The sequence below is a fragment of the Arachis ipaensis genome, chromosome B3 (genome assembly GCF_059453495.1).
Source record: "Arachis ipaensis isolate K30076 ecotype BB chromosome B3, ASM5945349v1, whole genome shotgun sequence".
Lineage (NCBI taxonomy): Eukaryota > Viridiplantae > Streptophyta > Magnoliopsida > Fabales > Fabaceae > Arachis > Arachis ipaensis.
The window spans coordinates 122,681,941-122,753,397 of NC_142438.1; the positions used below are offsets into that span (position 1 = coordinate 122,681,941).

Here is a 71,457-nt window from a genome sequence, read left to right on the forward strand (position 1 = left end):
TGGTCTCCCAAATCATCCTGAAGTCGAGTTAAGAACCACATCCAATTCTCTGTATTTTCTGCTCTTGTAACAGCATATGCAATAACGAATACATGGTTGTTAGCATCAAGTGACATTGCAGTTAGGAGTTGGCCTCCATAATACCCCTTTAAAAAGCATCCATCTAGGCCTATTAGTGGTCTACAACCCTTAACAAAACCATTTCTGCACGCATCTAAGCATATGTAAATTTTGTCAAACAGCAGTAGAGATTGCGGAATTGGGTCAACACACATGTCAGCCGTGCTGCCTGGGTTAGTCCTGTGCAACTCTTGTAAATAATCCCACAACTTCCCATATTGTGCCTTGTCATTCCCAACAACAATTTTCCTGGCTGCTTTCAAAGCCCTTTGGATCATTTTTGGATGGACCTGAACATTGTAGTCCTGTTTCATATGCTCCGTTGCTTCCCTCGGTGTTAGCTTAGGCTGTGTTGCCAACCTTTTTTCCAGCTTATCTGTGACCCATGCCCTATCGGCCAAATTGCTTCCATAATCCCTTCCACATGTATGCTTGTTGTGAAATGTTTTTATCTCAAATGCCATTGTTTTTGAGTTCCTTGCCATATATATTAACCATGGACAGTTCTCCTCCGCACATCTAGCCCTGACCCACTCCTTCTCATTCTTGATATACATGCAATCTCTTCCATCCCAAACAAATACATCCTTCAAGGCCTTCTTAAATATCTCCATAGTCGAAAATTGCATTCCAAGCTCAAACCGAACCTCTCCATATTCATTTTCTTCATTGAAATCAAGTCCGTGTATTGTCCTCTCATCCTCAGAAGATACCGGGGTATGACACTCTTCAGAAGCATATTCATAGTTGTAGTCATCACTATCACTCTTCTCTTTAACCACTGCTGGACCTCCTAGTTCATCTTCTACTGGCCCTCCCATATCTGTTTCTACTGGCCCTTGGGTAGAACCCAACCCACTAGGAGGTGTCTCAATTCGATTTCCTTTACTAGATTCACCGTATAGCACATGTCTCTTCCTCCTCCTCCTAGTATACCTCTTTGATGATTTCTTACCATTTTTCTTAGGTGACACTTTCTTCTTGTTTGATGGAGACACAGATGCTTTTTCCTTTATTTTTTTTCCATGTCTTTTTGGTGACTCAATATCACTACTATCAGTCTCAAAACTAGGAGGAGGAGGCTTGTAGGCCTCATCCTCGGCACTCTCGTATCCATCATCCGATGAGGATTCCTCTGTGACCACAACGGACTCTTCCTCTGGTTCTGCCTCTGGTTCGACTGCCATTGGTTGACTTACCGGGTGCTCAAAGTAGATGTAGAACTCATTTCTATCTGGACAACTTAGAGTGGCTTCACACATGTCATTAATATCCTGGTCACCCTTAAGGATATGAAGCCCAAACTCCAGGTTTCTTGCTGCTGGATCAAGCCAGTAAATTTCTTTGTATTCTATATAACCTAATCCCCTGAAGAGTTCTTCCAAGTCCTTCTTGTTGACAAAATCAACATCCATGGGTGGAAATTTTTCAATCTTTCCATCTACGTACCGTAGCACTCCATTTGGATCTTTCTTGAGTATCCCACCATGATGAAAAACAGGGATAACAAACACAGACATCTGTAAAAATCCAAACTATAACTCAGTAACAGAGCTATACTTCAAACTTAATCAACAGCAAATAGACTAAAATATCTATCAGTTAAGAATTCTTAACTCATCAATAAGCAGAAAGGTAGAAACTTTCAAAGTTAACATCACTATTATAGTTTCACAACAACTCTAACTCATCAAACAAAACTAGTACTTCACCCCATCCACCCATAATCAACATGCAGAGGAGAACTGAGTTATCAAAGCTAATTTCACTCCCACTATCTGACACACTCCTCAATTTGACTACAGTGAAACATAAAGTAAGTAGAAGAGAACGAAAGATTGCTTACCGTTTCAAAGAAACTTGCCAAATGCTTCCAATGTCTTCCCACACAGTGGTGCAGCACGATCGCACGTCCTCAACGTGACGCTCTTTTGGAGGGAAGGAGAAAGGTTTCAGAGTTAGGGCCAAATGTAAATGAAGAGGGAGAGGAAGGTGTTTTATGGAATAACGCTCATAATGAAACGCAGCGTTTCAACAAAGGTACAGGGGGCGATTTGTCCCAATTATGAAGGAGAGAAACCCACGTGGACAAGTTACTGACACATCAGCCAGTGATCTGCTCGGATCCGGTTGCAGGGACTGGAACGTACTGAAATCATAATAGATAGGGATCGATTTGGGTATTTAGATTTCTTAGGGGGTGGGAAGTCCATCGGGCAAATTGTTAGGGACCGAAAAGAGCATTTACTCATATATAATATTTTTTATTTACCAAACATAAAATAAGGAGTTTGGACTTTTAAAAAACACAAACACCTCTTCGAAAAGCTTTACCAAACCGAGTATTTGTTTGATACGAGAGACACACAAAATTATGGAATTCAGATTCTGCTGTCTTCTTTATTGCTCGACAAATTGTAAGGTAACAAAGTAACAAACACATTGGTGCCTCACATGGCACCCACGTGGGTCTTCCCTCTAGCAAAAACGCAAGTGAATTGTGACTCAAGTCATAATATCCTTTCTCCCGTCATTTTTTTTTCATTTTGTTTTAATTTTCAAAGGAAATGTACTTAATTACCACTTCAGTACTTCACCTCAAAATTATGTGATTTTTTTGTTTTTTAGTTTTACATTCTACACCTTTGAAGAAGAGGAAAACGGAATGCAGCATGAATAGAAGGGAGAAAACGATATACATGATTATTTTAATTTTTTTTTCATAACTATAATTTTATTTAGAAAAAAAAAAACAAGTTAAATCCCATGTCGCCTGCTTGATTATTTAACATTAAAGAAAACCGAGTTTTTTTTTTTTTTTTTTTTTTGGGATGGTAACTAAAGGTGGGATTTAACAGTATATCAAATTATCAATATATTGTCACATTTCTTTTGATTTATTTACTTCAAAGAGTAATTTGGTGGAGGTGCATATTCATTCTTTCATGGATAATCAGTCCGAAAATAAAATAAATTTATTAAAAATATATATGCCATACATCTTTGATGGGTATGCATGTGTGTCCACATCAAGTTGGATAATTCAGAAATTCCCAGATATATTTGGAGTCTTATAAATTCCTTTTATCAGTCCAAAAATCAACATACTCTACTAAAAAGAAATACCTCATAATAAATTTAATTTTTGTACATTGTGAATATAAATAATTTTTATATAAATATTTGATTGGATTATTATTTATATATTAATAAAAATATAATTTATATTATTTACTATGACTATTTATGGAATCTAATTAAATTGTTTGCATTCTAACTTCTAAGTGTAAGAAAATTTAAAATCATATAAACACTCCTAACAAATAAAGCCAAAAATACATAAAAAGCAAACAAATGTCATAGACTCATAGGCATGAAGAGGGGAACATTAAATTGTTTTGAGCCCAACTTCCCCCTGTAATGAAAAGGATAGAAAGATAATATTGGAAAAATTTTGGACAGTTAAAAATCGTTGAAGATGAGAAGCTGATAAACACAAAAAGGGGAACAAGAGGTGGCTGTGGATTTTTTTTGCAATCTCATCAGAGATCAGTCACTCTCAACCTCAAGGGTCTCTCTCTCTATTCAGATTTCAGATGCAAAACCCTACTTAGCATTTATTACATTTTTTTTTCTACATTTGCATAAAGAACCCATCAAATAAATAAAAAAAGAAAGGAACTTTACATGGTCTTTATTCGTACTCCCCCTTCTGCTTAGTGACAGGTCTTTCTCTCCCAAATTAGTTGGAATTAGGTAAAGTTTACTCCTTTTCTGTAATTGATTTCTGGGTTTCGTTCGCTTGAGCTTTGAGTTTTGTTGCTGAAGCCTCAAAATTACATTTTTGCAGGAACTGAAGGACGAGCAAGTGGTGAAAAGTGATGATTTTTCATTCATCACAAGCTATGAATTCTCCAATTCACGCTCCTTCATCGCCTTCCTCTTCTTCTTGCTCTTATATTCGCTGTCCTCCTCCATGCCTCACTCATGCTTCTCGCAATTTCAAGTTTCCTCTGTAAGTATTGCTTTCGGCCTTTACTCCCATTAGTGTTTCATATCTTCGGTATTTAAAGATGGACTCATTTAGCTAGAAGCACCATGTTCTGACATCCGAGTTAGTTACCCTGCCTATTATATTGTTAAAAATCTGAGATCCAATTCTAAATAGGGTTATTTTCATTGCTTATATTGTGTCCACAATGTCCATAACAAAAAGTTAATTTCTATATTGAGTATTCCTTTAGTGTTTATTGTTGGCATTATAAGATTGCTTTTTTAACATAAAATATTCCATTGCTTAAGGAAATATTATAATGTTATGTCAACTACTCTTTGTTCCCTCTGAAGTTTACAGAAAGTGTCGAAGACCATAAGCTTTCGTTTATAATTTTGTTTCCATTGGGCAGAAAACCCAACTTAATCCTGGCTTTCTAAATAAGCATGTGTTGTATGCTATGAGCCCTTTTGCTTGCCTGTTCCAAACATTTGGTATGAACATCTTAATGCCAAAAGTATGTTTTTAACATGTTCTTATTAAAATTTGTTATTCATGTAATTCAGTTATCTTATTGCTAAATGTTAGTAGATTTTGCAAAGTTTTTTAATATTTTTTACTTTCATAGGTTGTTGCCACAGGCAATCTGCACCTCTCAAAAGATGTATCGCTGTTCTGGAGGCCAAGCAGAGACTTCAACTACCGCTAACCCCTTGAAGAATTACACCATGGGAAGATGTTCCCCAGGATGGTCTGAAGCACAACCCTTTATTTCCAAGCAATCACTCAGGCGGCACTTGTTGCCGGTTGATGCTTTAGTTACTCCAACAGCTCAAGATGTTTCTGATTCTGGTACACCTCTTGTTGGTGATGATAAGATTGGAGTGTTATTGTTAAACCTTGGAGGACCAGAGACTCTAGATGATGTGCAGCCTTTTCTGTTTAACCTTTTTGCTGATCCTGTACTACTCTAGCTTTAACCCTCTATTCATCTGAATGATTGTTTTTATTTCTATATAGGCTGAGATGAGCTAAAATGTTCAATTTCTTATTTTTTGTTGTATAGTTATTTGTTGTTTGCAACTATGCAGGATATTATACGATTGCCAAGGTTATTTAGTTTTCTTCAAAAACCGCTAGCCCAATTTGTATCTGTGGTACGAGCACCAAAGAGCAAAGAAGGCTATGCTTCAATTGGTGGTGGATCTCCTCTTAGACGTATGACTGATGAACAGGCATGATGCTTCCTGATGGCTTTTTTTTAATACTATCACCGGTTGATTACAAATCTTCTGAACAAATAAAAGTTAGAACTTCTTTATCTGAGATGAAATATTGCTTGTTGGTAATTATAATTTTAGCATTGTGGAATTTTTAGTTGTCTCATCCTTAATTTCTTTGTTCCTTTTTCCTGACCACTTCAAGTGCAATTTTTAAGCTTTCACTAGTCCATATGATTTTCAGCTGACTTAAATTTTTTTTGCTAACATAACATGTCTACACCAACAAATACTTCCCCCTTTTCTTTTTCTGTTATTATTACAACTCTTTTAATGATTCTCTACACAGGCAGAAGAGTTAAGGAAATCTCTTTGGGCCAAGAATGTCCCAGCCAAAGTTTATGTCGGGATGCGTTACTGGCATCCATTTACTGAAGAAGCAATTGAACAGGTATTTGATAAAAATATGAAATTGGATGGCATTTGATTAAGATTATGCCTCCTCATAGCAACTTCTTCTCAGTTTCAATTAAGATTATCTCACAATACCCCATATGGTATCATAAACAGCACACTGCCATAGAGGAGGATATAGTAAACACTAAACAGGGTGGAGGGCACCTGATATGACACAGATGAACTAATACTTGTCATAGTAATTGATGTAACTTTATTTTTGTTTATCTGTTTATGTTATATTCTCATTCTAGTTATGATTTTTCATCGTGTAGATTAAAAGGGATGGCATTACAAAGCTTGTTGTGCTTCCCCTTTATCCACAATTTTCAATATCAACTAGCGGTTCAAGTCTGCGTCTCTTGGAGAGTATATTCCGGTAATTATTATAAAATGCACTGTTATCACATCATTACACTTCAATATTCATCTGACATTTTGTATTATTATGAATTATTTGTTGTTTCTTCAGCGAGGATGAGTATCTAGTCAACATGCAGCATACAGTAATACCTTCATGGTACCAACGTGAAGGATACATAAAGGCCATGGCAAATTTAATTGAAAATGAGCTGAAAACTTTTGACCATCCTGAGGAGGTACTGGATCATTTCTTTTGATTTATGTTTTAAAGGAAAGAATAAACAGGAAAGGTGTGCTTCCTTGACATTTGTATCTTATCATTGCCATTCTTCCACTTCAAATATAAACAGCATAACATCTGTTGCCATTGTATAATTATTTCTGGTTAGGATATAGCCAAACAAAACGTAGGAGTAGCTTTACTTAATTTTATCGAAAATATTCATTGTTAACCTTAGTAGCTGATGTGTACTGCAGGTCATGATATTCTTTAGTGCACATGGGGTGCCTCTTGCTTATGTGGAAGAGGCTGGTGATCCATACAAGGCTGAAATGGAGGAATGTGTGGATTTAATCATGGAAGAGCTTGAGAAAAGAAAGATAACAAATCAATACACCCTTGCTTATCAGGTAGCTACTAAGACTAAGAGAACTTGAACGTTAGTCATCAAGACTCGAGTGAGATTTCGTTTTAGATTTTCTAACAATTGATCACAATTATGGTTACAGAGTAGAGTTGGACCTGTGGAATGGTTAAAACCCTATACAGATGACACAATAGTTGAACTTGGGAAAAAGGGCGTAAAAAGTCTGCTAGCTGTACCAATAAGGTAATGCCATCCTACTACCTTGTCTCTCTCCTCCCCTTCTCACACTGACACACAGAATAAGTGACACTATTAAGTTGTTTAACTTCTGCTTGGTTCACAGCTTTGTTAGTGAGCATATTGAAACACTAGAAGAAATTGATGTTGAGTACAAAGAACTTGCTCTAAGTTCTGGTATAGAAAAATGGGGTCGAGTTCCTGCTCTGGGATGTGAACCCACCTTCATTTCGGATTTGGCGGATGCTGTAATTGAGAGTTTGCCATATGTTGGGGCGATGGCAGTCTCAAACCTCGAAGCACGACAGGTACTCTTCTGATTGAAACTTGAAAGTATATGTTGCTTTAGCCATTTTCACACTAATAAAGAAGTTTAAAACCAATAGTTGATTATGAAATAACAAATTTATTATATTAATATTCCATGTAATGTAATAGAAAAATTTTGGCTCTATTGCAGTCATTAGTTCCATTGGGCAGCGTAGAAGAGTTGTTGGCAGCATATGACTCGCAACGTAGGGAGTTGCCACCACCAGTATTGGTGTGGGAATGGGGTTGGACTAAAAGTGCCGAAACTTGGAATGGAAGAGCAGCTATGCTGGCAGTGCTGCTTCTATTATTTTTAGAAGTCACTACTGGTGAAGGATTTCTGCACCAGTGGGGAATATTGCCCTTGTTTAGGTGAATTACGAAATAAATGAGTGAATATGAAATTCCTGCCCTGCCCTCAGAGGCAATGGAACCTAGTTTTTGCTTATATGTATATGCATAACCGTTAGCATCACATATGCTACTTAGAATCTAAGGCATAAATTCCGGAGTCATCAAATATAGTTTAGATACAAGCATATGAGAATGGTAACGGGAGACCAAAAAACAAATGTATAGTGATTTGGATTGTATACGAAGCAGAATGTATGTATTAAAGCAACTTGACTTGGAAATCTACTCTAGAGGATTCTTGTTCAGAAACGGTTATTTTCATTCATAACCAATTTCTGCTGAACTTATTATTATGAAGCACTGTTATATTATTCCGTTGATGAAACATTGAAACGAGAGATTTTGAAAAGGGTGTATCAGTTCGTTTCTTACTAGCCTGCGATTGGCCAGAAAACAATGTTCAAATTAAAACCATGTGACATGTTTGAAAACGAAAAAAAGAATTGCCGTGTACCCCGTAAAATTCGGAACCAATATCAATATAAAAACCGACTAAATAATCCGGAGATAATAACGCAGAACTCAACCACAATTTGATTATGGTTTCACACAAGTCAAACACCATCTCTAAGCTGTTATCAACAATAACGGCACTCATGATCCAACCGAAAAGATCGGAACAAATAAGGGGAAGCTAACACTTCATTCACCTATATAAACAAACCAGATAGCCCAGGAGAAGGTAGGTCACAAATACATCTCACTCTCTCATTCGTATTGTTTTCTTAACATCTTGTACTGACTTGAGCGTCGGAGTGCTTTTTGCAGGTACTCCTGCCGCTGTGTTTCGCATTGCTGAGCTTTTTCCACTATTTTCTCCAAGACGACGTTAGCTCTTCCCAAAGCCGAGCAATCGCGGAAGGAGTCTTATACCTCGGTTGAACTTGGACGGAACATTTGGTGCCCACCGTGGGGCCGTGATTCATCTAATCCCACTATTTCCCAATGTTCTGAAAACCGGTTCGAACCGGCCAGTCAAACCGGTCGAACCGGGAACCGCTGTTAAATACGGTTCGGACAGATAGTAAAACTACCAATTTTGAAAACCGAAGTTGAACCGCCGAACCGGCCGGTTTTTTAAATTTAGGCAAAACGCTGCGTTTTGCATGCTGAAAGGGCCAAAACCAAAAGAGAACCCTAGTCACCCACTCCTCTCCTCTCGAGCCTCAGCCTCCACTCTCACGTCTCACGTCTCCAGTCTGACTCACCTTGAGCTTCCGGTGCAACTTCCGTCGAGCCACCGCTGCCGTCACAACTTCCGTTGTGCTAACGTCAGCTAGCTCTATTCGCGCGCAGCCACGAAGTCAGCCTTCGAAAATCGCAGCCACCGCCAGGGGAGGAGGGAGCCTTTGCTGCGTCGCCGCCGTGCCTCCATCACTGCCAATCCATCACCGCCGCTGCTAGGGTTTGTTGGAGCTGCGCAAAGCCATCGTCGTCGTTGTCACGTGAGGAATGAAGGAGAGAGACCGAAGCTGCGAGAGACCGCCGCTGCTAGGGTTTGTTGTTCTGATTTCCCCACTATTGTTGCGATCTGCTACTTTCTTTGCAATTGTCTCTAAGCATACTTGATTTTCTGGATTTAGAGTTATTTTTTATTGAGTTTCTGGATTTGAATTTTGAATTCGTGCTTGATCTGCAATTTCTGTTTAATTCTTCTTATTGTTGTTGTGGTTGAAATTCAAAATTGAAATCTGATTCTTCTTCTTCGTCAATTTCATATTCTGGATTTGTTGATTTGTGAACTGATCTTGTGAAATTGAATTTGTGACCTGTCGTTGGATTTGTTGCTAAATTGCTTGTTGAATCTGAATTTGCATCGATTTCGGCCTCTCTTTTTTCTTGAATTTCTGTTGATGTTGCTGCGAGTCTTGTTCTGTTGATAGCTGAGATTTGGTTGCCGTTGTTGCCTTAGTCTAGCTTTAATCTCTTCCCACTCAATTTTCTAGCAGCAATTTCGAATGTTTCCAAATTGGCAAATGGATTGAGCGCCTTCCATAACTGAAACCATCTTAGAGCTTTCCCTTTCAAACCTCTTTCCACCTCTATGAATCTCTGCTCCTCATGTGTCCATCCATAACCATCTTTCCCATTGAATATTGGAAATGTATTTTCAGATTGTTGAGTTATTTGTTTTCCCATGAAAAATGGAAGAAACCTCTCAGCAAGAGCACCAATGTTAGAACTCCTTCTATGAATTAGGGAGAGAAACTCCAAATTGAACCAAGTTCAATATCAATTCATTAATTCCTTTAATACATTGATAAAAGTCTCTTATCTATATTCTTAAAAGACTAAGTAATTCTATTGGGCATAACTAGTACCCTTCCTAATATTAAATAGTAACATGTAGTGGCCACATGAATATCAGAAGTATGCAAAATCAGCAGAGGATGCTGTTGCTGATGTTCTCAGAGCAGGTGTTTTATTTGCCATTTTCATTTCAAGTGGATAAATGGTTAACTGAATTCAATTTTTGTGCTGTTGAATAAGGCAAGGGATTATGAATATAAATGAATGTGATAAAATTGTGAATATGAATAAATATGATTGATGACAAACTTGGATGTTGGCATAATATGTTTAGTTGGTTGTTTTTCTTATTTGACTTGAGTTTGTATTTGAATGAGATCATAATATTTTGGTTTTATTTTGGATGATATTTTAAAGTTTATATTAAACTATAATTATGTTTTAATGTATTTATTTATATTTTAATTATTATTTTATTATAAAATGGTTTTTTTGGTTCAACCACGGTCGAACCGGTTGAACCTATGAACCAGTGAACCAGTAACGAGAACGGTTCGATGACCGGTTCGGTTTTCAGAACCTTGCTATTTCCTTTACCTAGCTTTTTATTCTTATCTTTTACAGGATCTCTGATCCTCAAGTATGGCTAATAATGGAGTCCATCAACCCACGCAAGCGGAGCTCATGGCTCAGATTGCTGAGCTCCAGGCAGAAGTATGAAGGATAGCCGAACTGTCCGTCCATAACAATGCCGGAAAGAATGAGGAGGGGAACTCCAAAGGCTCAGCTCAAAGTCACACAGACCCATTGAGCATCAATCCGCCAAGAGAGAAGCTGACCTTAGACAACCCATTCTCGGAAGAGATCACCAGCTTTCAGATGCCAAAGAATTTCGTGCTACCTACCACTTTGGAGCCATACAAGGGGATTTGTGACCCCTGTGCTCATGTTAAAAAATTCCAATCCATGATATTTTTTAACGGCGCTAACAACGAACCTGTACTTTTCCGAGCCTTTCCTACTTATCTTGATGGTGCTGCACTACTTTGGTTTTCTAAATTGTCTGCAGGTTCGATCTCCACATTTGAAGAGTTGGCGAGATCCTTCATCGACTACTTCGCAGCTTCGAGGATATACGTACGCGGATCAGATTACCTTGGCACCATCATACAAGGACAACACGAAAGTCTAAAGGAATACATGACTTGGTTTGCCGAAGCGACCATGGAAATACCAGATCTAGACCCAGCAGTCCACCTGTATGCCCTTAAGGCCGGCTTCCGACCCGGTAAGTTTCGGGAAACCATTGCGGTGACTAAACCAAAAACACTGCAGGAGTTCCGAGAAAGAGCAGCTGGACAAATGGAGATCGAAGAACTCTGGGAGGCTGAAAGAACGGACAGAAAACCACATGGGAAAGAAGAAGATAAGACTATAAGATCGCTAAACAATAAGGAACCAAGGAAGCCATTCAAACTCTCCCCAAAATTTGACAATTATACCCGATTCAACACAAAGAGAGAAAAAATAATCAAAGAGATTCTCAACGCCAAAATAATAAAACCTTCAGCCCGACCAGGAAGTTATCAGGATTAACGATTTGTAGACAAGAGCAAACATTGTGCTTTCCATCAGAAGTATGGGCACACGACGGATGAATGCGTAATCGCCAAAGACTTATTAGAAAGGTTAGCCCGGCAAGGCCTCTTGGATAAATATGTCGAAGGAAGAAGAAGAAAAGAAAACATTCGAGATCGAGAAGATCTCCAACGAACCTCAGAAGGCAAGGACGACAATAGATGGTCCGAAACTAATCCACCAAAGGGGATCATAAACTCCATATCCGGAGGATTCGCCGGGGGAGGCGTGACAAACACAGCACGCAAACGAAGTTACCGAGAAATGCTGACAATCGAAGGAACAGTACCACAAAGTAACAAGGATACAATCGATCTCAAAATCACCTTCATCCAGGCCGACATATCTTCGACCATCCCGAACCTAGATGATCCAGTGGTGATTTCTATCCAAACAGGCGAGCTACTGGTAAGAAAAGTTCTTTTGGACCCAGGTAGTAGTGCAGACGTTCTTTTTTATTCTACATTCCAAAAAATGAAACTATATGGAAAATCCATGCAACCTTCATTCGGAGAACTGGTAGGGTTCTCCGGAGAAAAGATCCCAATTAAAGGCTATATATGGCTAAAAACGACAATGGGAGACACCCCATTGTCACAGACCATTGACATCCAATATCTTATTGTCGACTGTCCCAGTCCTTACAATATTATCCTCGGAAGACCTGCTCTGAACATGTTCAGAGTAGTAGTGTCTACCTTACATTTATGTGTTAAGTTTCAGGCACAGGATGGCAAGATAGCAACACTCCACTCAGACCGCCAACAAGCTCGGAAGTGTTACAATACAAGCCTAAAAAATCCGATGTGAGACAAAAATATCAACAAGAGGTCAAGGCTATCCACAGCACGAACGAAATACTATCCCTAGCAGAGCTCGACCCTCGGGAGGACACCCAAGAAAGACCTCAACCAGCGGACGAACTCCAAAAAGTTCCCCTGACATCAAAACCAGGACAATTCACCTGAATTGGCCGAGCCCTTCAAGGACAAGAGCAATTGGAACTTATAAAGGTACTACAAGACAACGCCGATCTATTTGCCTGGACCTCGGCAGATATTCCAGGAATAGACCCAAACATTATTTGCCACAAGCTCGCCATCGACAGAATGATCCGACCTGTAGCTCAAAAGAAAATGAACATCGGGGCGGAAAAAGCAAAGGCAGCTCTAGAGGAAACTAAGAAGGTACTCAGTGCCGACTTCATCAAAGAAATCCGCTTCACCACGTGGCTCTCGAACGTGGTAATGGTAAGAAAGAATTCAGGTAAATGACGCATGTGCGTCGACTTTACAAACCTCAACAAGGCATGTTCAAAAGACGCCTACCCACTGCCATGTATTGACAAACTGGTAGATAATGCTTCAGGGTTCAAAAGCTTAAGTTTCATGGAAGCATACTCTGGTTACAACCAGATCCTTATGCATCCAGAAGACCAGAGCAAAACAGCTTTCATAACTGAACATGGAAATTTTTGTTATAGAGTAATGCCATTTGGTCTAAAGAATGCAGGTGCAACATATCAGCGACTAATGGACAAGGTATTCCACCAACAAATAGGTCGGAATATGGAGATCTATGTGGATGACATGGTCGCCAAGACTACACCAAAAAGATCGCACTGCGATGACCTCAAGGAAATATTCAATCAGATCCGAGCATATAATATGAGACTCAATCCAGAAAAATGTGCTTTCGAATTACAAGGAGGCAAGTTCCTCGGCTTCATGCTGACTTCACGGGGAATCGAAGCAAACCCTGAAAAATGTGAAGCGATACTTAATATGGCAAGTCCGAAAACAATTAAGGAAGTACAACAACTGACAGGGAGAGTGGCTGCCTTGTGACGATTTTTACCTGCAGTATCAAACCGATCATATCATTTCTTCCAGACGATATCTAAAGGTAAAAAATTCGACTGGACAACGGAATGTAAAATAGAATTTGCCGAACTTAAGGCCATCCTGTCTTCGCCACCAGTACTACAAAGCCCAGAAGTCGGTTTACCCTTGTATTTATATTTATCTGTTTCCAATTTTTGTATAAGCTCGGTTCTTGTCAGTGAGGCAGGAAAAATACAAAAGTCAGTATACTTCGTCAGTAGAGTCATGCAGCCAACAGAAAAAAGATATCCCAAAATAGAACAACTGGCCTTGGCATTAGTAACAATAGCAAGGAGGCTAAGACAATACTTCTAGAGCCACACAATAATCGTAAGAACAAACCAACCACTAAGGCAAATACTAACAAAACTAGAACTGGCAGGACGGTTGACCAAGTGGTGCATCAAACTTTCTGAGTTCGATATTCAGTTTCAATCAAGATCGGCTCTGAAGTCATAGATCCTAGCAGACTTCGTTTCCGAACTCACACCTGACGAGCATCACTACGAGCAGATTTGGGAGTTACATGTAGATGGCGCATCAAACCGAGAAGGAAGCGGAGCCGGGATAGTACTAAAGGAGGGAGAAACAGTAATGGCCGAGCAATCCCTTCAATTCCACTTCCCGGCAAGCAATAACCAAGCCGAATATGAGGCGCTCATAGCAGGTCTCAAGCTCGCCCTCAGCTTCCAAGTACAAAGCCTGGTAGTACATTGTGACTCCCTCTTAGTGGTTCAACAAATCAAAGGAGATTTCCAGGTAAAGGATCTTTTGTTAGAGCGGTATTGGCTCATAGTAAAGGATCTTATTTCAAAATTTAATAAATTTATCATATCACATGTGCATAGAGAGAAGAACACTAGAGCGGATATCTTATCTAAGCTCACCGCTACTAGAGCAACAACACACATATAAGCACTATCACAACTCACTCTAGAAAAACCTAGCATTGAGTCACTATGCATAATGAGCATCACTCATACAAACGATTGGAGAATACCTTTTCTTGAGTATATTAATACAGTGACTATCCCCAGAAGTGAGACTAACCCTCAAAAGTTTAAGCGAAAAGTAAGTTTTTTTACAACTATCGCAGGAGAACTATACAGACATGGTTTCTCACACCCATTACTAAAATGCCTCGGCAAAAACGAAGAAAATAAAGTTATGAACGAGGTCCACGAAGGCGTATGTAGAAACCACATAGGAGGACGAGCTCTGGCAGCAAAGATTGTCCGAACAGGATATTATTGGCCGACCATGAAGAGGAACTGCATAACAAAAGTCAAAACCCGCGACAATTGTCAAAAGCATACCACTGTCTCAATGAAACCTGCCGAGGTAATGCACAACATGGAGGTAAGCTGGCCTTTCTATAGATGGGGGCTCGATATCCTCGAGCCTTTCCCAGTAGCACCAGGTCAGGTAAAATATCTTTTAGTCTCAATAGATTACTTCTAAAAATGGATAGAAGCACAACCACTAGAAAGAATAACTACCGAAAAGTTACGATCTTTTATATGGAAAAATATCATATGCCGATTTGGAATACCTAAGGAGATAATATCAGATAATGGTAGACAATTTACAGATAACAAACTTGCGTCCTTTTTGAAAAACTTTAACATTCAGCATCATTTTAGCTCGGTCGAGCACCCACAAACAAATGGGTAGGCCGAAGCTGCTAACAGAGTAATCTTGCAGGCAAGGAGAAAAAAGCTCAATGATGCGAAAGGTGAATGTGCAGACTTGATCCCAGAAATACTGTGGAGTTATAACACAACAATACAAACTACAACGGGTGAGACCCCATTTAAATTAGTGTACAGCACAGAGGCACTGATACTAATCGAGGTCGGCATCCCACCTTAAGGGCCGAGCTAGACCTCGTGGAGGAAGATAGAGACGTTGCCGCTATCAAACAAAGAGCGATGAAACAACTAGTAGAACGAAGACACAATAAAAGGGTAGTACCCAGAACATTCAACGAAGGGGACATAGTCCTCAGAAGAACAGAGGAAGCAAGAAGACCTCCATCGCACCGCAAACTCGCCGCAAATTGGGAAGGACCATTTCGGATCGCAAAAGTGCTCGGAATGGGGGCTTACCAACTACAAATGCTACAAGGCGACTGACGAACTGAAGATTGATGGTTTAGAATTTACAATAAATTCTCGTTGCAAGTATAGTTTCTAAACCAACAAAAAATTCTTTCATACAAAAACTTGTTTGTCACTTAAGCAAACCCAATAAAAATAAATAACCGAAGTATTTAAACCTCGGGTCGTCTCTCAAGGAGTTGCAGGGCAGTATGATTTATTATTGGTTATGAAAAAGGTAAAATTTTTGGGTTTTCGAAATAAGGAGCAGGTAATTTAAATGACAAGAAAAATAAATTAATAATAATAAAATCTCTTGGCAAGGTATGAGAAATTGAGGTCCTATCCTAGTTATCTTTAACAGGTGTGAAGAGAATTGGATTCTGCTCTCACTTAAATTAACCCTTGCTAAACAAAGGAAAGTCAAGTGGACAAATTGATTTGATCCTCAGGTCCTAGTCAACTCCTATGGGAAGACTAGAGTTATTGGAGTACAAATTAATCAGCAAGAATTCCAATTTCAATCAACAGCTGAGTTTGACAACTCAAGTGTTGCTAATTACTTAACCAAAACCAAAAGGGAAAAATAAATCTAAATTGAATTGAAAGCATCATAAAATAATCATTAATCTGAAATACCTCAAATTGCATTTAAACATAAATTCAAATTCTAACATGGAAATTTTGTAAATCAATAATGAAAAGATAAATGACAATTAAAGCAATGGAATAAATGAAAGTAGAAAATAAATTTAATTGTCAAATCCTAATCCTAAATCCTAAATCCTAAGAGAGACGAGAGAATTTCTCTCTCTAAAACTACATCTAAAACCTCAAATTATGAATATTAATGTTGTTCTATGTATCTCCTTTTGATTCCTCCATTCTCTGGCTTATATTCTGTGTTTCTGGCTTGGATTTGGGCCGAAAAAGGGTCCAAAAATCGCTGGGGGCGTTTTCTACAGATTCTTGTACGTGGCGTCTGTCACGCGTTTGTGTGGGTCACGCGTTCGCGTCATTTGGGAGTTTTTCTTGTCACGCGTACGCGTCAATTGCGTTCTGCTCAAAGCGCGCGTCCGCGTCATCTACGCATTCGCATCGCTGCATTTTCGCGCTAGTCACGCGTTCGCGTTGTCTATGCGTTCGCGTCGCTGCCTTTTCTTCAAAACTCCATTTTTGTGCTTTTCTTCCATTTTTGTATGTTTTCTTTTTGTCCTTTAAGCCATTCCTGCCCTTTGAAACCTGAAAATACTTAACAAACAAATCACGGTATCGAATGGTAATAAAGGATAATTAAATTTAATATTTTAAAGCATAGGAAACATGTTTTTCACATATATCACATAATAAGGAAGGAAAAGTAAAACCATGCAATTTACATGAATAAGTGGGTGAAGGATTGAATAAATCGCTTAAATTGAGCACAAAATACACCATAAAATATGGATTTATCAACCTCCCCACACTTAAACAATATCATGTCCTCATTCTAAATCCAAGAGAAAGGGTAAAGTTAGAATGGTGGAATCTCATGCAATGCAATATATTCTAAATGCAAACTACCTATATGAACCATGCAATTTTAATTATCATCCACCTATATATATAGAGCTTACATGTGGTTAATTTGTTTCATATTTTCAAGGAATCATATATGCATAGCCAAACCTAGATCATGTTAAAGCACTTTCACAATTGAGTTGGGTAAAAATATTTCACAAACTTGCAAGACAATACAATTAAGCAGAGATATATGGTGATGAGCTGTTGAACCCTCACTGGATTTGTGTTTACTCTCTAGTCGCTCAGTGTTTGGGGTTAATCACTCTATTCTTTTCTATTCATGCTTTCTAAAACTTTGTTCTTCATCTAACCAATCAACAAATATTGAATACAGACATACAAAAATCATGAGGTCTTTCTCAAGATTGTAATGGGGCCAAGGTAAAGGTAGGGGTATATATAAGGCTAAGTGAGCTATAAGTTGAATCTTTAATTAGTCTAAGGTCTCACCTAACATATACATATTCTATATAATTTATAACTTCCTTGGGGTTCCCAATTTTTCTCTTTCTTAATACATACTCATGTACCAATTTCATTTTGATTCTTACCTCATGTGCATTGATTTCTTCACTAAACTCATTATTGGGGTAATTTTGTCCCCTTATTTACTTATTTAACTAAAAGGATTTTTTTTTTTAAACTTGACATTTTCAATGCACATGGTGTCTTGGTTTAATTTGATTTCACATGAGCATGCTCCCAAAATTCTAATTATCTTATTGAATTAATCCTTTTCTATCAACCCATGTTCCCATGTTTTCCCACACTTAGTGGATACACAATCTCTATCTTAAGCTAACCAAGGAATCAACTTGGGATTTTTAATTTGTTTTTCTGCTTAAGGCTAGTAATGTGGTTATAGAACAAGAGGGGATTAAAAGCTCAAGGGGGCTAACAAGGGTGATGTAAAAGGTAAGCTTATTTGGGATAAGTGAGGAAAAATTTAAATGATGGCCTCAATCTCTCTTGGTATGTATCTATATTCTATATTGGACATATAGATTAAAACAAAGTAAAGATTACAAGCATAGAAAAGAAGTGCGAAACACACAGGAATGAAATTTATGGTTGAATGTAACCATACAATTAAGCTCAAAAACTCACAGGCTGTGTGTTCTTTGGCTCAAAAAACATATATCAGTTATGTATGTCATGCAAGTAGAAATCAAAGGTTCCCATTATTCTCAATGTGAAAATTATTGTGTAAATTAACCAATCAATTATTGCTATATATATACAGTGTGTGAATTGTTGTGATTCTGTTATACTAAAGTCTTTAGTTTACTCTTTTTATTTCCAATTAATCCAAGTTATCGTATGCTAAAAGGGTAAACTAACTAATTAATCTATATATTCTATATCACAACTTAATAAGCTAAAATTGCAACTAGACTAAACTAAATATCTAGGATATATGTAAACTAAAGTGCAAAATGTAGAAATACTGTAAAAATACAACAAAATGTGCAAATACTGAAAGATAAATAAGATAAGGTAAAATAAAAATAAAAATAAAAATACAAAAAAATAAACAAAATAGGATAAAGAGAGTCTGAAAAGTGGTTCACCAAAATAAAGTACGCCAGAGATGGCGACCTCCCCACACTTAAATAATAGCATCGTCCTCGATGCTCAGTCAAGCTGGGTGTGAAGAAGTGTCATCTCCGGAAGGATGTGCAGTAGGTGTCTCTGCAGTAGGCTGAGGGTCTGCAGTCTGGATAAGTGTCGGAGGGTCTGACTGCTGCAGTGGGGGCTCTGACTGTAGAGGAATCTCGGGGTCAACTGGCTGTATCTGATGTGGCTCCTCATGGTGTGGTGCAGCCTGCTCCGGTCCTCCTTACTCAGCTTGGGCATGTGCCTCCTCCTCATGATCATCCGCCTCCACATCAGATGGCTCAGAAGCGGTGTTAGGCTCGGAGGGGATGTCGCTGCCGGATCGGATCATCAACTTTAGGTGCTCATAGCGTCACTTGTGGCGACGCTCCATATGATCCAGGCATGCGAAGAGGCGGTGCACCAGATGATAAACGGGCTCAGGAGCAAGTGAAGGTGCAGTGGATAGGGCTGGTGCAGCAGTGGATGCAGAAGGGGCAGCTGAAGATGTGGCTGCCTCACCCGAGACAGTGAGAAAAGGAGGTCTGTACCCTAATGCCAGAAACTTCCTGCTATGAGGAATGATCTTCTTGCAGTCTGTAGCAGTTGGCTTCTCATCAGCAAGCTCCCAAGGCATGTTAGCTCGGCGGCCTAGCTGGGTGATCAGATAAGGGAAAGGGAGAGTGCCTCTGACATGGACCCTGGCCATATAATACCTGATGAAACATGGAAGATACAGGTCCTTACCCTCCATCACACACCAGATGAGGGTGATCATAGCAGCGGGCACCTCTGTCCCATGAGTGCTCGGCATCACGCAGTTACTTAGGATCTGCTGCCAAAGCCGAGCCTCATCATTCAAATATATCAGCTTGATTCCCTTAGGCATCACTATATTCTTTCCCATGACCCATGGGGCAGTAGGATCAAGGGCTATTCTCTGCTTGACTGCATCCCAGTCAAATCTCATGTATCACATATCCTCTTCAGCCTTTTGGTAACCGTCAGGCTGATCTGACTTACGCTGAAGCCGGAGGGTATCCTCAATAGCTTCCTCAGTGACTAAAATCTGTTTCCCTTTGAGGTGCACTGCATCCAGGGAGGTCTTGAAATAGTTACAGTAAAATTCTCTGACCCAGGATGCATTGACCTCTGTCAAGTTCCTTTCCATGAAGAACCAGCCTCTTTGTTTTATCTATTCGGAAGTGTACTGGGTGAGTTCTTCTGGAATTTTTAGAGTTCTCTCCAGGTAGAGGTTCCTGGCAGTGGCAAACACTGGATACTTTAGCTCACATTATCTGTTTGTGAATTTGACTTGATCTGTGGCAGTGAGGAGCTGGTCGGCCTTTTCCTGCAGAGTAAAATTCTTTTCCCGCCAGGAATCGTCGGGAAGGATATCCAGGATAGAGGTAGAAGATTCTTCTCTTTTTTGTTTTCATGTAGTTGCCTTGCCTTTTCCCTTACTTTTGGGATCAGACATCCTGAAAAGCAGAAGTAGCAGGATATAATTGAAGAACTAAAGCAGGAAAATAAGTAAGCAAGTAGGATTTTGTCAATGTAAGCATAAAGGCAAAAAGAACAATAGGAGCATGAAATGAGGTAAGTATATGTACATTTTGGATTGAATTCGAGTTAAAAATCTGAGAGTAAAAATCACAATCCAAAATGTAATAGAAGTGGAATTCAAGTTAATTTGGAAAAACAGTAATCATGCCTTGAGTTAGAAAGTTAAAGTAGTTAGGTAAAAACCAAAAAAAGAGAAGTTAGAAAGCTAAACTGTTTAGGAGTTAAAAAGGAAGTTAAAATGAGTGGCATGAGAATGGTTTTCCTAGTTACCAAGAAATTCACAAACTTGAAGAACAATCAACTCATATGCAAGCAAGGATTGCAGTTTATTGATGATAATTCCTATAGATAAAGTAAGTTTAAAATGAAAATGAATTCATCAATAAGCAATTTATTACTCAGGGAACCAAGAGGAATAAGAATGCTAGCCCATGCATTCATGAATTGGTTTGGTTGTAGCCAGGTAATGCAAAACACTGAATTTCAAACCAATACATGAATGAGGATAGATTGAACCATAAATTTGCAGAAAATTTGGGCAGCATTCCGGCTAAAATTGGATGTTCCCGGCTAGTAAAAAGCAAGAAAAATCAGTTCATATGAAATTAAATAGTGCTGGAAAGATTAACAAATAGCAAGAATATTAAAGAACAGTTCAACAGCAACATCAAATATGAAGAACAACATATGAACAGAACATCATCACATCAAATTCAGAATTGCGAATTAGATAAGAACAGTTAGCACGAACGGTGCAATTATCAGGCCTAAATCTACTAACCATATCCTTTCTACCTAACCACCTAAAATCCATGGTGCACGAAATTGTGATCATCAATGGCGCCAACATCTTGGTACGCACAATTGTAATCTCAACTCTTTGTCACAACTCTGCACAACTAACCAGCAAGTGCACTGGGTCGTCCAAGTAATAAACCTTACGTGAGTAAGGGTCGATCCCACGGAGATTGTCGGCTTGAAGCAAGCTATGGTCATCTTGTAAATATCAGTCAGGCGGATTCAAATGGTTATGGAGAATTGATAATTAAAATATGATCAAAACATAAAATAAAGATAGAGATACTTATGTAATTCATTGGTGAGAATTTCAGATAAGCGTATGAAGATGCTTTATTCCTTCTGAACCTCTGCTTTCCTATTGCCTTTTTCCAATCATTCATACTCCTTTCCATGGCAAGCTGTATGTTGGGTTTCACCGTTGTCAATGGCTACCTCCCGTCCTCTCAGTAAAAATATTCCAAATGCACTGTCACCGCACGGCTAATCGGTTGTTGGTTCTCGATCATGTTGGAATAGGATCCATTGATCCTTTTGTGTCTGTCACTACACCCAACACTCGCGAGTTTGAAGCTCGTCACAGTCATCCCTTCCCAGATCCTACTCGGAATACCACAGACAAGGTTTAGACTTTCTGGATCTCAGAAATGACCGCCAATTGATTCTAGCCTATACCACGAAGGTTCTAATCTTAGATTAGAAACCCAAGAGATACACATTCAAGCTTGTATGCATGTAGAACGAAAGTGATTGTCAAGCACGCGTTCATAGGTGAGAATGGTGATGAGTGTCACGGATCATCACATTCATCATGTTGAAGAACAAATGGATATCTTAGAACAGAAATAGGCTTGAGTTGAATAGAAAAACAATAGTACTTTGCATTAATTCATGAGGAACAGCAGAGCTCCACACCTTAATCTATGGTGTGTAGAAACTCCACCGTTGAAAATACATAAGAACAGGGTCTAGACATGGCCGTGAGGCCATCCTCCAAAAAGCGTCTAAGATAGCATAAGGCTAATCAAAGATCAAAAGTATATATGAAAATACAATAGCAAGAGGTCCTATTTGTAGAAAACTAGTAACCTAGGGTTTACAGAAATGAGTAAATGATGCAGAATCTACTTCCGGGCCCACTTGGTGTGTGCTTGGGCTGAGCATTGAAGCTTTCACGTGTAGAGGCTTTTCTTGGAGTTAAACGCCAGCTTTTGTGCTAGTTTGAGCATTTAACTCCAGCTTTTATGCCAGTTCTGGCGTTTTGATACCAGAATTTCTATACTGACTTGAAACGCCGGTTTGAGCCATCAAATCTCAGGAAAAGTATGAACTATTATATATTGCTGGAAAGCCCAGGATGTCTACTATCCAACGCAATTGAGAGTGTGCCAATTGGGCTTCTGTAGCTCCAGAAAATTCACTTCGAGTGCAAGGAGGTCAGAATCCAACAGCATCTGCAGTCTTTTTTCAGCCTCTGAATCAGATTTTTGCTCAGGTCCCTGAATTTCAACCAGAAAATACTTGAAATCATAGAAAAACACACAAACACATAGTAAAGTCTAGAAATGTGATTTTCATTTAAAAACTAATAAAAATATAATAAAAACTAACTAAAATATACTAAAAACATACTAAAAATAATGCCAAAAAGCGTATAAATTATCCGCTCATCACAACACCAAACTTAAATTGTTGCTTATCTCCAAGCAACTAAAAATAAAATAGGATAAAAAGAAGAGAATATACAATGAATTCCACAAACATCTAAGAAGATTAGTCTTAATTAGATGAGCGGGGCTATTAGCTTTTTGCTTCTGAACAGTTTTGGCATCTCACTTTTTCCTTTGAAGTTCAGAATGATTGGCATCTATAGGAACTCAGAATTCAGATAGTGTTATTGATTCTCCTAGTACAGTATGTTGATTCTTGAACACAGTTATTTTATGAGTCTTGGCCGTGACCTTAAGCATTTTGTTTTCCAGTATTACCACCGGATACATAAATGCCACAGACACATAACTGGGTGAATCTTTTTAGATTGTGACTCAGCTTTGCTAAAGTCCCCAATTAGAGGTGTCCAGAGATCTTAAGCACACTCTTTTTGCTTTGGACCACGACTTTAACCACTCAGTCTCAAGCTTTTCACTTGACACCTTCACGCCACAAGCACATGGTTAGGGACAGCTTGGTTTAGCTGCTTAGGCCAGGATTTCATTCCTGTGGGCCCTTCTATCCACTGATGCTCAAAGCCATGGATCTTTTTTATTTTACCCTTGCCTTTTGGATTTAAGGGCTATTGGCTTTTTCTGCTTGCTTTTTCTTTTTCTCTCTTTTTTTGGCAAGCTTTTCACTGCTTTTTCTTGCTTCAAGAATCAATTTTGTGATTTTTCAGATTATCAATAACATTTCTCCTTTTCTATTATTCTTTCAAGAGCCAACAATTTTAACATTCATAAACAACAAATTCAAAAATATGCACTGTTCAAGCATTCATTCAGAAAAACAAAAAGTATTGCCACCACATCAAAATAATTAAACTATTTTAAAATTCAAAATTCATGTATTTCTTTTTCTTTTGCAATTAAAAACATTTTTCATTTAAGAAAGGTGATGGATTCATAGGACATTCATATCTTTGAGGCATAGACTCTAAGACACTAATGATCATGTAATAAAGACACAAACATAGATATAACATAAAGCATAATTTTCGAAAAACAGAAAATAAAGAACAAGGAAATTAAAGAACGGGTCCACCTTAGTGATGGTGGCTAGTTCTTCCTCTTGAAGATCTTATGGAGTGCTTGAGCTCCTCAATATCTCTTCCTTGCCTTTGTTGCTCCTCTCTCATGATTCTTTGATCTTCTCTAATTTCATGAAGAAGGATAGAATGCTCTTGGTGTTCCACCCTTAGTTGTCCCATATTGGAACTTAATTTCCCTAGGGAGGTGTTAATTTGCTTCCAATAGTTTTGTGGAGGAAAATGCATCCCTTGAGGCATCTCAGGGATTTTATGATGAGGAATTTTCTCATGCTTTTGCCCATGAGTGGGCTCTCTTGTTTGCTCCATCCTTTTCTTAGTGATGGGCTTGTCCTCATCAATGAGGATGTCTTCCTCTATGTCAATTCCAGCTGAATTGCAGAGGTGACAAATGAGATGAGGGAAAGCTAACCTTGCCAAAGTAGAGGACTTGTCCGCCACCTTGTAGAGTTCTAGAGATATAACCTCATGAACTTCTACTTCCTCTCCAATCATGATGCTATGGGTCATGATAGTCTGGTCTATAGTAACTTCAGACCGGTTGCTAGTGGGAATGATTGAGCATTGGATGAACTCCAACCACCCCCTAGTCACAGGCTTGAGGTCATGCCTTCTTAGTTGAACCGGCTTCCCTCTTGAATCTTTCTTCCATTGAGTGCCCTCTTCAAAAATGTCTATGAGAACTTGGTCCAACCTTTGATCAAAGTTGACCCTTCTAGTGTAGGGGCGTGTATCTCCTTGCATCATGGGCAAGTTGAATGCCAACCTTACATTTTCCGGACTGAAATGTAAGTATTTCCTCCGAACCATTGTAAGCCAATTCTTTGGGTCCGGGTTCACACTTTGATCATGGTTTTTGGTGATCCATGCATTGGCATAGAACTCTTGAACCATTAAGATTCCGACTTGTTGAATGGGGTTGGTGAGAACTTCCCAACCTCTTCTTCGAATCTCATGTCGGATCTCTGGGTATTCACCCTTTTTGAGCTTGAAAGGGACCTTGGAGATCACCTTCTTCTTGGCCACAATTTCATAGAAGTGGTCTTGATGCACCCTTGAGATGAATCTCTCCATCTCCCATGACTCGGAGGTGAAAGCTTTTGCCTTCCCTTTCCTCTTTCTAGAGGTTTCTCCGGCCTTAGGTGCCATAAATGGTTATGAAAAAACAAAAAGCAACGCTTTTACCACTGGTGCACGAAATTGTGATCTCAGGCAACGGCGTCAAAAACTCTGTACGCACGTCTTAATAAATTGTGTTTTATTCACAACTTCGATACAACTATCCAGCAAGTGCACTGGGTCGTCCAAGTAATAAACCTTACGTGAGTAAGGGTCGATCCCACGGAGATTGTTGGTATGAAGCAAGCTATGGTCACCTTGTAAATCTCAGTCAGGCGGATAATAATTGATTATGGAGTTTTTGAAAATTAATAAATAAATAGACAGAAAATAAAGATAGAAATACTTATGTATATCATTGGTGAGAATTTCAGATAAAGGTATAGAGATGCTTTCGTCCCTCTGAACTTCTGCTTTCCTGCTGTCTTCATCCAATCAGTCCTACTCCTTTCCATGGCTGGCTTTATGTAAGGACATCACCATTGTCAATGGCTACTTTTCATCCTCTCTGGATAATGGTCCGATGCGCTGTCACTGCATGGTTAATCGTCTGGAGGCATCACCGTTGTCAATGGCTGCATCCCATCTTCTTGTGAAAATGGTCCAAATGCTCTGTCACAGCACGGCTAATCATCTGAGGTTCTCGATCATACTGGAATAGGATTCACCCTCCTTTTGTGTCTGTCACTACGCCCAGCACTCGCGAGTTTGAAGTTCGTCACAGTCATTCAATCCCAGAATCCTACTCGGAATACCACAGACAAGGTTTAGACTTTCCGGATTCTCATGAATGCCGCCATCAATCTAGCTTATACCACGAAGATTTTGATTAAGAGATCCAAGAGATAATCATTCAATCGAAGGTAGAACAGAAGTGGTTGTCAGGCACGCGTTCGTGGGGGAATGATGATGATTGTCACGTTCATCACATTCAGGTTGAAGTGCGAATGAATATCTTAGAAGCAGAATAAGTTGAATTGAATAGAAAAACAGTAGTACTTTGCATTAATCTTTGAGGAACAGCAGAGCTCTACACTTTAATCTATAGAGTGCAGAAACTCTACCGTAGAGAAATACATAAGTGAACATAGGGTAAGCATGGCCGAGTGGCCAGCCTCCCATGGAGGTCTAGAGATCTAAAAATGATCAAAAGATGTCTAATACAATAGTAAAAAGTCCTATTTATACTAAACTAGTTACTAGGGTTTACAGAAGTAAGTAATTGATGCATAAATCCACTTCCGGGGCCCACTTGGTGTGTGCTTGGGCTGAGCTTGAATGTTACACGTGTAGAGGTCAATCTTGGAGTTGAAAGCCAGTTTGTAACGTATTTCTGGCGTTCAACTCTGGCTTGTGACGTGTTTCTGGCGTTTAACTCCAGACAGCAGCGTATAACTGGCGTTCAACGCCCTTTTATGTCATCTAAACGCGGCCAAAGTATGAACTATTATATATTGCTGAAAAGCCCTGGATGTCTACTTTTTAACGCAATTGGAATCGCGCCAGTTTGAGTTCTGTAACTCTAGAAAATCCACTTTGAGTGCAGGGAGGTCAGAATCCAACAGCATCAGCAGTCCTTCTTCAACCTCTGAATCTGATTTTTGCTCAAGTCCCTCAATTTCAGCCAGAAAATACCTGAAATCACAGAAAAATACACAAACTCATAGTCAAGTCCAGAAATGTGAATTTAACATAAAAACTAATGAAAACATCCCTAAAAGTAACTAGATTCTACTAAAAACATACTAAAAACAATGCCAAAAAGCGTATAAATTATCCGCTCATCATAACACCAAACTTAAATTGTTGCTCGTCCCCAAGCAACTGAAAATCAAATAGGATAAAAAGAAGAGAATATACTATAAATTCCAAACTATCAATGAAACATAGCTCCAATTAAATGAGCGGGACTTGTAGCTTTTTGCCTCTTGAATAGTTTTGGCATCTCACTTTATCCATTGAAGTTCAGAATGATTGGCATCTATAGGAACTCAGAGTTCAGATAGTGTTATTGATTCTCCTAGTTCAGTATGATGATTCTTGAACACAGCTATTTTATGAGTCTTGGCCGTGGCCCTAAGCACTTTGTTTTCCAGTATTACCACCGGATACATAAATGCCACAGACACATAATTGGGTGAACCTTTTCAGATTGTGACTCAGCTTTGCTAAAGTCCCCAATTAGAGGTGTCCAGGGTTCTTAAGCACACTCTGTTTTTGCTTTGGACCTTGACTTTAACCGCTCAGTCTCAAGTTTTCATGTGACACCTTCACGCCACAAGCACATGGTTAGGGACAGCTTGGTTTAGCTGCTTAGGCCAGGATTTTATTCCTTTAGGCCCTCCTATCCACTGATGCTCAAAGCCTTGGGATCCTTTTTATTACCCTTGCCTTTTGGTTTTAAGGGCTATTGGCTTTTTGCTCTTGCCTCTTGGTTTTAAGAGCTTTTGGCTTTTTCTGCTTGCTTTTTCTTTTTCTTTCTATTTTTTTCGCAATTTTTTTTTTGCAAGCTTTGTTCTTTGCTGCTTTTTCTTGCTTCAAGAATCATTTTTATGATTTTTCAGATTATCAAATAACATGTCTCCTTATCATCATTCTTTCAAGAGCCAACATATTTAACATTCAAAAACATCAACTTCAAAAGACATATGCACTGTTCAAGCATTCATTCAGAAAACAAGAAGCATTGTCACCACATCAATATAATTAAACTAAGTTCAAGGATAAATTCGAAACTCATGTACTTCTTGTTCTTTTGACTTAAAACATTTTTCATTTAAGAGAGGTGATGGATTCATAGGACATTCATAACTTTAAGACAAAGTTACTAAATACTAATGATCATGTAATGAAGACACAAACATGGATAAGCACTTAACATAGAGAAAACAAAAAATAGAGAATGTAAGAACAAGGAATGAGTCCACCTTAGTGATGGTGGCATTTCCTTCTTGAGGAACCAATGATGTCCTTGAGCTCTTCTATGTCTTTTCCTTCTTTGTTGCTCCTCCCTCATTGCTTTTTGATCTTCTCTTATTTCATGAAGGATGATGGAGTGCTCTTGATGTTCCACCCTTAATTGTCCCATGTTGGAACTTAATTCTCCTAGGGAGGTGTTGATTTGCTCCCAATAGTTTTGTGGAGGAAAATGCATTTGAGGCCTCTCCGGGATCTCATGGTGATGAGCTTCATGCGTCTTTTGAGATCCATGAATGGGCTCTCTTGCTTGCTCCATCCTTTTCTTAGTGATGGGCTTCTCTTCCTTAATGGGAATGTCTCCTTCTATGAAAGCTCCAGCTGAGTAACATAGATGGCAAATAAGATGAGGAAAAGCTAGCCTTGCCCCAGGAGAGGGCTTTTCGGCTATTTTGTAGAGTTCAAGGGAGATGACTTCATGAACTTCTACTTCCTCTCCAATCATGATGCTATGGATCATGATGGCCCGATCCACAGTAACTTCAGATCGGTTGCTAGTGGGGATGATGGAGCATTGGATGAACTCCAACCATCCTCTAGCCACAGGCTTGAGGTCCAGTCTTCTTAATTGAACCGGCTTGCCTTTGGAGTCAATCTTCCATTGGGCTCCTTCCACACATATGTCCATGAGGACTTGGTCCAACCTTTGATTAAAGTTGACCCTTCTAGTGTAGGGGCGTGCATCTCCTTGCATCATAGGCAAGTTAAACGCCAACCTCACATTTTCTGGACTAAAATCTAAGTATTTCCCTCGAACCATTGTAAGATAATTCTTTGGGTTCGGGTTCTTACTTTGATCATGGTTCCTAGTGATCCATGCATTGGCATAGAACTCTTGAACCATTAGGATGCCGACTTGTTGGATGGGGTTTGTTAGAACTTCCCAACCTCTTCTTTGGATTTCATGTCGGATCTCCAGATACTCATTCTTCTTGAGCTTGAAAGGGACCTCGGGGATCACCTTCTTCTTAACCACAACATCATAGAAGTGGTCTTGATGAGCTTTGGAGATGAATCTTTCCATCTCCCATGACTCGGAGGTGGAAGCTTTTGTCTTTCCTTTCCCTTTTCTAGAGGATTCTCCGGTCTTGGGTGCCATCAATGGTAATAGAAAAACAAAAAGCTTATGTTTTTACCACACCAAGCTTAGAATATTGCTCGCCCTCGAGCAAGAGAAGAAAGAATAGATGAAGAAGAAGAAGAAAATATGGAGGAGAGATGGGAGGGGTGTATTCGGCCAAGAAGGGGAAGAGAGGGTTGTGTTGTGTGAAAATGAAGAAGAATGGAGGGCTTTATATAGGGAAGGGAGGGGAGGGGGTAAGGTTCGGCCATAAGGGTGGGTTTTGGGTGGGAAATTGATTTTGAATTTTAAAGGTAGGTGGGGTTTATGAGGTAGGTTTATGGGGAAGAGTGGATGGATGTGAGTGGTGAAGTGGTTATAGGGAAGAGAGATTGAGGTAATTGGTGAAGAGTTTTGGGGAATAGTGTTTATGGGATTGTGTGAAAGAGGGGTGAGAAAAAGTGAGTGGAGGTAGGTGGGGATCCTGTGGGGTCCACAGATCCTGAGGTGTTCAAGGATTTACAACCTTGCACCAAATTAGGCATGCAAAATGCCCTTGCACACAACTCTGGGAATTCAGCGCCAGATTGGTGCTTGTTCTGGGCGTTCAGCGCCAGCTCTTTTCCAGGGTGCAATTCTGGCGTTCAAACGCCCAGATGCTGCCCATTTTGGGCGTTCAGCGCCAGAACCATGCTTTGTTCTGGTGTTGAACACCAGCCAGATGCTTCTTACTGGCGTTTAAACGCCAGTAAGGTCTTCCTCCAGGGTGTGATTTTTCTTCTGCTGTTTTTGATTCCGTTTTCAATTTTTATATTTATTTTGTGACTCCACATGATCATGAACCTAGTAAAACATGAAAGAACAAGAAAAATAAAATTAGATAAATAAAAATTGGGTTGCCTCCCAACAAGTGCTTCTTTAATATCAATAGCTTGACAGTGGGCTCTCATGGAGCCTCACAGATGTTCAGAGCATTGTTGAGACTTCCCAACACCAAACTTAGAGTTTGGTTGTGGCCTCCCAACACCAAACTTAGAGTTTGACTGTGGGGGCTCTGGTTGACTCTGTTTTGAGAGAGGCTTACTGTGCCTCTTTTCCATGTTTACAGAAGGGTAACCTTGAGTTGTAAACACAAGCGAGTCCTCATTCAATTGAAGGACTAATTCACCTCTGTCAACATCAATCACAGCTCTTGCTGTGGCTAGGAAAGGTCTTCCAAGGATGATGGATTTATCCTCATCCTTCCCACTATCAAGGATTATGAAATCAGCAGGGATATAAAGGCCTTCAACCTTTACTAACACGTCCTCTACTTGTCCATAAGCCTGTTTTCTTGAATTGTCTGCCATCTCTAATGAGATTTTAGTAGCTTGCACCCCAAAGATTCCCAGTTTTTCTATTACAGAGAGGGGCATGAGGTTTATCCCTGAACCAAGGTCACATAGAGCCTTTTCAAAGATCATGTTGCCTATGGTACAAGGTATTACGAACTTTCCAGGATCCTGTTTCTTCTGAGACAATGTCAGTTGATCCAGATCACTTAGTTCATTGGTGAACAAGGGAGGTTCATCTTCCCAAGTCTCAATACCAAATAATTTGGCATTCAGCTTCATGATTGCACCAAGGTACTTGGTAACTTGCTCTTCAGTAACATCCTCATTCTCTTCAGAAGATGAATACTCGTCAGAGCTCATGAAGGGCATAAGGAGGTTCAATGGAATCTCTATGGTCTCTAGATGAGTCTCAGATTCCTTTGGTTCCTCAAAGGAAAACTCCTTATTGATCACTGGACGTCCCAGGAGGTCTTCCTCACTGGGATTTACGTCCTCCCCTTCCTTTCCAGGTTCGGCCGTGTTGACTATGTCAATGGCCTTGCACTCTCCTTTTGGATTTTCTTCTGTATTGCTTGGGAGAGTACTAGGAGGGATTTCAGTGATCCTTTTACTCAGCTGGCCCACTTGTGCCTCCAAATTTCTAATGGAGGACCTTGTTTCATTCATGAAACTTACAGTGGCCTTAGATAGATCAGAGACTAAGTTTGCTAAATTAGAGGTATTTTGTTCAGAGTTCTCTGTCTGTTGCTGAGTGGATGATGGAAAAGGTTTACTATTGTTAAACCTATTTCTTCCACCATTATTAAAGCCTTGTTGAGGCTTTTGTTGATCCTTCCATGAGAGATTTGGGTGATTTCTCCATGAGGGGTTATAGGTGTTTCCATAAGGTTCACCCATGTAATTCACCTCTGCTATTGCAGGGTTTTCAGGATCATAAGCTTCTTCTTCAGAAGATGCCTCTTGAGTACTGTTGGATGCAGCTTGCATTCCATTCAGACTCTGAGAAATCATATTGACTTGCTGAGTCAATATTTTATTCTTAGCCAATATGGCATTCAGAGTATCAATTTCAAGAACTCCCTTATTCATAGGCGTCCCATTACTCACAGGATTCCTCTCAGAAGTGTACATGAACTGGTTATTAGCAACCATGTCAATGAGTTCTTGAGCTTCTGCAGGAATTTTCTTTAAGTGAATGGATCCACCTGCAGAGGTATCCAATGACATTTTAGCTAATTCAGACAGACCATCATAGAATATGTCCAGGATGGTCCATTCTGAAAGCATGTCAGAAGGACACTTTTGGTCAGTTCTTTGTATCTCTCCCAAGCTTCATAGAGGGATTCACCTTCTTTCTGTCTGAAGGTTTGAACATCCACTCTAAGCTTACTCAGCTTTTGAGGAGGAAAGAACTTGGCTAAGAAAGCCTTGACCAGCTTATCCCAAGAGTTCAGGCAACCATATTCTAGCTCTGTCTCTCGCAGCAAAAGGGAAAAGCATGATCCTGTAGACTTCAGGATCTACTCCATTAGTCTTAACAGTATCACATATCTGCAAGAATTCAGTTAGGAACTGAAAAGGATCTTCAGATGGAAGTCCATGAAACTTGCAGTTCTGTTGCATCAGAGAAACTAATTGAGGTTTCAGCTCAAAATTGTTTGCTCCAATGGCAGGAATGGAGATGCTTCTTCCATATAAATTGGAATTAGGTGCAGTAAAGTCACCAAGCATCCTCCTTGCATTATTATTATTTTCGGCTGCCATCTCCTCTTCTTGTTTGAAAATTTCTGAAAGGTGCATGCTGGATTGTTGTAATTTAGCTTCTCTTAGTTTCCTCTTTAGAGTCCTTTCAGGTTCTGGATCTGCTTCAACAAGAATGTTCTTGTCCTTGCTCCTGCTCATATAAAAAAGAGGGACAGAAAAATAATAATAGGGATCCTTTTTACCACAGGTATAGAGGTTCCCCTATGTGAGTAGAAGAAGAAAAGAATGTAATGTAAAGAAAGAAACACAAGGGTAAGTAGAGCAGAGATGTGGGATGAAGAGAGGTGTTAGTAGATGAATAAATAAATAGAATGAGATGAGAGAGAAGGAGAATTTTCGAAAATTATTTTTGAAAAAGAGTTAGTGATTTTCGAAAATAGTTTTTGAAAAAGGTTAGTAATTTTCCGAAAATTAAAATAAAAAATGAAAATAATTAGTTAATTAAAAAGAAATTTTGAAAAAGAGGGAAGATATTTTCGAAAATTAGAGAGAGAGAGAGTTAGTTAGGTAGTTTTGAAAAAGATAAGAAACAAACAAAAAGTTAGTTAGTTAGTTGAAACAAATTTGAAAATCAATTTTGAAAAGATAAGAAGATAAGAAGTTAGAAAGGATATTTTAAAATCAAATTTTGAAAAAGATAAGATAAAGAGATATTTTTGAAAAGATATGATTGAAATTAGTTTTGAAAAAGATTTGATTTTTAAAATCACAATTAATGACTTGATTCACAAGAAATCACAAGATATGATTCTAGAACTCAAAGTTTGAATCTTTCTTAACAAGCAACAAACTTGAAATTTTTGAATCAAAACATTAATTGATGATGTTATTTTTGAAAATTAGGAGATAAAGATCAGAAAAAGATTTTTGAAAAATATTTTTAAAATTTTTGAAAATAAATAAGAAAAATGAAAAAGATTTGATTTTTGAAAAATATTTTGAAAAAGATAAGATTTTTAAATTGAAATTTTGATTTGACTCATAAAAACAACTAGATTTTAAAAAGTTTTGAAAAAGTCAACTCAAATTTTCGAAATTTATGAGTGAAAGAGGGAAAGATATTTTTTTTTTATTTTTGAATTTTTAATGATGAGAGGGAAAAACATGGAAAAGACTCAATGCATGAAAATTTTGGATCAAAACAATGAATGCATGCAAGAATGCTATGAATGTCAAGATGAACACCAAGAACACTTTGAATGTCAAGATGAACATCAAGAACTTATTTTTGAAAAATTTTTTAATGCAAAGAAAACATGCAAGATATCAAACTTAAAAATTTTTCATGTATAGACACTATGAATGCAAGAATGCATATGAAAAACAAGAAAAGACACAAAATATGAAAACATCAAGATCAAATAAGAAGACTTACCAAGAACAACTTGAAGATCGTGAAGAACACTATGAATGCATGAATTTTTCGAAAAATGCAAGATGAATATGCAATTGACACCAAACTTTCAACTTGACTCAAGACTCAAACAAGAAACATGAAATAATTTTGATTTTTATGATTTTTTTTATTTTTTTGGATTTTTGTATATTTTTTTCGAAAAAACATATAGGAAAAAGAAAATAAGGATTTCAAAATTTTTTAATATGAATTCCAGGAATCTTGTATTCTTAGTCTAAAGCTCCAATCCGAGGGTTAGGCATGGCTTAATAGCCAGCCAAGCTTTAGTATGTAACTCAGACATGCCACGGCTGACATTCCAATTAACTTGCCTCTATGCTGATGGTTGGAAGCCCCTATCCAAAAGAATTAGATATGGCTTTACAGCCAGCCAGGCTTCAACATGCTTCATGAAACTCTAGAATTCATTCTTAAAAATTTTGAAGAAAAATATATTTTTGAAAAGATTTTTTTTTTTTGAAAATAGATGAGAAATTTTTGAAAGGTTTTTGAAAATTTTTGAAAATAAAACAAAAAGAAAATTACCTAATCTGAGCAATAGGATGAACCATCAGTTGTCCAAACTCGAACAATCCCCGGCAACGGCGCCAAAAACTTGGTGCACGAAATTGTGATCTCAGGCAACGGCGTCAAAAACTCTGTACGCACGTCTTAATAAATTGTGCTTCATTCACAACTTCGATACAACTAACCAGCAAGTGCACTGGGTCGTCCAAGTAATAAGCCTTACGTGAGTAAAGGTCGATCCCACGGAGATTGTTGGTATGAAGCAAGCTATGGTCACCTTGTAAATCTCAGTCAGGCGGATAATAATTGATTATAGAGTTTTTGAAAATTAATAAATAAATAGACAGAAAATAAAGATAGAAATACTTATGTATATCATTGGTGAGAATTTCAGATAAAGGTATAGAGATGCTTTTGTCCCTCTGAACTTCTGCTTTCCTGCTGTCTTCATCCAATCAGTCCTACTCCTTTCCATGGCTGGCTTTATGTAAGGACATCACCATTGTCAATGGCTACTTTTCATCCTCTCTGGAAAATGGTCCGATGCGCTGTCACTGCATGGCTAATCGTCTGGAGGCATCACCGTTGTTAATGGCTGCATCCCATCCTCTTGTGAAAATGGTCCAAATGCTTTGTCACAGCACGGCTAATCATCTGAGGTTCTCGATCATACTGGAATAGGATTCACCCTCCTTTTGCGTCTGTCACTACGCCCAGCACTCGCGAGTTTGAAGTTCGTCACAGTCATTCAATCCCAGAATCCTACTCGGAATACCACAGACAAGGTTTAGACTTTTCGGATTCTCATGAATGCCGCCATCAATCTAGCTTATACCACGAAGATTCTGATTAAGAGATCCAAGAGATAATCATTCAATCGAAGGTAGAACGGAAGTGGTTGTCAGGCACGCGTTCGTGGGGGAATGATGATGATTGTCACGTTCATCACATTCAGGTTGAAGTGCGAATGAATATCTTAGAAGCGGAATAAGTTGAATTGAATAGAAAAATAGTAGTACTTTGCATTAATCTTTGAGGAACAGCAGAGCTCCACACCTTAATATATGGAGTGCAGAAACTCTACCATAGAAAAATACATAAGTGAACATAGGGTAAGAATGGCCGAGTGGCCAGCCTCCCATGGAGGTCTAGAGATCTAAAAATGATCAAAAGATGTCTAATACAATAGTAAAAAGTCCTATTTATACTAAACTAGTTACTAGGGTTTACAGAAGTAAGTAATTGATGCATAAATCCACTTCCGGAGCCCATTTAGTGTGTGCTTGGGCTGAGCTTGAATGTTACACGTGTAGAGGTCAATCTTGGAGTTGAAAGCCAGTTTGTAACGTATTTCTGGCGTTCAACTCTGGCTTGTGACGTGTTTCTGGCGTTTAACTCCAGACAGCAGCGTATAACTGGCGTTCAACGCCCTTTTACGTCATCTAAACTCAGCCAAAGTATGGACTATTATATATTGCTGGAAAGCCCTGGATGTCTATTTTCCAACACAATTGGAAGCGCGCCATTTTGAAGTTTGTAGCTCCAGAAAATCCACTTTGAGTGCAGAGAGGTCAGAATCCAACAGCATCAGCAGTCCTTCTTCAACCTCTGAATCTGATTTTTGCTCAAGTCCCTCAATTTCAGCCAGAAAATACCTGAAATCACAGAAAAATACACAAACTCATAATCAAGTCTAGAAATGTGAATTTAACATAAAAACTAATGAAAACATCCCTAAAAGTAACTAGATTCTACTAAAAACATACTAAAAACAATGCCAAAAAGCGTATAAATTATCCGCTCATCAACCACACGAAACTTAGAAGGTTTGCTGATGCGCATAAACGTGTTATGCTACGATTTAGGAAATTGCACGATCGGCAAAATTCCTTCCGGCAAGTGCACCGGTTATCGTCGTCAAGTAAAAACTCACAATAGAGTGAGGTCGAATCCCACAAGGATTGGTTGAGTGAGCAATTCGGATTAGAAATGTGTTCTAGTTGAGCGGAATCAAGATTTGAGATGAGAATTGCGGAATGTAAAATTGGCGGGAAAAGTAAATGACAAGAAAATTAAATGGCTGAATCTTAAATTGCATGAATTAAAGAGCAGAATGTAAATTGCTGAAATTAAAAGGGAATGGGGATGATTGCAAGAATTGAATTGCAGAATGTAAAGAGAAAGTGGAAATCAGAAATGGGGAATTCATTGGGTTTAGGAGATATTGAAATCTCCGAATCAAAACATGTATATCTCTTCCTCAACCAATGCATTCATTGAATTTTGCTTGGCAATCTTATATGATTGGATCCCAATTCCTTGGCTCACCAATGCTCTCTAAAAACAAACAAATTCCCAATCCCTTGGTTTAAATGTTCACAAGAAGAGATGATGCTTGATCACTGATTATACCACACAATTTCATGAACCACAATTTGGTAGGATTACATGTCACAATATCCATCCAAACCCCAATCCAATCCACTGTGAGAAAGCTTCTCTAGCATGAATCCTCCATTCCTTTCCCAAGGCTCCGAAGGATTCCAAGTATGAGTAGTTTCTTTCCCAAGACAACTACTCAATGGAATTAGATCGAGAAGCTTTCTAACAAAATTCAAGAGAAAAGATTGAAGAAGAAGATAAACTATTATTGATTCATTGAATTACAATAGAGCTCCCTAACCCAATGAAAGGGGGTTTAGTGAATCATAGCTCTGAATTCAATTACAAAGAAAAGGAAAACTAGCTAAAAATGAAAGTAAAGGTCCCTCTAACTTCACTTCTATCCTATTTATACACTTTCTATATTGAGCTTCAGTTGTGCTTCTTGGGCTTTGAGGCCTCTCCTTGCTTTCCTTTTGCCTTGGGTTTATGATCCATAATCTTGATGAGGTTGTTGATCCAAATCCTGTAACATTTATTGAGCCAACTTAGTGATAATCAAATAATGACACATGACTCAATAAATTGAGATTTCAAACTCATCAATCCTTCAGGCCCAATCCCATAAACCATGATATTCAATTGGGTTTCATACCAAAGTAAGTTTAAGTTAATATTTGTGCTCAAAGACTAACTTAAATCACAATATTTTTGGCCCAGAAACCTTTTTCAAGAGTGGCGTTTAAGTTGTAGTTTAAGCTTAAACTGCAACTTAAACGCCAGACACTTCCAGTGAGGCCTTTTGTAGAAGCACGTTTAAGCTTCAGTTAAGGTTAAACTGAAGCTTAAACGTGGAAATGGAAGAAGGTAGCCCTGGAGAGTCATGTAGTCGAACACGTTTAAGCTTCAGTTTAAGGTTAAACTGAAGCTTAAACGTGGAGATAGGAAGGGCAGCCCTGGAGGTCGAACACGTTTAACCTCCAGTTTGAGGTCAAACTGGAGGTTAAACATGGAAAAGGGTGGAGGCATACTGGAGGTCGAACACGTTTAACCTCCAGTTTGAGGTCAAACTGGAGGTTAAACGTGGAAGCTTAGAATGGTGGCCCTGGAGGTGTCGAACACGTTTAACCTCCAGTTTGAGGTCAAACTGGAGGTTAAACGTGGAGATGGAGAGAGCAACCCTGGAGTAGAAAAGCTATCGAACACGTTTAAGCTCCAGTTTGAGTCAAACTGGAGCTTAAACGTGGAATGGCTCCCTGGTACTCTTCCTGGTTCTGGCGTTTAACCTCCAGTTTGAGGTCAAACTGGAGGTTAAACGTGGAACTCCTCCCTGGGTGGCATACTCATTCTGGCGTTTAACCTCCAGTTTGAGGTCAAACTGGAGGTTAAACGTGGAATGCTTCTTTAGTGAGGCTTTTCATTCTGGCGTTTAACCTCCAGTTTGAGGTCAAACTGGAGGTTAAACTTCAATCCCAGCATTTCTTATCCTTCATGATTTTGGCGTTTAAGCTCCAGTTTAGGCTTAAACTGGAACTTAAACTCCACATGTGATATTCAAGCTTCCTTTATTGATTTTGTTGCTTCCTTGCTTAGCCTCTTCTTCCCTGAAATCATCCAAACAATTGCATCAAAGTCTTGCAAAATTTCATGAGAAATCTTCCATTCATAGCATTTAAGTAATATAACTAAAACTCATGGAATTTGCATCAAAATCATATTGTTTGGATGGTTCATTACTTTGTTCTTCATTTAACCATTTTTGGTTACTTTAAGCTCAAGAAAATGCATAAAACAACTAAAACTAACAGAAAAATGCTAGTGAAACTAGCCTATGATGCCTTGGCATCACTTGCTCATCCTCGAGCAAAAGAAGAAAGAAGGGAGTAGAGGAAGAAGAAATAGAGGAGATGGAGGGGGGTTAGTGTTTCGGCCAAGGGGGAGAAGTAGTGTTTAAGATGTGTGAAAATGAAGGGGTGAAGATGGGTTTATACAGGAGTGGTGAGAGGGTAAGGTTCGGCCATGTATGGGTGGGTTTGGGAGGGAAAGTGGTTTGAATTTGAATGGTGAGGTAGGTGGGATTTATGATGGATGGATGTGGATTGGTGTGAAGGGTTTATGGAGAAGAGGGTAGGATTTGATAGGTGAGGGGTTTTTGGGGAAGAGGATTATGAAAAGGTGTGAAGAAGAGAGAGAGTGAGTTGGGATTGGTGGGGATCCTGTGGGGTCCACAGATCTTGAGGTGTCAAGGATTTCTCATCCCTGCACTAATTAGGCTGCAAAACGCCCTTTACTGCTAATCCTGGCATTAAACGCCAGGTTGCTGCCCATTTCTGGCGTTTAACGCCAGCTGCTTGCCCTTTTCTGGCGTTAAACGCCAGTCTGGTGCCCATTTCTGGCATTAAACGCCCAGAATGGTGCCAGACTGGGCGTTTAACGCCCATTCTGCTGCCCTTACTGGCGTTTAAACGCCAGTGGACTTCTCCTTCAGGGTGTGCTATTTTTCGTTCTGTTTTTCAGTTTGTTTTTACTTTTTCAATTATTTTTGTGACTTTACATGATCATCAACCTACAGAAAACATAAAATAACAATGGAAAATAGAAATTTAACATAGATAAGTAAAATTGGGTTGCCTCCCAACAAGCGCTTCTTTAATGTAAGTAGCTTGACAGTGGGCTCTCATGGAGCCTCACAGATACTCAGAGCATGATGATGGCCTCTCAACACCAAACTTAGAGTTTGGTTGTGGTCTCCCAACACCAAACTTGGAGTTTGAATGTGGGGGTTTTATTTGACTCTGTATTGAGAGGAGCCTTTCATACTTCTTCTCCATGGTTACAGAGGGAGATCCTTGAGCTTTAAACACAAGGGAGTCCTCATTCACTTGAAAGACCAATTATCATCTGTCAACATCAATCACAGCTTTTGCTGTGGCTAGGAAGGGTCTGCCAAGAATGATGGATTCATCCATACACTTCCCAGTGTCTAGGACTATGAAATCAGCAGGGATGTAGTGGTCTTTAACCTTTACCAAGACATCCTCTACAAGTCCATAAGCCTGTTTCCTTGAATTGTCTGCCATCTCTAGTGAGATTCTTGCAGCTTGTACCTCAAGGATCCCTAGCTTCTCCATTACAGAGAGAGGCATGAGGTTTATGCTTGACCCTAGATCACACAGAACCTTCTCAAAGGTCATGGTGCCTATGGTACAAGGTATTGAGAACTTTCCAGGATCTTGTCTCTTCAGAGGTAATTTCTGCCTAGTCAAATCATCCAGTTCTTTGGTGAGCAAGGGGGGGGTTCATCCTTCCAAGTCTCATTACCAAATAGCTTGGCATTTAGCTTCATGATTGCTCCAAGGTACTTAGCAAGTTGTTCTTCAGTAACATCTTCATCCTCTTTAGAGGAAGAATGCTCATCAGAGCTCATGAATGGCAAAAGTAAATTCAATAGGATCTCTATGGTCTCAGTGTGAGCCTCAGATTCCCATGGTTCCTCATGAGAAAACTCCTTGGAGGCCAGTGGACGTCCATTGAGGTCTTCCTCAGTGGAGATCACTGCCTCTTCCTCCTCTCCAGATTCGGCCGTGTGGGTTATGTTGATGGCCTTGCACTCTCCTTTTAGATTCTCTTCTGTATTGCTTGGAAGAGTACTAGGAGGAGTTTCAGTAATTCTCCTACTCATCTGACCCACTTGTGCCTCCAAATTTCTAATGGAGGACCTTGCTTCAGTCATGAAACTGAGCGTGATCTTGGATAGATCAGAGACTACAGTTGCTAAGTCAGAGTGGCTCTGCTTAGAATTCTCTGTCTGTTGCTGAGAAGATGATGGAAAAGGTTTGCCATTGCTAAACCTATTTCTTCCACCATTATTGTTGTTGAAGCCTTGTTGAGGCCTTTGTTGATCCTTCCATGAGAGGTTTGGATGATTTCTCCACGAAGGATTATAGGTGTTTCCATAGGATTCTCCCATGTAATTCACCTCTTCTATTTCTGGGTTCTCAGGATCATAAGCTTCTTCTTCAGATGAAGCTTCTTTGGTACTGACTGTTGCTGCTTGCATTCCAGACAGACTCTGAGAAATCATATTGACTTGCTGAGTCAATATTTTGTTCTGAGTCAATATGACATTTAGAGTATCAATCTCAAGAACTCATTTCTTTTGTCCCATTATTCACAGGATTCCTTTCAGAGGTGTACATGAATTGGTTATTTGCAACCATTTCAATGAGTTCTTGAGCTTCTGCAGGCGTCTTCTTCAGATGAAGAGATCCTCCAGCAGAGCTGTCCAATGACATCTTGGACAGTTCAGACAGACCATCATAGAAGATACTTATGATGCTCCATTCTGAAAGTATGTCAGAAGGACACCTTCTGATCAATTGCTTGTATCTTTCACAAGCTTCATAGAGGGATTCACCTTCCTTCAATCTGAAGGTTTGGACTTCCACTCTAAGCTTGCTCAATTTTTGAGGTGGAAAGAACTTTGCCAAGAAGGCATTGACTAGCTTTTTCCAAGAGTTCAGGCTTTCTTTAGGTTGTGAATCCAACCATGTTCTAGCTCTGTCTCTTACAGCAAAAGGGAAGAGCATAAGTCTATAGACCTTGGGATCAACCCCATTGGTCTTGACAGTGTCACAGATTTGCAAGAATTCAGCTAAGAACTGATGAGGATCTTCCAATGGAAGTCCATGAAACTTGCAATTCTGTTGCATCAGAGAAAGTAATTGAGGCTTAAGCTCAAAGTTGTTTGTTCCAATGGCAGGGATTGAGATGCTTCTCCCATAGAAGTCGGGAGTAGGTGCAGTAAAGTCACCAAGCACCTTCCTTGCATTGTTGGCATTGTTGTTGTTTTCGGCTACCATGGCTTCTTCTTGTTTGAAAGTTTCTGTTAGGTCCTCTATAGAGAGTTGTATTTTAGCTTCTTTTAGCTTTCTCTTCAAGGTCCTTTCAGGTTCAGGATCAGCTTCAACAAGAATGCCCTTATCCTTGCTCCTACTCATATGAAAAGAAAGGAGAAGAAAGTATGGAATCCTCTATATCACAGTATAGAGATTCCTTGAGATGCCAGAGGAAAAGAAAAATAGAAGGAGGAGGTAGAAAGGAAGAATTCGAACTTATCAAGAGGGACATAGTTCGAATTGCTGAAAATGGAGAAGTGTTAGTCCTTTAAATAGAAGGATTTGAGAAGAGGGGAAGAATTTTCGAAATTAAAGTAAAAATATTTTGAAATAATTAAAAAAATTTTGAAAATTTGGTAAATAATTTTCGAAAACTAAGATTGGGAAAGAAATTAAGTGATTTTTGAAAAAGATTTTGAAATTAGAAATCAAAAGATATGATTGAAAATTAATTTTGAAAAAGATGTGATTGAAAAGATATGATTGAGAAGATATGATTGAGAATCAAATTAAAAAGAGAAATTTTTAAAATTAAAGTTGATTACTTGACTAATAGGAAATTAAAAGATATGATTCTAGAATTAAAATTTGATCCTTTCTTAATAGGCAAGTAACAACTTGAAAATTTTGAGTTAAATCATTAATTGTAGCAAGGATTTTCGAAAATAATGATAATTTAAAAAAAAACATGGAAAGAAATTGATTTTGAAAAGATATGATTGAAGAGATATGATTTGAAAAAGATTTGATTTTGAAAAATTATGAATATTTGAAAAAGATTTGAATTAAAAACAAAATCTTCCCTCTAGTGTCCTCCTGGCGTTAAACGCCCAGCCAGGTACCCTACATGGCTGGCGTTTAAACGCCAATTTTCCTTCCTCACTGGGCGTTTTGAACGCCCAGCTTTTTCTGTGTAATTCCTCTGTTGACTGTTCTGAATCTTCAATTTTCTGTATTATTGACTTGAAAAGACATAATTTTGAAAATTTTTTTTTGAATTTTTAATGATGAGAAACAACAAAATGAAACTAATCATGTAAAACTAAGATCAAATAAACAATGCATGCAAGACACCAAACTTAGAAATTTTCATATTAGAGACACTAACAAATATATGAAAAACAATAAAACACACAAAACAAGAGAATTTAAAGATCAGAGCAAGGAAATCATCAAGAACAACTTGAAAATTAATGAAGAATATGATGCATATATTCGAAAAATGCAAGTAGAATAAAGACATGCAATTGACACCAAACTTAAAATTAGACCCTAGACTCAAACAAGAAACATAAAATATTTTTGATTTTAAGATTTTATAATTTTTTTTTGTGATTTTTTTGAAAATTATTTGGAAAAGAAAATAAAGAGATTCAAAATTTTTAATAATAATTCCAAGAATCATGCAATGTTAGTCTAAAACTCCGGTCCAGGAATTAGACATGGCTTACTAGCCAGCCAAGCTTTCAGTGAAAGCTTCGGTCCAAAACACTAGGCATGGCCAATGGCCAGCCAAGCTTTAGCAGAAAATTACTTTCAACAGTAAAATTGATAGAAATCAACAAGCTCTTGTGATGATAAGTTGAAACCTCGGTCCAAAAGATTAGACATGGCTTCACAGCCAGCCAGACTTCAACAAATCATCATGAAACTCTAGAATTCATTCTTAAAAACTTTGAAGAACAAAATAGAAAATATTATTTCTGTATTTTTGAAAGTTTTTTTTTTCGAAAATAAAAAGTAAAAAGCTTAAACATAAAATAAAATTACCTAATCTAAGCAACAAGATGAACCGTCAGTTGTCCAAACTCGAACAATCTCCGGCAACGGCGCCAAAAACTTGGTGCACAAAATTGTGATCATCAATGGCGCCAACATCTTAGTACGCACAATTGTAATCTCAGCTCTTTGTCACAACTCCGCACAACTAACCAGCAAGTGCACTGGGTCGTCCAAGTAATAAACCTTACGTGAGTAAGGGTCGATCCCACGGAGATTGTCGGCTTGAAGCAAGCTATGGTCATCTTGTAAATCTCAGTCAGGCGGATTCAAATGGTTATGGAGAATTGATAATTAAAATATGAATAAAACATAAAATAAAGATAGAGATACTTATGTAATTCATTGGTGAGAATTTCAGATAAGCGTATGAAGATGCTTTGTTCCTTCTGAACCTCTGCTTTCCTATTGCCTTCTTCTAATCATTCATACTCCTTTCCATGGCAAGCTGTATGTTGGGTTTCACCGTTGTCAATGGCTACCTCCCGTCCTCTCAGTGAAAATGTTCCAAATGCGCTGTCACCGCACGGCTAATCAGCTGTTGGTTCTCGATCATGTTGGAATAGGATCCATTGATCCTTTTGTGTCTGTCACTACACCCAACACTCGCGAGTTTGAAGCTCGTCACAGTCATCCCTTCCCAGATCCTACTCGGAATACCACAGACAAGGTTTAGACTTTCTGGATCTCAGGAATGACCGCCAATTGATTCTAGCCTATACCACGAAGGTTCTAATCTTAGATTAGAAACCCAAGAGATACACATTCAAGCTTGTATGCATGTAGAACGGAAGTGGTTGTCAAGCACGCGTTCATAGGTGAGAATGGTGATGAGTGTCACGGATCATCACATTCATCATGTTGAAGAACGAATGGATATCTTAGAACAGAAATAGGCTTGAGTTGAATAGAAAAACAATAGTACTTTGCATTAATTCATGAGGAACAGCAGAGCTCTACACCTTAATCTATGGTGTGTAGAAAATCCACCGTTGAAAATACGTAAGAACAAGGTCTAGGCATGGCCGTGAGGCCAGCCTCCCAAAAGCGTCTAAGATAGCATAAGGCTAATCAAAGATCAAAAGTATATATGAAAATACAATAGTAAAAGGTCTTATTTGTAGAAAACTAGTAACCTAGGGTTTACATAAATGAGTAAATGATGCAGAATCCACTTCCGGGCCCACTTGGTGTGTGCTTGCGCTGAGCATTGAAGCTTTTATGTGTAGAGGCTTTTCTTGGAGTTAAACGCCAGCTTTTGTGCTAGTTTGGGCGTTTAACTCCAGTTTTTATGCCAGTTCTGGCGTTTTGACGCCAGAATTTCTATGCTGACTTGAAACGCCGGTTTGGGCCATCAAATGACGAGCAAAGTATGGACTATTATATATTGCTGGAAAGCCCAGGATGTCTACTTTCCAACGCAATTAAGATAGTGCCAATTGGGTCTCTGTAGCTCCAGAAAATTCACTTCGAGTGCAGGGAGGTCAGAATCCAACAGCATCTGTAGTCCTTTTTCAGTCTCTAAATCAGATTTTTGCTCAGGTCCCTCAATTTCAGCCAGAAAATACCTAAAATCACAGAAAAATACACAAACTCATAGTAAAATCTAGAAATGTGATTTTCATTTAAAAACTAATAAAAACATAATAAAAACTAACTAAAATATACTAAAAACATGCTAAAAACAATGCCAAAAAGCGTATAAATTATCCGCTCATCAATCCACTACAATCATGCATCTCTAACTATCCTATTTCGAACAAAAACTGTAAAATATGCAAATAATTGACTAAATGGAAAACAAAATCGGTGTTTGGCGGAACCTGGTGTGTAGAAACAGAAAGTAGGCTCAGAGAGATGGTGGCGGTATGGTGGTGACGCAGCGGCGATGGGTGGCGGAGCAGCTGCGGTCTGAGGTGGGGGCAAGGGCGGTTTGGTGGTTGTGGATGGAGAAGGGTTAAGGGGGGGGGGGAGAGAGAACGGGTTGAGGGTTGTGTTGTGGTGGCTGATGCGTGAGCATCTTTCCTATCTTTTTCTAGTGAATTTGTATTTAAATTGTTGAGTTTAATCAAGAATTAATTATCTTTTAGCCACTATGGATGCTACTTTGAGTCTTGTGCAATTCTGTTTATTTTAGATAGAATTTGGATGGATTTGATGGAGTTTCTGCAGAAGAAGAGATGAAGGCGAATGATGCTGTCAACCCGGACCTCCCTGCACTCAAACCTGAATAACTCGAGCTACAAAGGTCCAATGGACGTGATTTCAGTGGCGTTGGAAAGCTAACTTCCAGATCTTTCCAATGATATATAATAGTCCATATTTTTTCTCCGAACTCACTGCCAAGGCTGCGCCTAACTTGAGATTTCTCAAGTTAGGCGCAAGACACAACAACAATACGCGAGATTGGTCCTGCCCACTTCAAGTTAGGCGCACTAAAGCCCAAGTTAGGCGCACTAAAGCCCAAGTTAGGCGCAGATTCACTCAACTAAACTCCAATTCATGATGCCAATCCCAAGTTAGGCGTGGATCCTAGTGAAGCTAAGTGGTCCCCATCCATCAATTGAAGATTTACTGATTACTATAATTAATTCTAATTTAAATTCAAATTTTAAAAATAGGAAAAGATATTATTTTAGTTTTAAAGATAGATTTTAAATTAATTAGGATTAGATATAAATAGGAGGATACCACCTCAACATTATTCGATCCCAGACTACCAAAGTACATTTTTACCTGAATCCTTATTTTCTACTTTGAACCATGAGCAACTAATCCTCCATTGTTAAGGTTAGGAGCTCTGTCTATTTCTATGGATTGATTTTATTGCTTTTTCTATTTTAATTTATGTATGGATTTATAATTTAAGAATTATTTTCGCTCTTTATTTTATGAATTTGGGTGGAACGGAAGTATGACCCTCTTTCTATTTGAGTTCTTGTATAACTTGGAAAAGCTCTTTACTTGAACAACAGCTTGAAAACATATTCTCCTAAATTTTAATTATCTGGATTTAACGGGATACATGACATATAATCCTTTTATTTTTGGGTAATTAGAGTTTTTGTGGCATGCAAACTGGAATTTGATCATGCAATTCTAATTGGAATTAATTGACCAAGGAATTGGCAGTTAATGAATTTTAGAGGAGACTAGAAATGTCTAAGGAATTAGGGTCTAGTCACATATAGTTTGCCATAAATTAAATCCTACATGATTAAAATAGTTAGTAAGAAAAGTTAATCCGGAAAAATAGATAACTCTGAATCTTTAACTGTTTTCTCCATATTTTCTTCCTAACTCATTTACTTTTTTTCCTTCAATATTCTTTATATTGTTTAATGTCTTTTATATTGCATCTCAATACCATTTTCTGTTTGTCTAACTAAGCCTATCAAACACTATTGTTGCTTAATCCATTAATCCTCGTGGGATCGACCCTTACTCACGAAAGGTATTACTTGGTACGACCCGGTGCACTTGCCGGTAAGTTAGTGGGTTACAAATACCGCCCCAATTTTTTGGCGCCGTTGCCGGGGATTGATAGTGGTTAACAATTATTAATTTTTTTTTGCATTTCTTTTTTTTATGTTATTTTTTTCTTTTTTTTCCTTTACGTTAATTTTTCTTTTTTTTTCCTTTACGTTTTTTTTTTCTTTTTCCTTTTCGTTTACTTTCCCCCCTTCCCTTTATACCGTATCCTTTTTTTTATTTTATTTTACTTTTATTATTAAAAAAAAAATAAAAAAACAAAAAAAAAATAAATAAAAATTTAAATAAATAAATAAATAGCACCAATATTTTTCTTAATTTCTGAAATTAAGTTTAGTGTTCTCTAATTAATTTTATTTTTATTTTTATTTTTTTGGCTTAATAATTTCAAAATTTTTGTCTTCATTTTAATTGCAATTTTTAATTTTTTTTATTTATTTATTTAGTATTTTTATTTTATTTCTTTACACAGGTTACCTCACAGGGACTTCTCTACACTCTGACGTAGAGAGTCCCATCTTTTCTTGTTTTCTGTTTGTGTATGCGCAGGAACAGAGACAAAGAACATCTCTTAGACTTTGATCCTGAACCTTAAAGAACTTTCAGGCGGCGTTTGCAACAAGCAAGACTTTATAAGGCTACAGAGTCCACTATGGATCCTAACAATAATGCTAATGCCAATGTGGCAAATCGGAATGGGGATGAGCAACAAAGGAGAGTGCTTGGCTCTTATTCTGCCCCTACTGCGGATCTTTATGGAAAAAGCATTGTGGTGCCTCCTATAGCTGCAAACAACTTTGAGTTGAAGCCACAATTGGTCACCCTGGTGCAACAAAACTGCCAATATCATGGAATTCCTCATGAAGATCCAAATCAGTTTATATTTGATTTTCTGCAGATTTGTGATACTGTGAAGACAAATGGAGTGAACCCAGAGGTGTACAAACTCATGCTCTTCCCGTTTGCTCTGAGGGATAAAGCAAAACTGTGGTTAGATTCCCAACCAAAGGAGAATTTGAATACTTGGGAAAAGGTTGTTACAGAATTTCTCACTAAATTTTTCCCACCAAAGAAGCTGACTAAGCTCAAGTTGGAGGTTCAGAATTTCAGACAGAAGGAGGGTGAAACTCTTTATGAAGCTTGGGAGAGATACAAGCTACTGACTAGGCAATGCCCTCTGGACATGTTCTCCAAATGGACCCAACTAGATATCTTTTATGAAGGTTTGGGTGAGATGTCCAAGATGAGCCTAGATACTTCTGCAGGCGGTTCACTGTACAAAAAGAAGACACCAGAGGAGACTATTGAGCTGATTGAATTGGTTGCAAGCAACCAATATTTATACTCATCTAACAGGAATCCTGTGAACTCTGAGACCCCTCAGAAGAGAGGCGTGTTGGAAGTAGAAGCTGTTAATGCTCTTCTTGCTCAGAACAAGCTGATGTCTCAGTAAATAAATCTACTTACTCAACATATGGGTGGCATGCAAGTCTCAGCTATCAACACACAAAATTCACCACAAGAAATCTCCTATGACATGACAGGTAATTTTGTGCAAAATGATAATTATGATTATGCTCAACCTTCTTCTGAACAGGTGAATTACATGGGGAGTGGTCCTAGGATCCCAACAATGATCCATATTCTAAGACATACAACCAGGGATGGAGAAATCACCCAAATTTTGGATAGAGGGACCAACCTCAGAGACCTCAGAACTTCAACAATAGTTCTCAGGGTGGTTTCCAACAGAACAATGATTTGGAAGCAATATTGACAGGTTTTAGACAGGAAACCAGAGCATCCATCAAGAACCTGGAGATTCAAATGGGTCAATTAGCCACAAAAGTCACTGAAATTGATCAGAGGACCACTAATAGCCTTCCTGGTAACACAATTCCAAATCCAAGAGAGGAATGCAAGGCTATCACCTTGATAAGTGGACAAGTGGCAAGTACGGAAGCACAAGTTATGCAGGAAACCAGAGCCTCCATTAGAAACGTAGAGGTGCTAGTGGGCCAACTGAGCAAGCAAATACTTGAGAGGTCTGCAAGTACATTTCAAGAGGATACAATGGTGAACCCAGGAGAAGATTGCAAGGTTATTTAATTGAGAAGTGGTAAAGTATCTGGCTCTGAGACCAAGGCCAATGAAGAGCTAGTTGAAAAGGAAGCTCCAGAGGAGAAGAAGGGAGAAGTGGAGCACACCCCTCCAAAGCGTGCAGACAACCCATTCTCAGACTCTCTTGACACTTATCCTACTTTGCCAAAGGCTCCCGAGTACAAGCCTAAAATGCCATATCCTCAGAGACTTCAAAAGGAGACCAATGACAAGCATTTTTCAAAGTTCTTGGAAGTCTTCCGAAAGTTACAAATCAATATTCCTTTTGCTGAGGTTTTGGAACAAATGCCTTTCTATGCCAAGTTCATGAAGGAGCTGTTGTCAAAGAAGAAGCCTTTAAAAGGAGATGAGACAGTGGTCCTGACTAAAAAATGCAGTGCCATCATTCAGAATAACTTACCAAAGAAGATGCCAGATCCAGGGAGCTTTTGAATTCCATGCACCATTGGGAGCACAACCTTTGAGAAAGCGTTATGTGATCTGGGAGCAAGCATCAATTTAATGCCCTTGTCTGTGATGAAGAAGCTGCAGATCAAAGAGGCACAATCTACAAAGATAGCATTACAGATGGCAGACAAATCTATGAAGCCTGCATACGGATTAGTGGAGAATATCTTGGTCAAAGTGGGTAAGTTCTTCCTCCCAGCAGATTTTGTAATTCTTGATACAGGAGAGGATGAGAATGCCTCTATAATTCTAGAAAGACCATTCCTAGCCACTGGAAGAGCTCTGATTGATGTAGAAGTGGGTGAATTAGTACTTAGAGTGAATAATGAACAACTGGTCTTTCATGTCTTCAAAGATATACATTCAACTGGTGAAGAAGAGAGGTGCATGCAGGCTGAGCTTATTGATCCAATCCTTCAAGAACCCCCTGATGATGCACAGCAGAGTCTGGAACTCAAACCTCCTTTGGTGACAATCAGTAAAATTCCTCCTGACATCAAACATAAGTTTGGTGTTGGGAATGCATCATCCACCAAGGAGGAGGTTTCCAAAAAGAAGAAAATACCCAGGGAATGGAGAAACAAAAAGATCCCCACTGAAGGTTTCTCCCCAGGAATGAAGGTGGTGTTAACTAAGCATCCAGTATGGATTCATACAGTAAACATAATTCTCTCTCTGGAGCATATTGAGCTAATTTATGGAGACACAGGAAAGAAATTCAAAGTAAGGGGTGAAGAGCTGAGCCCCTATGATCCTCCTCCTTAGAGGAGCTGACCGTCAAGCTAGTGACATTAAAGAAGCGTTTGTTGGGAGGCAACCCGATAATTTCGTATCCTTAGTTATTCTTCGTAGTAGTAGCTTTCTTACTTATTTGATTTTTATTGAGTTTTTATTATTTTTCTGATCATGCAGCTATTTTAGAACAGGAACCGGAGATTCCTCTTACTATTTATTTTTATTTTCAGTTCTTCTTTGCTTGAGGACAAGCAAACCTTTAAGTTTGGTGTTAACGCTTCGCTTAAGGGTTTTCTGTTTATTTTTATTGCACTAAGGGAGGTGAATCATCTTCACAAAGGAGCACAACCTGAAGAATAAAACGACTGCTCGGATAACTAAGGTGGTTGAGTTCCTTTTATTTTTTATTCCTTTCTGCTTTTATTATGTTATGTTTTGGTTTCCTGCTATTTTGCTTTGTTTGTTGCATGATCCTTTATTAGTTAGAATCCTAGGTCTAGTTTAGTTTTCTCTTAATTGCTTTAATTCTGAAAAGATGTCTCATGTATTACTCACTGAGCTTGAAATTCAAATAAAAAAAATACAGAAGTGATGTATTGCATGAGAAAGTGAGTTTATATTGAAGAATATTCTTATTTACTTAGATGTGTTGGTACTTTCTGTGATTCTGAATGCATGACTTGAACAACGCATATTTTTTATAGTGAAGTTTATGAATGTTAAAATTGTTGGCTCTTGAAAGAATGATGAAAAAAGAGAAATGTTATTGATAATCTAAAAAATCATAAAATTGATTCTTGAAGCAAGAAAAAGCAGTGAAAAACACGAAGCTTGCGAAAAAAAATTTATATAAAATAAAGAAAAAAAAGAAAAGCAAGCAGAAAAAGCCAATAACCCTTCAAACTAAAAGGCAAAGGGTAAAAAGGATCCAAGGCTTTGAGCATTAATGGATAGGAGGGCCCAAAGGAATAAAATCCTGGCCTAAGCGGCTAAAATCAAGATGTCCCTAACCATATGCTTGTGGCGTGAAGGTGTCAAGTGAAAAGCTTGAGACTGAGCAGTTAAAGTCGTGGTCCAAAGCAAAAAGAGTGTGCTTAAGAGCTCTGGGCACCTCTAACTGGGGACTCTAGCAAAGCTGAGTCACAATCTGAAAAGGTTCACCCAGCTATGTGTCTGTGGCATTTATGTATCCAGTGGTAATACTGGAAAACAAAATGCTTAGGGTCACAGTAGAGACTCATAAAGTAGCTGTGTTCAAGAATCAACATACTGAACTAGGAGAATCAATAACACTCTGAACACTATAAGAAAATTGAATATTTGTAACAAAAACTTTGTAACAAATTTAAAATTGTTACAAAAAATTATTCTTTTGTAACAAAAATTAATAACTGTTACATAATAATAATGTTTTGTAACAATAATACAATTTGTTACAAAATGTTTTCATATTTTGTAACGACTTGATTTTTTTTTGTTACAAATTATATTGGCTTTTGTAATGAACCATTGTTTTGTTGCAAAATTTTAAAATATTTTGTAACAAAAGATGAAGTTGTTGTAAAAGTTTAAAATATTTTGTAACAAAATGTCCATTTGTTTCAAAAACTCCAATTATTTTGTAACAAAAAATTAATTTGTCACAAAATTCAATATTGTTTGTAACAAGTTATTTGTTTGTCACAAAATACAAAAATTTTTGTAAGTAAAAAAATTATTTTAAAATGTTAAAATCTCTAAGTTAATTAAAAGAATTATTTTTTATAAAAAAATTAAAGATTAAATGATTTATTTTTAAAAATAGTATATATTTTTTATATTTTTTTATAAAATTAATATATAATTTTACTAATAATTAAATCTTAAATGTTAATTAAAAAATAAATTTTTAAATTAAAAAAATTAATTATTAAACATAAATAAAAATAGTTAAAATTTAAAAATAAAAACAAATATAAAAAATAAAAATTCTAATTCTAACCCTCACCTTTATTTTTTATTTTGTTATTTGCCATCTTCGTCCATTTAAATAAAATTTTAAAAAACTCCCTTAAATATAAAATATAGAGCTCTGGTTTTTTTTTCTCTCTCTACTAGTCCTAAACCCACCTTAATCTAACACTCATCATTAAGCCGGTAAAATCTGCGATTGTTAGAAAATAAATAATAAATTATTTGTATTGTGATTTATTATAGTTATTCATGGTTTTATTTTCAAAAAATTATTTATGTAAGATCCAGAACTTTTGAAAAATCCTATTCTGAGTTGATTCCAAATTTATTTATTTATTAGCGATTTTATTTTCAAACATTATTTCATTGAGAATAATTAAATCAAATTTTGGTAATTAAAATAAAAATTTTACTGAACTTTATAATTATTGAATAATTTTCTATATTTAAATTATAAGACTTAGTAGTTGTAAAAGAAAAAAAAATTATACTATTTAATTTAAATAATTGAGATTTTAGAATTTAATACTTTAATTTTTATAATTAATTATATCATCTTATATTTTAAATTAGAATACTTATTAAGAATTAATTAACAAATTGATAATTTAATTAATGTTTTAAAGTAATTTAAAGAGATTAAATTATATTTTTAATGAATACTCTATTCCCTAATTTAATTAAAATTACAAACCCTTAGAAAAACCTAACCCTAGAACCCCCCCCTCTTCAGCGTGCACATACACCCAGCCACACAGGGGTCACCTATTCCACACACCCACACACAGAAATATGAAAGAAAGAAAGAAACGGAAGAGGGAAGAGGGAAGAGGGAAGAGAGAGTCACGCTAGGAGAAGAGAAGGGAGGAAGGGGGCCTGTCCGCAGCGCCACTGCGCCGTCGCCACCTTGGAGTCTACCATTCGTTGCTGCTCAGTCGCCGTTCTGCCTTCTATCAAGCCGGTTCTGTAGCCTGAGAAGAATCACGAAGAGGAGAGAGAGCGTGTGTGAAGGACAACGCCACCACGAAGCCGTCGCCGCTGTCATCATGCTCCGCTGCTGTCGCATCTCACCAAGCCGTCATCATCGTGCTTCCTGGTGCCGTCGGTGGAGCTATGTCTTGCCGGATCTGCTGCTGGAAGTCTGGAGGAGAAGCGTTCTTTCAGATGGCAAATAACTGCAAACAGCGACGGAGCTTCTCTGACCCTCAAGGCCTGAAGGACGACGGCGACAACGACTGCTTCTTCCGCTAGTCTTCTTCTCTTCTCTAACCCCTGCTCAAGTTCAGTTCAGGTAAATTATATTTTTTGAACTTCTAATTAGGGATTTGGTTATTAAAATTTCTGATTAGGGATTTGATTATTGGAATTTATGATTAGGGATTTATGGTTCTGATTATTGGAAATTTGGAATTTCTGATTAAGATTGTTTCTCTTCTGAAATTTGGGATTTGGTTATTAGAAGTTCTGATTAGGTAAATTTGAAATTTGCTTCCCTTCTCTTCCTGTTAGTGAATTGTTCTGATTTTGTTCTTCTTGAGTTCCTGTTAGTGTTTTGATTAAGGCTTTATAATATTGATTGATTTTGTTCTTCCTGAGTTCCTGTTAGTGTCAATCATCCAAACCCCCTTTCATGTATATAAAAAAACGTTAAGTCATGTCTTATTCCAGACTTAGATGATGGTTAATCTGATGGATGGAATGATATATTGATTTATTATATATATGGAATTAAAATTGATGAGATGTTGTGTAAATACTAATATTTAAAGCCATCTACATCCAAGTTATGTAGCTGAATTGATAGCAAAAAGAAGATACATGTAAAACAAAATGTGATTATTCCTGTAAAGAGATTTTCAAAGAAAAAATACTATGAATTGTTAAATTGTACTGATTATAAATTTTGATTATTGAAATTTATGAATTTTGATTAGAATTTCTTATTAAGGATGCGTGTATGGTTTCTGTGATGAGGATGCGTGTATAGAATTTTGATTATTGCAACTTTAGAAAATTTTTTTTGTTTAAACTGATTGAATGATGCTGTGTTTGATTTATTAAATGATGATGATGCTGAAAATTCTGTTTGTTAGAGTGCAGAATTTGTTGAAAGACTAAAAGTCAAGTTTCATGATTGAATTAATTGATGATAGATGCTAATGATTACTTGAGATGATGTTGGACTATTTGTTATATATGATGCAGTAAATTGATGATAATATACGTGAATTTTTTGAGTAATTTGTGGCTGAATTGTGTTGAGTAATGCAGAACTTGTTGATTTCATATGAGTATACTTAAATGTGAAAACTGACAAAAAATGGTGATTTATTAATCCTGAGCACTTGAGGCTAATTTAATCTTTTTAACAAGTCACAATAAATAAAAAAAGTTAGAATGCAAGGTTAGAGTGAATGAAAAGCTAGGAATCAATTTTTGACCTCTCAAAACCCAAGGTTACATGTTGCAGAATTATGCAGTTTCGGACACTTTGTGAACAAAACTGGGAGTAATCTAGCCACTCAAAATGAGTGAAATTATTTTTCTATAAAATTTGATATGTCTAGATTGTTCCTCTAAAATTTCAGAATTTTTCGATGTGTGGTTTGGGAGATATGATTTTTAGAAAATGGTCATTTTCTGCAAAAATATTGCTGTCCAAATTCTGGAACAGCAACTTCAAAACCACATATCTCAATATTCTGAAACTCTTGGGAGGTAAAACCAAAGAGGAGTGAAATATTTGGATGTCTAGTATTTTATGTTCAAATTTTAGGACAATTCGATTTTTGTAGAGAAAGTTGTGCTTTCTTGAAGCAGGACTGTTCACTGTTGTGACAGCATCCTTTCCTTAAAACAAAATCATATTTCAAGAGGCATAACTTTTTCTAGAGAAGTGAAAATTCTCTGAGACTTGAACTGGGTAAAAGATGGGTAATTATAGTTCATCCACACCAAAATTTAGGAGAATCCAACAAAAGATGGATTTTATATGATTTTTTTAAATTGGTTACTGCTTGCTGTTTTTCTGAAGTGTACTAAATCAGTAGCCGGTTTTTAAAAAAAAAATCATATAAAAGTAAATTAGGTGGCAAAAGAGATCTCTGGATTAGTGTGGCTTAGCTGTCAAGAAAGTTCAAGATAGTGTGGCTTAACTGTCAAGTTGTTATTCGGTTTTATTTTTCCATTCTTACTATACTTTTCTGTTTCCAAACTATTTCCAAAAGTCAAGTATATTTGTTATGAGGACTTTGGTGGAAATTATGCTTTGTAGTGATTTTTAGACAATTGATACTTATGTAAATTTAATGAATTGAATTATGATTAATTAGGCCGAGTTTATATATTGAATTGTCAATTTTTGATAATTTGCATTCTTGATTGACTAGTTTTAAACTTTGAGAATAGATTCTTAAAGAATTAGTTAATTTTAACTTGTAAGTTCTAATTTTATTTTTACTCTGATGAAGATAGTGTTATATGTGGTTTTTTAATTTTGGTTTTCATTGCTCATATTTGCAGGGTTACAAAATTGATGCCAACATGCTAGATTTTATATTGACTGAAATATGTTAGAAGAATCAAGAATTATAAATCCGATATGATACAATTTTATGTTAGGAAAAAGTTGTGTTTAGTTGAATTTGTAGAACTTATTTTATTGTAAAAGAATCTTAATGACATGTAAGATATTCTAATTATCTATATGATTATATATTATATAAATGTTAAGTTAGCGTGTTTAGAAAATTAATTGATATATCAATTATTTAATTAAATATTTTAAAATTAATTTTCTATTTTTGTAACTAAGAATAAAAAATGTTACAAAAGTAAGTAGTATTTTGTAATAAAATATTATGACACAAAAGTTTAAATTGTTACGAAAAACATTTTGAAGATCAAAATTTGTTATCACTTTTGTAATGACTTTTAGTTTTTTGTATCAAAAAAATTTGTTACAAAATATTACTTTGAATTGTAACAATTCAATTTTTTGTTACAAAAACTTTTTGTAACGGGACATACTGCAACGGCCCTTTTTTTTGTTACAAAATCTTTTTGTTTCAAAATTTCAATTTTTTGTAACAAATTTTTTTATTACAAATATTGCTTTTTCTTGTAGTGGAATTTTGAGTTCCTGTAGATGCCAATCATTCTGAACTTCAAAGGATAAAGTGAGATGCCAAAATTATTCAGGATTGCAGTTGTAAACCCCACTATAAGAAGAGACATGAGCTTAAGCGAACTCTCATTCTCATGCAAATTCACATCCTAAGCTTATATTAGTTTTGGTTGCTTGAGGACAAGCAACAATTCAAGTTTGGTGTTGTGATGCGTGAGCATCTTTCCTATCTTTTCCTAGTAAATTTGCATTTAAATTGTTGAGTTTAATCAAGAATTAATTATCTTTTAGCCACTATAGATGCTACTTTGAGTCTTGTGCAATTCTGTTTATTTTAGGTAGCATTTGGCTGGATTTGATGGAGTTTCTACAGAAGAAGAGATGAAGGCGAATGATGCTGTCAACCTGGACCTCTCTGCACTCAAACCTGAACAACTCGAGCTACAGAGGTCCAATGAACGTAATTCTAGTGGCGTTGAAAAGCTAACTTCCAGATCTTTCTAACGATATATAATATTCTATATTTCTTCTCCGAACTCACTGCCAAGGCTGCGCCTAACTTGAGAAATCTCAAGTTAGACGCAAGACACAACAACAATACGCGAAATTGGTCCTGCCCACTTCAAGTTAGGCGCACTAAAGCCCAAGTTAGGCACAGCTTCACTCAACTAAACTCGAATTCATGCTGCCAAGCCCAAGTTAGGTGTGGATCCTAGTGAAGCCAAGTGGTCCCCATCCATCAATTGAAGATTTGCTGATTGCTATAATTAATTCTAATTTAAATTCAAATTTTAAAAATAGGAAAAGATATTATTTTAGTTTTAAAGATAGATTTTAAATTAATTAGGATTAGATATAAATAGGGGGATACCACCTCAACATTATTCGATCCTAGACTACCAAAGTACATTTTTACCTGAATCCTTATTTTCTACTTTGAACCATGAGCAACTAATCCTCCATTGTTAAGGTTAGGAGCTCTGTCTATTTCTATGGATTGATTTTATTGCTTTTTCTATTTTAATTTATGTATGGATTTATAATTTAAGAATTGTTTTCGCTCTTTATTTTATGAATTTGGGTGGAACGGAAGTATGACCCTCTTTCTATTTGAGTTCTTGTATAACTTGGAAAAGCTCTTTACTTGAACAACAGCTTGAAAACATATTCTCCTAAATTTTAATTATCTGGATTTAACAGGTGATAAACCACTATTTTATGGTTTATCTTGTGCTCAATTGAGTGAATTTTATCAATCTTTCATACACTTATTCATACTAATCGCATGTTTTACGTTTTCCTTCCTGATTTTGTGCTATGATTGAAAACATGCTTCTTTGGTCTTAATTTTGATATGTTTAATCTTCTCTTATTACCATTCGATGCCTTGATATGTGTGTTAAGTATTTTCAGATATTACAGGGCAGGAATGGCTTGGAGGATGGAAAGGAAGCATGCAAAAGTGGAAGGAATACAAGAAGTTGAAGGAACTGCAAAGCTATCAGCCTGACCCTCTCGCACTAAAACGGTCATAACATGAGCTACAGAGGTCCAAACGACGCGGTTCTAGTTGCGTTGGAAAGATAACTTCTGGGGCTTCGATTTGATATATAATATGCCATAGTTTCCCTGACACTATGCGACGCGAACGCGTGCTCCACGCGGACGCGTTGCAGTGACGAAAATCAGCGTGGCAGATTTCTTCTCCAGCGATTTCTGGGCTGTTTTCGACCCAGTTTGCGGCCCAGAAAATACAGATTAGAGACTATAAAGTGGGGAAATCTATTCATTCATAATCATCAGCTCATAATTCATAATTTTTAGTTTTAGATGTAGTTTTTAGAGAGAGAGGTTCTCTCCTCTCTCTTAGGATTTAGGATTAGGATTCCTCTTAAAGGAATTAGGATTTCTTATTATTTCAACTTATTATTTCAACTTCCTCTCAAGTTCAATATTCCTTTTACTTTATATTTCTCTTTTACTTTCAGATACTTTAATGCTTTTCTTTAATTACTTATGTTGCCAAATTGGCTTATGAACCATTCATGTTAGATTGATTTTCTTTATTTAATATAAATTGAGATATTTCAGATTTATGATTCTTATTTAGCTTTTTATATTCTTGGCTTTAATTGATTAACTGGAGACTCTTGAGTTATCAAACTTATCGCGGTTGCTAATTGTTATTTTTGCTAATTGAATTGAATCGTGCTAACTCTAGTCTTTCCTTAGGAGTTGGCTAGGACTTGGGGATCTAACTAATTAGTCCACTTGACTTTCTTTGCTTTAGGTTAACTAAGTGGGATTAAGACTCAATTCTCATCACCATCGATAAGGATAACTAAGATAGAATTTTTGAATTTTCATACCTTGCCAAGAGTTTATTTTATAGTTATTTATTTATTTTTCTTGTCATTTAAATGACCTGTTCCTTATTTTAAAAATCTCCAATTTACAAGATTCATAACCAATAATAAGAACACCTCCCTGCAGTTCCTTGAGAAGACGACTCGAGGTTTAAATACTTCGGTTATCAATTTTAAAGGGGTTTGTTACTTGTGACAACCAAAACTTTTGTAAGAAAGGAATTCTTGTCGGTCTAGAAGCTATACTTACAACGGGGAAATATTCGTGAAAATTCTAGATCGCGCGAGAGTTTCGTTCTTCAAAATGGCGCCGTTGCCGGGGAATTGCAAACGTGTGCCTTATTATTGGTTAATGTAAATATTTTCTTTTTGGGGAGGTTGATAAACCACTATTTTATGATTTATTTTGTGCTCAATTGAGTAGATTTTATCAATCTTTCATACACTTATTCATACTAATCGCATGTTTTACATTTTCCTTCCTGATTTTGTGTTATGATTGAAAACATGCTTCTTTGGTCTTAATTTTTATATGTTTAATCTTCTCTTATTACCATTCGATGCCTTGATATGTGTGTTAAGTATTTTCAGAGATTACAGGGCAGGAATGGCTTGGAGGATGGAAAGGAAGCATGAAAAAGTGGAAGGAATACAAGAAGTTGAAGGAACTGCAAAGCTGTCAGCCTGACCCTCTCGCACTAAAACGGTCATAACTTGAGCTACAGAGATCCAAACGACACGGTTCAAGTTGCGTTGGAAAGGTAACGTCCGGGGCTTCGATTTGATATATAATATGCCATAGTTGCTCTGATGCTAGACGACGCGAACGCGTGCTCCACGCGGACGCGTCGCAGTGACAAAAATCAGCGTGGCAGATTTCTTCTCCAATAATTTTTGGGCTATTTTCGACCCAGTTTGCGGCCCAGAAAACACAGATTAGAGTTGGGGGAATCCATTCATTCATAATCATCAGCTCATAATTCATAATTTTTAGATTTAGATGTAGTTTTTAGAGAGAGAGGTTCTCTCCTCTCTCTTAGGATTTAGGATTAGGATTCCTCTTAAAGGAATTAGGATTTCTTATTATTTCAACTTATTATTTCAACTTCCTCTCAAGTTCAATATTCCTTTTACTTTATATTTCTCTTTTACTTTCAGATACTTTAATGCTTTTTTTTTAATTACTTATGTTGCCAAATTGGCTTATGAACCATTCATGTTAGATTGATTTTCTTTATTTATTATAAATTGAGGTATTTCAGATTTATGATTCTTATTTAGCTTTTTATATTCTTGGCTTTAATTGATTAACTGGAGACTCTTGAGTTATCAAACTTATCGCGGTTGCTAATTGTTATTTTTGCTAATTGAATTGAATCGTGCTAACTCTAGTCTTTCCTTAGGAGTTGGCTAGGACTTGGGGATCTAACTAATTAGTCCACTTGACTTTCTTTGCTTTAGGTTAACTAAGTGGGATTAAGACTCAATTCTCATCACCATCGATAAGGATAACTAAGATAGAATTTTTGAATTTTCATACCTTGCCAAGAGTTTATTTTATAGTTATTTATTTATTTTTCTTGTCATTTAAATGACCTGTTCCTTATTTTAAAAATCTCCAATTTACAAGATTCATAACCAATAATAAGAACACCTCCCTGCAGTTCCTTGAGAAGACGACTCGAGGTTTAAATACTTCGGTTATCAATTTTAAAGGGGTTTGTTACTTGTGACAACCAAAACTTTTGTAAGAAAGGAATTCTTGTCGGTCTAGAAGCTATACTTACAACGGAAAAATATTCGTGAAAATTCTAGATCGCGCGAGAGTTTCGTTCTTCAACGGGATACGTGACATATAATCCTTTTATTTTTGGGTAATTAGAGTTTTTGTGGCATGCAAACTGGAATTTGATCATGCAACTTCTAATTGGAATTAATTGACCAAGGAATTGGCAGTTAATGAATTTTAGAGGAGACTAGAAAGGTCTAAGGAATTAGGGTCTAGTCACATATAGTTTGCCATAAATTAAATCCTATTTGATTAAAATAGTTAGTAAGAAAAGTTAATCCGGAAAAATAGATAACTCTGAATCCTTAACTGTTTTCTCCATATTTTCTTCCCAACTCATTTACTTGCCTTCCTTCAATATTCTTTATATTGTTTAATGTCTTTTATATTGCATCTCAATACCATTTTCTGTTTGTCTAACTAAGCCTATCAAACATTATTGTTGCTTAATCCATCAATCCTCGTGGGATCGACCCTTACTCACGTAAGGTATTACTTGGTACGACCCGGTGCACTTGCCGGTAAGTTAGTGGGTTACAAATATCGCACCAGTGGCGCAGTGGTGGCAGCTCGGTGATGGGGCGGCGGCAGTGGGGTTTGGTGGTTGTGGAAGGAGGAGGAAGGGGGAGAAGGGGAAGGGAAGATGGAGAGGGAGGAGAAGAAGAAGGGGGGAGCGTCGGCGGTGTAGTGCGGCGGTCGGGATGGCGGCACGGTGGTCGGGTCTGGGTGGCTAGGAGCGGTGGTGGTTGGGGGATGGGAGAAGAGAGGTTGCAGAGGGGGGTGGGGGGGGGGTTTGGGTGACGCGATGGGTAGAGTTTCGCGTGAATGGGGGGTTAGTATTTTTGAATCCGCGCGAACGCGTGGAGCACGTGATCGCGTGATTTGGGCGAGAAAGGGGTGTGAAGCGATCGCGTGAATTAGGTAAAAGGTAAGGGACGCGTACGTGTGAAGCACGCGAACGCGTCGCTGAAAATTGTGCTAAACACACAGTTCTAGTGTCGTTTTGGCGCAACTCTCTGTTTCCAATGGGGTCCTTAAAATCCATGCGACGCGTACGCGTTGCTCACGCTCACGCTTTCGCGTGGGATGTGTGTGGTGCAGTGACGCGTTCGCGTCAGGGACGCAAACGCGTGGGCCAATTTGTGCTAAAGGCACACCAGCCGCACGATTCCAGCCCAACTTTCTGGGCGTTGGATCTTTACGCCGATTTCCATTCGACGCCCACGTGTGGCCTGCGCGCTCGTGTGGGGTGAATTTTTTTATATGCAGTTATGCAGTATGCAATATGCAATGCTAATATGGGTGATATGAATAATTCCAGGTTCAATGAAAATAAAATAAAATAAAAACAAACAAAACGAAATAAATTGAAAAAGGAACGATCATACCATGGTGGGTTGTCTCCCACCTAACACTTTTAGTTAAAGTCCTTAAGTTGGACATTTGATGAGCTTCCTGCTATGGTGGCTTATGCTTGAATTCATCCAAAAATCTCCACCACTATTTGGAATGCCAACAGCCTCCGGGGTCCCAAACTAGGCATGTAAAGCCTTTGAGTAAATTCAAACAAGTTCTTAGGTTCCCGGGATGTTGAATGTCAGAATAGATTCCAGGATCCCAAACTTTGCTTTTATATCCGCCTTTGTCTTGATTTATATTTTTCCAGCCGGGCTTGCATTCTCACCAAGATGGCCAAACATTCTCTGAGACCCATTCAATTGAACTCGAAACCAATCCTTACACTTCAGATTGAGGCGTGGAACCTTATTGAATCTTACATACCAGCCTTGAGCGCGAACCATTTCCTTTTTACTCTTAAAGTCGCAAAGAGATCTAAGCTGACCATCTGTTTCAAGTAAACCATATTCAAGTGGAAAAGTAAAGATAAAAGCTAAGGATTTTACCCACTTGAATTTAGTATTGGGTGGTAATGGTCTTGGGATATGTGTTTCCAGTGGTTTTGCAAGCTCTACTCCCTCGTGTTCTTCTGTGAATTCCTCCACTTCATTGCAAATTTCTTCAATTTCAACCACATCTTGATCCAAGTCTTCGATATCTTCCTCATCACTCAAGTCATAAGTTGGAGGTTGCGAAAAATATACCTCTGCATCATCTTCGTATTCACTTGGGGAAGATTCTTCTATCTCAAAGAATTCACTTGCGGATGCAAGTTCATTGCTAGGAGAATTTGACTCGTGATCTTCATTATCAAGGAAACTTGCTTGTTGAGTTATTCCGTGCAGTTCTTCATAGGATACCTGCTTCCGGGGCTGTGCACTATCCTCCTCAGCATCAACTGCACTTTTTCTGACGGAATTCTCCACAATTCTGGATTTCCATGGAGGTTCAGCGTCTCCTAAGTCTTCAACCAATTCTTCTTCTTCTATAATTTCAGCCTCCTCCACTTGTTCCAGTACAAAGTCATGCTCCGTGCTGTCCAGTGGGGTTTCTAGTATCTCCTTCATGCTGTGTTCTTCATTAGATTGCCCACATGAAGCCATAGGGGTTCCTTGAGTGTCCGAACGTCAGGGAGGTAGTCTATCTATCGCTTGATTCAATTGGTGAAGTGTGGCGTGAAATTTTTCAAATGTTTCCTTGTGTTGCTCCCTAGATTCTTGGAGTGATGGATATGGACGTGGTGCATAGGGAAGTGGTGGTTCTTGGGAGTAATTAGGTTGGAATTGGGGTGGATACGTGTTAGGGTCATATGGAGGTGAATGGTGGTAGTTGGCTTGTGAGTGTGGTGGTTCAAAGCTGTGTTGAGGAGGTGGTTCATAGGCGTATGATGGGGCTTGTCGGTAATTACAAGAGGGTCCACCATAACTATTGTTCTGACATGCATTATTGAATGGTCGTCATCCATGATAGTTTGGAAGGTGTTGTTGCCTAAAGGGTTGATCAGATGCTCGTGGCTCCGTCCATCTCTGATTGTTTTGACTTTGATGCATGTTCCTGTTATAGCTTCCATTCCTTTCAACATTATTAGAACCAAACTCAAAGCGATAGGGGTGAGAATTCATAGTAAATAATAAAAATTAAAAGCGAAAATAAAAAGAAATAAACAAGCAAAAGAAAATATTTACAATAACCAATAATAAGGCACACAGTTGCAAATCCCCAACAACGGCGCCATTTTGACGAACTGAAGATTGATGGTTTAGAATTTACAATAAATTCTCGTTGCAAGTATAGTTTCTAAACCAACAAAAAATCCTTTTGTACAAAAACTTGTTTGTCACTTAAGCAAACCCAATAAAATTTATAACCGAAGTATTTAAACATCGGATTGTCTTCTCAAGGAATTACAGGGAGGTATAATTTATTATTGGTTATGTAAAAAGATATGTTTTCAGGTTTTTTCAAAATAAGGAGCATGTAATTTAAATGACAAAAAAATAAATTAATAATAATAAATCTCTTGGCAAGGTATGAGAAATTGAGGTCCTATCCTAGTTATCCTTATCAGGTGTGAAGAGAATTGGATTCTGCTCCCACTTAAATTAACCCTTGCTAAACAAAGGAAAGTCAAGTGAAAAAATTGATTTGATCCTCAGGTCCTAGTCAACTCCTATGGGAAGACTAGAGTTATTGGAGTACAAATTAATCAGCAAGAATTCCAATTTCAATCAACAGCTGAGTTTGACAACTCAAGTATTGCTAATTACTTAACCAAAACCAAAAGGAGAAAATAAATCTAAATTGAATTGAAAGCATCATAAAATAATCATTAATCTGAAATACCTCAAATTGCATTTAAACATAAATTCAAATCCTAACATGGAAAGTTTGTAAATCAATAATGAAAAGATAAATGACAATTAAAGTAATGGAATAAATGAAAGTAGAAAATAAATTTAAAGGAATATTGAACCTGTGATTGAAGAGAAATAATCCTAAAATAAGAGAAATTCTAATCCTAAATCCTAAATCCTAAATCCTAAGAGAGACGAGAGAACCTCTCTCTCTAAAACTACATCTAAAACCTCAAATTGTGAATATTAATGTTGTTCTATGTATCTCCTTTTGATTCCTCCATTCTCTGGCTTATATTCTGTGTTTCTGGCTTGGATTTGGGCCGAAAAAGGGTCCAGAAATCGCTGGGGTGTTTTCTGCAGATTCTTGTACGTGGCGTCTGTCACCCGTTCACGTGGGTCACGCATTCGCGTCATCTGGGAGTTTTCCTTGTCACGCGTGCGCGTTGGTCACGCGTACGCGTCAATTGCATTCTGCTCAAGGCGCGCGTCCGCGTCATCTACGCGTTCGCGTCGCTGCATTTTCGCGCTAGTCACGCGTTCGCATCGTCCATGCGTTCGCGTCGCTGCCTTTTCTTCAAAACTCCATTTTTGTGCTTTCCTTCTATTTTTGTATGTTTCCTTTTTGTCCTTTAAGCCATTCCTGCCCTATGAAACCTAAAAATACTTAACACACAAATCACGGCATCGAATGGTAATAAAGGATAATTAAATTTAATATTTTTAAAGCATAGGAAACATGTTTTTCACATATATCACATAATAAGGAAGGAAAAGTAAAACCATGCAATTTAGATGAATAAGTGGGTAAAGGATTGAATAAATCACTTAAATTGAGCACAAAATACACCATAAAATATCGGTTTATCAGCGACTCATTACCAGGAAATTGGAACATCTCGTTACTAAAGTTGTATAGATCATAACCTGTACAATCCGCGGATGAAGGTACTCTTTTTCCCCCCTTAGAGGTTTTTTCCCAAATAAGGGTTTTACCTAAGGAGGGTTTTAATAAGGCCGGACGCCCAATATATCAATCATCAAAGTCAAACAATGTATCAATATATAAATAACTGATATGATCTTTACTTTCTCTCTTCTCCTATTCTACTTTCAAATGCAAAAAACATTAACCAAGCATGCATAACTTTATATATTATCAAAATAGTAAATTGTCAAACTGACCCAACCTCTGTCAGCGCAAACAAAAATTACTTCAATCCAAAAAAGACAACAAAACAAACCAAACAAATAAAAACATCAATTAAGAAGGAGGAACGTTCTTGTCATGGTCCTCCACGGTTCCATCCACAACCAGCTTCCCACCGATAGCTATCTTGGTCACATCAAGCTGACCACAATCAAACTCTGGGGCCAATACAGCAACCTGACTAACAGCTCGGTCAAAACCGGAGGTGAACATCTCCAATCCCTCCTCTTCCAACTCCTGGACCCTGGAGGTCAGTTGCCCCTTGGTCTTATCACTTTCCCTTATTTCTGCTTGCAGAAGCCGAATCTGGTCCCGAAGACGAGTAACCTCGTCCTCCGACTCCTTCATTTTTGCTGTAACATCTACAACAACGTCCTCTTTCTCCTTCAATGATTTCTCCAGCTCAAGAACCCTCTCCACAGACACCTGCTGCTCTGCTCCGAGGAGTTCAGTAGTACGACCCACACACATCAATCACGAAGCAACAATCTACAACAGAAAACACAAGTCAACAAAACAGAAATAATGACGAAGACACACAAAATAAACAAATATACATAACTGACCTGAACGAACTTCCCCATCCCCTCGAGGCCAATCCGATGAGTCATCAGCATATCTCCAGGGTACTGAGAGACCCTGTCAGAAAGCTCGCCAAAGGGAAACTATTCACTCCACAATGAATGTGAGCTCGTGGCAAGAATGAACCCATGGAGCCTTTTCTGTCTCTCGAAAACAGATCTATTACCACCAACGAAATCTTTATCACCCTCTGAAATCACCTCAAGAGACTTTTCAGTATCGTCCCTTTTTCTCTTAAAAAACGACGCCGGCTGGGCCACGAACTGAGCGGCATCCCTCCCACCATCCTTCACAGTCCCGGAGCCACCCGCGCCTTTCTCTCTCTTCTTTTTAAGAAAAGACTGAAATCGTGAGGGATCAAGAAGAGGAACTCGCCAACCTACAACCAGAAAGCAAAAAAAAAATCAAGAAATGAAACAACAATAGCGAAAACAACAATCAATATTACCTATGTAAGCTTTGAAACCCTCAGTGTCACCAGAATCATGAAAACGAAGAACTTCGGGAATAGATAAACACTCCTCATCAGCAAAACTCTCTATCAAAAAATCTAAAAAGCAGTCTTCTTCCTCGTTCTGCTTAGTAGCCTTGAGAATTTGGATAGGCTCAGAACACAAATAAAGAGGGAACCTTTCTATAAGCTCGTCGTCCAAATAAAAGGGATACTCGGCCTCTACCGGCCACACTTTAACAAACATAGATTTAAAGTTCTTGAAAGAGGATTTATACAATAGGAAAAGGGAACGCCCGAGAAAACTACTCAAACATACCCATAACCCCTTTCGAACCCCTTTCGACTGAAACAATGAGAAAAACACAGACATAGAGCAGGAAAAAGAAAGAAACTCCATCAAACATTGAAACGCACGAAAAAATGCCCAAGAGTTTGGATGCAACTGCGAAGGCGCGCAGTTGAGTTGAGTTAGAACATCACACTCGAACCTACTAAAAGGAAACGTTACTCGAAGTTCAGTAAGGCATGGGGTGTACATGTAGAAAAACTGCAAATCCCCCCTCCTCTCGTAAACCCTATCCTCACCAGAACAGTGGACAAGCTCAACAATTCTGCCCGAACCCTCTTTGACAATTTTCAAACCCTTAAGCTCAGCTAATGACTCGGTGTCCACATACGATGACGAACGCGTCCTAACATCATCATGTACCTAGTGATACGGATTGTCTTTTTTCACTTCTACTACCTTCTGCTTCTCTTTCTCTTTCTCTTTCGCCATTTCAAAAAAAAAAAAGAAACAAAAGTAACTTTAGGAAAAGAAACTAACCTTTCGAAGTCATGACTCGAGTCAACAGGTAGGAAGAACTTGAAACAGCAGACTGTCAATTCCAAAACAGCGAACAAATATCATTACAAGCCCACTAACTTAGTGGGTAACTTAATTGATAATCGCTCCGAGCATCGAAAACCCAAACGATAAAGAAGCGCATTAATCGCAACACATTTCGCAAGGATAAAAAGTCTCTTAACCTTCTCTTGGTTTCTCCCACATTTCTTTTTCCTACTTTTTAACCCATAGATGGCCCAACATTGCAAAAAAGATTCGAGACTAAAACCCACACGTGCATGAAAGACGTACACAAGGACCGAAAACATTAAGCTTGCCCGTTATTCTTTACAAAGCCAGACAAGCTTAGGGGCTATGACGTGTACCCCGTAAATTCAGAACCAATATCAATATGAAAACCGACCAAATAATCCGGAGATAATAACGCAGAACTCAACCACAACTTGATTACGGTTTCACACAAGTCAAACACCATCTCTAAGCCGTTATCAACAATGACACTCACGATCCAACCAAAAAGATCGGAACAAATAAAGGGAAGCTAACACTTCACTCACCTATATCAACAAACCAGATAGTCCAGGTGAAGACAGGTCACAAATACATGTCACTCTCTCATTCGTATTGTTTTCTTAACATCTTGTACTGACTTGAGCGTTGAAGTGCTTTTTGCAGGTACTCCTGCCGCAGTGTTTCGCATTGCCGAGGTTTTTCCACCATTCTCTCCAAGACGACGTATAGCTCTTCCCAAAGCCGAGCTGTCGCGGAAGGAGTCTTATACCTCGGTTGAACTCGGACGGAACAGGAATAATAAAAGTGGGCAGAAGAAAATAGAAAATTATTATCACACTAGCACCTGAAACGTACAAACCTCAGTCATGGAACATAAAATCAGACAACTAAATAACATTCATTGTATGAACAGCAGCAGATGTTATTCTTCATACCCTCCCCCACTCAAAAAAAAAAAAAAAAAAAAGAAAAAAAAAAAAGAAAAAAGAAAAAACCAGAAATCATCAACTATATATATATATATTTCCTACATCTGTATTACTAAAACTAAAGGGAAATAAAAACATAGAAATTACGTCCATTAAGAGATTAATCACTAGAATCGAAGCTTCCACTGTGAGAGCTGCTGCCATTGTAACTATGCAAGGAGAGGCCCCTCAAGTGACTGGCCAAAGTAGCACCATTCTTCTTGTTCTCCTGAAAATATCTCTCCCTTTCAAAGTGCTTCGCAGGTGGTGGTGGAATTGCTACATGAGGAAGCTCCCCATTGTTCCTTGCATTTGGAGGTGGAACCACAACAGGTGCAGCACGGGCGTTGGTTTGTCGAGATGGCTCCAAAGAGAGCGGTCTTATTAGTGCACGGTTGAGTCTCTCTTCAAGCAAACCCCAGTTAGGGAAACGAGGTTCAGTCTCTTCATCTTCAGGCCTTGCACAAGCCTTTCCTTTGCGTAATCTGCAAGGCATTAGCCATACAGAAATAAATCTAATCTTCTTTTATTCTTTATAAAATGGAAATAACTTGCATTGACACTAGATTACTAATGAAATTAACTTTTCATTTTTTTACGCCAATCACTGGTAAAAATAAACCAAGAAAAGAATATAGCATCTTCAAAGAATCGGCTGCAAGGTACCTTCGGAATAACTGCTCAGGTTCCTCCTCCTCTTCTACTTCTTCATGGACAAAGTGATTGGGAGTTGTGGCTCTGCCAGAAACGAGGTCATCATGCCTTGCAAGTACTTCCTGAAGCTGCTCGTTTAATTCTATTGCTTGTGAAACAATCCTCTCATCACTATGAACAGTGAAAGCAAAAATCAGTTGATGGTATAAGTTAACCATATTAAATGCATGCATGTGCAACTAGACACAAAGATTCCTATACTAGGGAAATTTGTAGGGCAGAAAAGGCATTATCCTCCATGCATGATGAAAGTTGAAGCAGAAAATTATACTTTTAACAAGGAGAGACAGAAACCCAAAGGATCCCTACCGAGAAGCCATCACAAGATGCATTACTCTCTGTTTTTGAAACGAACATTGCTCGACAAGATCAAGGGTGAATTCATCCCTTGCTCCCTACGGAAAAAGAAAAGAGTTTTAGCTGAAAGGGAATGTGATTAGTTACATTTTTCATAACTACATATCAGGGTATTAGATGCAGTAGATAAAGAAATACTAAAACTAAGTCAATCATTTTATCACATTCCTTCCTTCCTATATAGACAATATATGCTAGTTTTAGTTGAGGTACAATTTTTAGTAATGTCATGATGTTTCTATGTAACTCAGGTAATTTTGAAAAACTACTCTTATAAGCACTATTTATCATTATCAAGCAGTCTCATTCTCAAGCCTCTCAGTCTCAGCCTTTGTTGTCATTCATTAACCTAATATAAAACTGTGAGAGAACTACTACGGAGAAGCATGCAAGATTTACAAATGCAAAGATAGATGAGCGAAATTCTGATTTCATTTTAAGACATCTTTGGTCTACCTGAGGATGTTGCGCATCAACAGCATCAAGGACTTCTTTTAGAACTTCTAATGCATTGCTAGCCTTCTGAATAATGCTGCAAATGAAATGTAGAATAATATATATATTCTTGCCTAGAAGAAAATCACAAGATCAAATATTTGTAGAACGATATTTGTCCACCAGATCAAGCACCATCCACTGCCATGTTGAATTTACCGTTTTACCCCCAAAAATGAAACAAGAGAAGAGGAAAGAAGAAGCCAGAAATAAATTTTTAAAATACTCTTTTAAAAATAGTAGTCATGCTCATCATAATAAATCATATCATAATAGTAGTCATTCTTATCATAATCCTTTCCAACATACCCAAACTAGAGACTTATTAAATGCGCTGTTTTCCACTAGTTATTAGTAAATTGAAACCAGAAGTTACCTAGATTCGGGAACAGGATCGGACTCCGCTTGCTGAGCAACCCCACCAGATCTAGGCAAGGCCTGTTCCCTGTTTGGTCCATTATTAGTCCTGTTAGGTTGTGAACTTGGACAATTTGATTGGAATTCCTGAGACCTTTGAGGAAACTGCACCCCAGCACTCTGTAAGAAGTATAGCTGCAAATTAGCATTGCCATTCAGCAGACATCGGATTGAATCAACCTATCTGTAACCTACCACCAACTCATAATATGCATTATAATATTGTGGAAACTTTCCAGAAGCACCACCAAGGGCTGTTTGTGTAGCATCTAGCAGGAGAAATATCCGTTCCCTTACAGGCAAATCTGACTGCAACCAGAGAAAGGACCCAAAATATATAAACAAAAAATCAAGATTGCTAAGGTTCAATAGTGTGAGGGAAAAAACACACCTTTTTCTTCACAATTTTCACAAGAATAGGAATGGTTCCTGTTTCAACAACCTGTTTATGAATTGGATCTCCAATGTTGTTCATCAACATTTCCAACAACTAGAAAATCAGTAGAAAAAGGACGGGTTAGTAGAATGCCTTAGGACACAAGCAAAGAGCAAAGAGAATAATATTAAAGAAACGGCGGCCATATAACCAAGCTTCTCTACTTCAGGTACAGTGAAAAATATGTGGTTCCAAACTAACTTTCACATTAGCTGTGGCTATTTTTGGTTGACGGGAGAAGAGAGGGGGATCACAATAAATAAAACATTTAAGTAATTATTATGCTCACCATAACTGCATAAAGTTGTGTATTGGGGTTCTTGTTGCCTAGTCTCTTTTTTATGGCCTTAACAACATCTCTAGCTTGCCTGAAATTTCAAGAAAAAATAATGGTTAACAATGGTAAGATTGTGTGGATTCTTTTGGCACCTTAAAAATTTAGAGAAAGGTCATCCAGGCTTCATGCATCACACTAGGTCTACTATTGAATAAGTGCCATGATAAACATATCTTCAATTGAAATTATGTAAGGCATCAAATATCAGTTGTTTACCAACTACCAAAGACTTCCAGTTGAAGTTTCCCATTCAAAGAATACCTAGTCTCAAATGCTGAAAATGTTGTAGCAACCAAATAAATTTGATTAATTGGAAACAAGCACTCATGTTTGACATGACATAAATAAAACGATCATGCAAGAAGAAAATCTTAAAAAATGGAAGAAATTCAACAATAAGAGAGTCAGGGTGACACAGGGTGGAGACTGGAGATCATAGATTTGATTCTCAAACCAGGAAATAATTACGAAGTAATAATGTGCGATAAGAAATATCTAAGAGCAAATACAAAGACATTAAATGAACTTAGTTTCATATCGTTGAAGGTTCTGATCAATCAGAAAGAGACAACACCATAGAACGAGAAGAAAGATTTGTGCGGGTACCTTTGATCATGAGCAACTAATTCACAGATTTCAATATTTTTCATCCAGTCAGTTTCAGTCAGTTTCTGACTTGTTGCAGCATTAACTCGCTCAGCTGCCATCTGTTTATAGAGAAAGAATTAAGATTTAAGTAAATATAGAAAAATAGAAA

The 71,457-nt window shown here is 37.8% G+C and overlaps 5 protein-coding genes and 2 non-coding genes across 8 annotated transcripts in view; 4 read left to right on the top strand and 3 right to left on the bottom strand.

Moving 5' to 3' along the window:
* Window positions 1–3,487: 3,487 nt before the first annotated feature.
* On the top strand, window positions 3,488–7,949 carry LOC107630898 (ferrochelatase 2). The gene is made up of 11 exons (XM_016334180.3): window positions 3,488–3,876; window positions 3,971–4,135; window positions 4,743–5,076; window positions 5,206–5,349; window positions 5,684–5,785; window positions 6,066–6,169; window positions 6,263–6,389; window positions 6,631–6,783; window positions 6,883–6,983; window positions 7,084–7,285; window positions 7,438–7,949. Exons 2-11 carry the CDS (start codon window positions 4,002–4,004, stop codon window positions 7,660–7,662), a joined length of 1,626 nt encoding a protein of 541 aa, XP_016189666.1. The 5' UTR covers window positions 3,488–3,876; window positions 3,971–4,001; the 3' UTR covers window positions 7,663–7,949.
* Window positions 7,950–11,852: 3,903 nt separating this feature from the next.
* On the top strand, window positions 11,853–12,398 carry LOC107633550 (uncharacterized). The gene has a single exon (XM_016337163.1). It carries the CDS (start codon window positions 11,853–11,855, stop codon window positions 12,396–12,398), a length of 546 nt encoding a protein of 181 aa, XP_016192649.1.
* A 326-nt stretch (window positions 12,399–12,724) lies between these two features.
* Window positions 12,725–15,606, top strand: LOC148572309 (uncharacterized). Its single transcript, XM_088507452.1, has 5 exons — window positions 12,725–12,854; window positions 12,957–13,375; window positions 13,931–14,138; window positions 14,568–14,896; window positions 15,301–15,606. Exons 1-5 carry the CDS (start codon window positions 12,725–12,727, stop codon window positions 15,604–15,606), a joined length of 1,392 nt encoding a protein of 463 aa, XP_088363578.1.
* Window positions 15,607–31,624: 16,018 nt separating this feature from the next.
* Window positions 31,625–31,731, top strand: LOC148572310 (small nucleolar RNA R71). Its single transcript, XR_015908645.1, has one exon. It is a non-coding gene; the product is annotated as a small nucleolar RNA R71 (small nucleolar RNA).
* A 15,932-nt stretch (window positions 31,732–47,663) lies between these two features.
* Window positions 47,664–47,767, bottom strand: LOC148572311 (small nucleolar RNA R71). Its single transcript, XR_015908292.1, has one exon. It is a non-coding gene; the product is annotated as a small nucleolar RNA R71 (small nucleolar RNA).
* A 17,368-nt stretch (window positions 47,768–65,135) lies between these two features.
* On the bottom strand, window positions 65,136–65,639 carry LOC148572312 (uncharacterized). The gene has a single exon (XM_088508413.1). The coding sequence runs from the start codon at window positions 65,550–65,552 to the stop codon at window positions 65,136–65,138; it is 417 nt and encodes a 138-aa protein (XP_088364539.1). The 5' UTR covers window positions 65,553–65,639.
* Window positions 65,640–67,781: 2,142 nt separating this feature from the next.
* The window catches only part of LOC107630899 (ENTH/VHS/GAT family protein), a 4,801-nt gene continuing 1,125 nt past the window's right edge, over window positions 67,782–71,457 (bottom strand). Inside the window, exons 3-11 of one of the 2 annotated variants that reach the window (XM_016334181.3) lie at window positions 71,307–71,407; window positions 70,653–70,731; window positions 70,319–70,417; window positions 70,123–70,236; window positions 69,887–70,047; window positions 69,472–69,547; window positions 68,968–69,053; window positions 68,611–68,769; window positions 67,782–68,429 (exon numbers count right to left, since the gene is read on the bottom strand). In XM_016334181.3, the coding sequence (XP_016189667.1) occupies window positions 68,066–68,429; window positions 68,611–68,769; window positions 68,968–69,053; window positions 69,472–69,547; window positions 69,887–70,047; window positions 70,123–70,236; window positions 70,319–70,417; window positions 70,653–70,731; window positions 71,307–71,407 (1,239 nt within the window). In that variant the 3' untranslated portion in view covers window positions 67,782–68,065. Of the gene's footprint in view, window positions 68,430–68,610; window positions 68,770–68,967; window positions 69,054–69,471; window positions 69,548–69,886; window positions 70,048–70,122; window positions 70,237–70,318; window positions 70,418–70,652; window positions 70,732–71,306; window positions 71,410–71,457 lie in introns of those variants that run through there. The other variant, XM_088509748.1, reaches the window with a different exon arrangement.

What these genes read in the sequence shown, in the direction of transcription:
- LOC148572309 (XM_088507452.1), top strand. Translation starts at nt 12,725, where the DNA reads ATGAACATCGGGGCGGAAAAAGCAAAGGCAGCTCTAGAGGAAACTAAG. An exon ending in GTGAAGCGATACTTAATATG is followed by an intron (nt 13,376 to 13,930) that starts GCAAGTCCGAAA and finishes CTGAAGTCATAG; the next exon opens with ATCCTAGCAGACTTCGTTTC. An exon ending in TCCCAGTAGCACCAGGTCAG is followed by an intron (nt 14,897 to 15,300) that starts GTAAAATATCTT and finishes ATTAGTGTACAG; the next exon opens with CACAGAGGCACTGATACTAA.
- LOC107630898 (XM_016334180.3), top strand. Translation starts at nt 4,002, where the DNA reads ATGATTTTTCATTCATCACAAGCTATGAATTCTCCAATTCACGCTCCT. An exon ending in CGCAATTTCAAGTTTCCTCT is followed by an intron (nt 4,136 to 4,742) that starts GTAAGTATTGCT and finishes TTACTTTCATAG; the next exon opens with GTTGTTGCCACAGGCAATCT. An exon ending in CAAACCTCGAAGCACGACAG is followed by an intron (nt 7,286 to 7,437) that starts GTACTCTTCTGA and finishes GCTCTATTGCAG; the next exon opens with TCATTAGTTCCATTGGGCAG.
- LOC148572312 (XM_088508413.1), bottom strand. Translation starts at nt 65,552, where the DNA reads ATGTGTGTGGGTCGTACTACTGAACTCCTCGGAGCAGAGCAGCAGGTG.
- LOC107633550 (XM_016337163.1), top strand. Translation starts at nt 11,853, where the DNA reads ATGCTGACAATCGAAGGAACAGTACCACAAAGTAACAAGGATACAATC.